General features: G+C 36.4%; 7 protein-coding genes and 1 pseudogene across 7 annotated transcripts in view; 4 read left to right on the top strand and 4 right to left on the bottom strand.

Moving 5' to 3' along the window:
• LOC126973771 (SET domain-containing protein SmydA-8) overlaps positions 1 to 15,685 on the top strand; it is a 17,591-nt gene extending 1,906 nt beyond the window's left edge. The window contains exons 2-8 of the mRNA XM_050821090.1: positions 5,942 to 6,149; positions 8,576 to 8,774; positions 9,698 to 9,822; positions 11,271 to 11,497; positions 12,938 to 13,101; positions 14,110 to 14,302; positions 15,322 to 15,685. Of these exons, the coding sequence (XP_050677047.1) occupies positions 5,942 to 6,149; positions 8,576 to 8,774; positions 9,698 to 9,822; positions 11,271 to 11,497; positions 12,938 to 13,101; positions 14,110 to 14,302; positions 15,322 to 15,554 (1,349 nt within the window). The 3' untranslated portion in view covers positions 15,555 to 15,685. The remainder of the gene's footprint in view (positions 1 to 5,941; positions 6,150 to 8,575; positions 8,775 to 9,697; positions 9,823 to 11,270; positions 11,498 to 12,937; positions 13,102 to 14,109; positions 14,303 to 15,321) is intronic.
• A 1,935-nt stretch (positions 15,686 to 17,620) lies between these two features.
• On the bottom strand, positions 17,621 to 19,160 carry LOC126973782 (putative nuclease HARBI1; annotated as a pseudogene).
• A 9,055-nt stretch (positions 19,161 to 28,215) lies between these two features.
• LOC126973773 (zinc finger CCHC domain-containing protein 9-like) lies at positions 28,216 to 32,421 on the bottom strand. The gene is made up of 4 exons (XM_050821095.1): positions 32,127 to 32,421; positions 30,913 to 31,929; positions 29,195 to 29,302; positions 28,216 to 28,386 (listed from the first exon to the last, which is right to left on the bottom strand). Exons 1-4 carry the CDS (start codon positions 32,262 to 32,264, stop codon positions 28,252 to 28,254), a joined length of 1,398 nt encoding a protein of 465 aa, XP_050677052.1. The 5' UTR covers positions 32,265 to 32,421; the 3' UTR covers positions 28,216 to 28,251.
• A 5,168-nt stretch (positions 32,422 to 37,589) lies between these two features.
• On the top strand, positions 37,590 to 39,887 carry LOC126973783 (uncharacterized). The gene is made up of 2 exons (XM_050821105.1): positions 37,590 to 37,897; positions 38,809 to 39,887. Exons 1-2 carry the CDS (start codon positions 37,655 to 37,657, stop codon positions 39,595 to 39,597), a joined length of 1,032 nt encoding a protein of 343 aa, XP_050677062.1. The 5' UTR covers positions 37,590 to 37,654; the 3' UTR covers positions 39,598 to 39,887.
• On the bottom strand, positions 37,903 to 43,690 carry LOC126973778 (uncharacterized). The gene is made up of 3 exons (XM_050821100.1): positions 40,398 to 43,690; positions 40,210 to 40,310; positions 37,903 to 38,760 (listed from the first exon to the last, which is right to left on the bottom strand). Exons 1-3 carry the CDS (start codon positions 40,621 to 40,623, stop codon positions 37,987 to 37,989), a joined length of 1,101 nt encoding a protein of 366 aa, XP_050677057.1. The 5' UTR covers positions 40,624 to 43,690; the 3' UTR covers positions 37,903 to 37,986.
• Positions 43,691 to 47,122: 3,432 nt separating this feature from the next.
• On the top strand, positions 47,123 to 49,888 carry LOC126973749 (uncharacterized). Its single transcript, XM_050821070.1, has 3 exons — positions 47,123 to 47,430; positions 48,342 to 48,750; positions 49,881 to 49,888. Exons 1-3 carry the CDS (start codon positions 47,188 to 47,190, stop codon positions 49,886 to 49,888), a joined length of 660 nt encoding a protein of 219 aa, XP_050677027.1. The 5' UTR covers positions 47,123 to 47,187.
• Positions 49,889 to 57,132: 7,244 nt separating this feature from the next.
• LOC126973777 (uncharacterized) lies at positions 57,133 to 63,307 on the bottom strand. The gene is made up of 3 exons (XM_050821099.1): positions 59,628 to 63,307; positions 59,440 to 59,540; positions 57,133 to 57,990 (listed from the first exon to the last, which is right to left on the bottom strand). Exons 1-3 carry the CDS (start codon positions 59,851 to 59,853, stop codon positions 57,217 to 57,219), a joined length of 1,101 nt encoding a protein of 366 aa, XP_050677056.1. The 5' UTR covers positions 59,854 to 63,307; the 3' UTR covers positions 57,133 to 57,216.
• Positions 63,308 to 67,114: 3,807 nt separating this feature from the next.
• On the top strand, positions 67,115 to 69,389 carry LOC126973774 (sedoheptulokinase-like). The gene is made up of 2 exons (XM_050821096.1): positions 67,115 to 67,613; positions 67,850 to 69,389. The coding sequence occupies exons 1-2, from the start codon at positions 67,333 to 67,335 to the stop codon at positions 68,952 to 68,954; spliced, it is 1,386 nt and encodes a 461-aa protein (XP_050677053.1). The 5' UTR covers positions 67,115 to 67,332; the 3' UTR covers positions 68,955 to 69,389.
• The last annotated feature ends 2,082 nt before the right edge of the window (positions 69,390 to 71,471 follow it).

The raw sequence follows: 71,471 nt of genomic DNA, 5'->3' as shown, positions 1-71,471 counted from the left end.
CGTTTATTCAACAGGCAGCGTTACGACGCCCCAGAGAGGTCCTCAATGTCGGAGATCTTAGGGTACTGCACTTTTATTACTTTCGTTTATTCAACGGGCAGCGTTACAACGTCCTAGAGAGGTCCGTACCGTATGACGGCCCGAGCACGACTGACTCAAGTGTCTTTTTTTTTTTTGCGCCCAAGCAAGGGAATGGGCTACCCTCCGGGATAACGACGGGAGGGAGGTGGTGAATGCTCATGCATACCAACGCAGCCTAAGTCTGCGTTGGTTATGTGGGACTCACGTGAAAACCTAGGTGCCTACCCACTAAACACCACCTTCAGTTGGCTTTGGGCAGGTGCCCTCTAAGCCTACATCGAAGGCGACCTTCTCATGGGGAGAGAGAGGCGCAAGCGGCACTCCCTATGGAGTTTCCGCTGGGATACCAGACTCAAGTGTCAACCGTGCGGCTGTATTTATAGGACCCGGCGCACGTGCTACTCTACGTGTTTTGAAATGCGGCCGTAGTTATGGGGCTCGGTGCACGTGCACGTGTTTTCAATTCGTGTTAGTATTTGCGCCGATATATATAAATTACGTGAAACTTTGTTTGTCCGCGATGGACTCCTAAACTAATGATCGAATTTAAATGGGGATTACTTCATGGAGTGCAGCTTAGTCCAACTTGAGAGATAGGATAGTTTTTATTTCGATTTGGGACCCATAATTATTTTTATTTTCAATATTTTGTTTTGTATGGATATATTTTCTATGAGAGAATTTAGTGACGCACGGTTTGACACTTCCAATGTGAAACAATTTCATTATAACAACAGGGAGCATTTTTTACGAAATAATTCTTTATGTTTTGAAATATTATTGGCAAATTCCTATAAAATAGTTTATTTATAACCAACAGAACAACGTCAGCTAGTATAAATAAATATATATATATATATATATATAAATATATATATTGTATTATATATAAAAATAAAAACATTAATTTTCATCTGATTCATCTGAAAAATCTTCATCATCGGTAGCAGCTCCAATCTCATCTTCGTCTTCCTCTTCCTCACTTTGCTCATTGGCGACGTCTGCCTCTGTAATTACAGAAATTATATGAAATAATTAATAAATCGCATTAGAGTAGAGTACCTTGTAAATCAGAAGATATTTCTTCAAAAGATGGGCTTTGGGGACCATCAGACCATCAACCAATAGTATTAATATTCATTATCAAATAATTGTCCATCCATAATTTTCTGGTACTTTGTTGTACACCATACATTGGAAATAAAAACCGTTCTTTTTAATTGTTGTAGTAATTCTTGTTGGTGGTAAACTAGAAGGATCATATCCTATAATCCTTTTTTTACTACATTTTCATTTTCATTCTTTGATTTTTCAAAAAGTTTATGACATTTTTTGTTTTTAAAGAGTACAATCTACACACGTCATACTCTTCAATAATTCGAACTGCTTCATTTGAACTTGTTGGAGATGTGTGTTTTGTGTGAAATTTTTTATTTTTCTTCAAAAAACTGAAAGGTCTCTTCTTTCCTCTACGAAAGAAAGCAGGATTATAATCATTTCCTGTAAATATGAGGCACATGGCGAGTGAACAAGATAATTGATCTCCGAGCTTGGTATAAATTTCATTCATGTTTGAGTACATTTTTTTTACTTGTGCTTAAATTTATTATTATTTGAATTTGATCTTTTAAATACTTCAAATTTACCAACATTATTATCGTGATATAAGAATCTGTACAATGTCTCTCCACATTATAGTTACAATTAAATTAATTTCGTGATAACAAGAAAGGTTATAATCAATAACTCTTTTTATTTTATTTTCACTTGATATTTCATAAGTGCAGCATTGGTCATAATTTAGTTACCACATATTCATAATCGATCTTTTTACAAATGCATTGTCATTAAATATTCATCTCTTGTCCAATCTTCTACTATAAATTCTACAAATTTTTCTTTAAAGTTGGTACTTCTCAATAATTGGTAGAAATCGATGAGACGATTATTGTCTCTACGTATGACGTCATATTGTGTGTTCTCTGTACCTCTCAAATCATGTTCAAAATCTTTAATACTAGGTTTTTTGTACTTGTCAAATATAATATGTGCTTCTTTTCTATGATAATACTTATTTAAGTATTTTGAATACATAAATTGAGATTTTACCATAACTATTTGGAACGATCTTCAGCGTATGTAGTAAATAAAATCAATTTACTAGATGAATATCTGCTTTTGGAGGATTTACAATTTCAGTTTGATATTGTAATAATTTTCTAATAATCAGAGATTTAGGGGTCTTGCAAATTGATCCATTAGTATGACAGACTGAAAAGGGAATAGGAGCTAGAGGATAATGCTTTTTCTATATTAATTTTATTTTTAGTGACGCATAAAGTAGCGCATAGTAGTAGTAACCAAAAACATCTCTTTGCATTTTAAATTCCTTCACTTTTCCATTAACTTTAAGTTCTTGCGTATTTTTGTACTCAAAATTAATTATTTTATGTTTTCCAATGGCTCTATCAAACCTGTCTGGTGTTAGTCGAGTCTCAGCAATAAAGCTGTCTCGTTGTTATTCGCCTTCAACTTCAACTGATGATAAAAACTGAAATATTTCATCGTTCACTGGCTGACCTTTCGATATATTGTAAAGATGGTTTTCTGACAGTTGTAATGCAAAAGGATTGGTGTACTGCTTCATTAGTTGCATCAGTGCATCTAAGTTTGGTGGATTTCTGAATTGTTGACTTTTTTAAATCTTACGTAATGTCATCTGTCGATTTTATATCACCAAAGTCCATCATTTTTGATAGAGCGAGTTTGTTATGTTAACAATTCCAGAAGCTTTTGATGCGGCATCAGCATTGATTGTTTGCTCAAGTGTTAAATCGACCGAAATTCTTGAAAATGGTTTCATTGTTCTTCTAATGCCCACGAAACTCTTTTGGCAATCATCAAGCAACCCAGGATGTGTAGTTTCAATGTTTGCTAATTTATCCTAATAAATAGATAATCCTTGCATAATTGTGGTGGATCATTGAAAAAAAAATTGTTATTTTCGGTAAAGTGTAAATAAACAAATGAAAATTGCCTAAACGAATGCTATGATCTAATTGTATATAGTATTCAACTAATCCTGTGTACATTAAATAGATTTGAGGTGTATTACCATGCCTTCCATTTAAAGTTTCATTTTATAAGTCTCATATTTTTCAAATCTTTGTTGCTCGTTAAATAATTTTACGTATTCTTCAATATTTTCCAGTTCCTCATCGTGATGTTGTAAAAACCGCTCAAAATGCAAAGTTTGCAAAGCAAGAGAGAGTAGAGGATGAATTTTTTTACACCGATTAAAGTGTTTTCCACTTATATACGAATTTATAGAACCAGGGGCCAAAATCTCACTATCTATAAGAATATTTGCTAACCCAGATCCACTCATAAATTTTCCGATAGCTTTCATATATTATACATTACATGGAAAGGTCCAAAATTAATGAAAATATTTTTAAATTCATCCTCGGCACTCTGTATCCGTAAAGCAATCTTGGCCATAGCTAAATCGTAAGTAACGTTGAAGAAATTTTTCTGGCATTCCGAAGCGATTTGCAATCTCCTTCGCATTGTCTCTTTTACAACTGCTGGATTCAAGGGCGAATCATTTATTTAATTTTTTTGTACATTAAATATTAGTACAACATAACTTTTGAGCGTAAGACCAAGATGACATACCACGCAATTTGTAGGACAATGTGGGTGGTAAAATATGCAAATGTTGCTAACCAATAAAAAAAATCAGCTGGTTAGTAATTATTTTTCTAGACCTTGTTTATGATACATATTGGAGAGGGGGGACTCCCTAATAAAGCCTTACATTTTGCAGGACAAATACTTTTCACGTTATTTAGATATTTATCTCGAAAAATAACAAAGAAATATTCGGTTAGTAATAAATTTTTAAAATTCGTCAATTCAACATATTTTATCCTTGCTATTAAGCTACCATTTACAAAAGTTGGGCGTCTAGTCAAAAGGAAGCTAAACGAAAAATCAGCTTGTTAGTAATAAATGATGAAAAGTTTACCAGGGATTCTGTACTATACATAATCATCCATTGATCGATTTGGTTGGTAACTAGGAACATTCACCGGCGATGTTACAATCAGCCAATAGGCTAGTTATCCAATTGCATAACTTATGTAATATTAAAAAAATACTTATAAACATACTTCACAATAAGTTTACTTTTAATATTACTCATATTCCTTGATAAGTTGATAATATTATCTATCTCTTGTCAGTTTTGCCATAAATACTGAAACAAAGAAAAAAATTAAATTGCAAATAACTTTTATTACTTTTACGGTGTGTTAGTTTAATACATAAATATAAAACAATTTAAAATATAAAAGATTATTCGAAGTGTTCTCCATTGGCTGCAATGCAGTCCTCTAAACGTTGAGGCCAGTTTTCAATAGAAGCACGCACTCTTTCAATGGAAAAATTCTTCACTGCCAATCGTACGGATTGTTTTAGGGACTCCAAATTATCATGGAATTTAGAGCAAGCCGTACTCTCTAAAACTGACCATTAATACCTATATATATCATAATCCAGCGGATTAAAATCGGGACTAGACGACGGCCAGTCAGCTCTGATGAAGTCCGAAACGTTCGTTTCCAAGGTCCAAGACTGTGTAGACCGAGATTTATGACCCGGCGCCAAGTCTTCCTGGAAGGACCATTCTTGGTTATTGAACAGTGTTCTTGGGGGCTTCACAAACTTCTCAAGAATGGTATCTCTATACAAGTGTGTCGATGCTTTGATACCTTTCTCACAAAAGTATGTCTCAGTCACTCCTTCATAGCTAATACCCCACCAAACCATCACTGAAGTCGGATAGTGCCCACCTTGTACTCTGTCGACTAATTGGGAAGCTTCTTTAGAGCTTTGAGCATAGTTACGGTCATTTTGTTTGTTAAGATGTTGCTCAATTACCACCCTATTTTGCAAGGCTTAACTCATCTTTGAAAATACGATTGATTTAACATAATATGATTTTAGGTGCTATCTTCATCTCCCGAGATCAATCTTCTGCTTTCGGACAGGATTTATTCGAATTCTTTCCCTTACTCCTTTGACCACCCTTTTCGTACAAACACTACGTGGACGGCCAGATCTTTTTCTATCATAAACAGAGGAGGTCTCATTGTACCTATTAATAGCCGGGCTATACACAAACATTTTACTAATACAAAGCGTATGGGGAGTTTTAAAAATTGCATTTGGCTCGGTTTAAATTGGATTCGGTGCTCTTTAAGACCCCACTTCACTTTAATATCGCATAATATTGTACAATGTATTGGCGCCAAAATGAGAAAATCAATGAACAATCATATAAAAATGACAGATTCCAACATCAAATGTAATATTTTGTTTATTTTTAATTGTAACAGTATTTATGGCCAGACTTAGTATAAAATTTTCGTGTCGCGGTGTTTGTTACCAAACTCCTTCAAAACAGCTTAATCGATTTTTATGTTTTGTATGTATAGTGGGTCTGAGTATCGGCCAACATCTATTTTTATATAGCAATACAACGTTTGCCGGGTCAGCTGGCAATATAATATAATCGTATATTAAACCTATATTTAATAGCAGTTTGTGTACATTGATACATCTAGTGTAATTACTCAATGTCTGTTTAGATTTTATAAAACTATGATTAATTTACATTTTTTATTTAACTTACAGAGTACAAACTCATATAAGTCGAAACGTTAGAGTTGTTGCATCACTTGATATACCTACATACGATATACTTACAGGATGACGTAGATTGTATTTATGATAAATTTTTGATTTGCTTGCGTTTCAACTTGTGCATCCGTTAAAGTTCTTTAATTATTCACAGACTCATCTCCACTTTGTCTGGGTTGCTATTGTCCTGTGGAAAACTCGGTATGTTCCCGTTGCAGCTGGCCAATATGTAGCGAGGCTTGTGAGAAGAGTAGTGCACATCAACCAGAGTGCGATGCATTGTCTGCAGCTCGAGTGCAGTTCCAGCCGGTGCAAGATTGGACAGAGGCCTCACCGCAGCTTGACTGTATAACACCATTACGGTAATATTTTAGAAGCATATTTTTGAACCATCCAATGTAGATGATTCTGTGGCGTGTTTGCATACTAAATGAAAAGATAACTCTATATCAAGGTCAGCGACGAAATGATGAAAGCTAGGGAGATTTGAGATTTGATTTGAGACTCGAACGTACGAATTCAATGACGAGTGGATGCGATTCGAGTTTTACTGCTATAAAGCATTACAGCGTTGTAGTTATCGGCCTTTTTTGGAATGAAAAAAACTAACTCCACTTTCCTCGAAATCTGCACTCCGGATAAGCACCACTACACATCCAGAGGGTGACGTTAAGTCTTGGCTCCCATAATTATTATATGAGATTTTCTCGAGATTTCATAACAGCTTAGAGAAATATCCTATCAAAGAGAAATTTTAATATATATTTCAAACCTTTTTCTTTCCGTTGCCTAAACTGAAAACACGATTGAAAGATGTTTGTCCGATACTTTTTTAATCGAAAATTATGCTTACTTTTAAGAACATCTCTATATCTTTAGAGAATAATCTTCCTTAAAAGCAAAAAAATAATAGTACATAGAAAATAGGCTATGTAACTCGTTACCAATAATATAGCAATTTTTTTATATTTTTAAATCTAATTATTGCGATATTGGAATTTAGCGGCAGGAATCAGGCAGCTCTATTATCATTTTTTCTTCTGTTTGAACATAATAGGTTCAGAGTGACTGACATGGGTAAAAATAGGTTGTGATCAGTGAGGAAATACCTCATGATGAAACAAAACACCATCGTGTTACATTTTGGACATAAGCGGGATAAGAGTTTAAGGTCGGGGCCATGTATGAGTTATCTAACTAACTTTTACTCGCAACTTTGTGCGTGTTAGCTTTAGCGCACCCATGGAATCTCTTAAAAAATTCAGGGCAATAAGAACTTTTTTCAAGGTTCTCCGAATAGCGTAGAAAAATTTTTTGCTTAGGTACATACATACTAAGGAGTAAAATTCAAGATCATCGCCGTGCATATTATCTTTGTAATAGTAGGTAGGTATAGATATACGTAGGTCACACTAAAAGTTTTGCGTAACTTAAAAAAACAACATGTTATAACAAAAATATTATGTTTACTGCTTTTCAAAATACGGATAGTATTTTTTTACATTTTAAACATATTTTCTACGATCGAACCATTTTTTAAAACAGGAGGACCACAGATTTGAAGGCATGTTTTCTACGTGCTGATTGAACGCTATCACTGCCTCTTCGGAATTGGTAAAAGTGAAACCACTAATCAAATCTTTGATTTTGGGGAAAATACAGAAATCACAGGGTGCTAGGTCGGGGCTGGATGCAGGATGGGTGACGAGTTGTACTTTTTTGGAAGCTAATAATAACTAAGTTTTGTTGGCCGTGTTTGAAGAAGCGTTGTCATGATATCGGAGAACGCGGCTTTTTGGTTGTCAATTAGCCGCTTAACAGTGGCTACATTATTTTCGTTGACGGCAGTTGAAAGCCGCCCTTCACGAAATTCGTCATGTAAAGAAACCTGACCTCTCTCAAATTCAGCAAACCATCGCTTCACGGTGCTCAAGCAAGGTGTATATCTACCAAAAGCATTTTGAAGACGAGCGGCACAGTCTTGCGCAGAGAGGGAACTTTTAAAATCATAAAAAATATCGCTCTAAAATCTTTTCGAATAGCTATTCCATTAGCGTGGCGTACGTATAACTTTGATGTGTGATAAAAAACAATTGACAAATAATTTCCCGCCAATTGTTCTTTTTATTACTAAAAAGGTTGCAACGTTTCAAAAAATATAACATTCGAAATTCAAATAGTTCCGATTAGCTAGAAGTGCAAAACTTTTAGTGTTCCCCATGTATTATCGTTTCCAAGATTAGAAGGGTTGCGAAGATCGAATTTTATATTAGATATAAAATAGATATATTAGATATATACGTATAGATAGTCTCTTTCTGTTAAAATGATGATCTAAGTTTATATCCTATTAAATTCGTACTTAGTAACCATATCGCAGACACCTTTATACTCCAAGAAGGCCGCTGCGCTAAAAAATTTCAACAATAATATAACAATATTGATAACGTTTCAAAAGTTGTCTGGATAGTAGAGAACGAACTTTGGGATCAATATTGAAATCCAAGATAGCAGCTGCGCCAAATTATGATTTCAAAAATAATGATATCGATTCCATGGTTCTCTGGGTAGTAATGAACTAATTTTGGGATCATTTTTGAAATCCAAGATGGCCGCTGCGCAAAACTCTGATTTCAACAAAATGGATATGGTTTGGATATGGTTAACAAATTTTGTTTATGTTTGTTTTATATTGAATAAAAAATTTCGTGTGTAATAATGTAAACGAAGTCGTGCTTGGCCCGTAATATTTTATTTTGATAAAACAAATAATCAACCATCTTTTTAGAATGCTTCTAGCCAAAGAGAGAGATCCAAGTCGATGGCAGCAGGAAATCGACATGATGGAAACACATACAGAGGAGAGGAAGAAACAAGCATCTTGGGCAGCCGATTATAACAACATTGTAAACTTTTTGCTAAATCACTGCAAATTCGGAGCAAGATTCACTGAAGAAGATATTATAAGAGTCTGTGGGATCATTGCGGTAAGTTTAAGTTTATGATAACTTCAGTTGCATCGATCGATATTGAGTTAGTTAGTTAAATAACGAGAAAGCTTCTCCTTATTTTATAGCAATCGTAAGTTGGCAATCCTAGAATATAATAATAGAGAACGAATTTAGGGATCAATAGGTACTTGACCATACATCTAAATGTGGAGGTGGTACTAGAATATATTATGTTCCTACTCCTCTACTATTATCTGTCATTTATATAGCCCCGATCAGTAATTAGAATATTGATTCTAAGATGTACATACATTATTAGGTCTTTCCAAAAGTCCATACTCTATGGCCTAAAAAAGCATTGCTTACCGTACTATGATGTCGCCAAAAAAGACACAGTTGTTTTCTGTTTTTGTGCCAGAGACACCTAAATCTAGGATAGGTATGGTAGGTAAAATTTTCATATTTAAATCATTAGACTAAACATTTTAATGGCAACTTATGAAAACAATTTGTTAATATAATTTGCCAAGATGCTGCTTCCCGAGTTGGCTGTATGGGTGTACCTTTGCCATTCCTTGAAGGAAAAAATCAAACCACTCACCAGAGTTATGTATGTATACAAAACATTTCCCGCCCATTTAAACGGGAACTCAAAATCTTGTGGTATTTGTTTGTATATTAATAAATTATATTTCCGAGTCGTGAGTGGCGCGGGTTGAGCCTCTTTATACAACTGTTGCATAAAATACTATATCGTCAAAATATTTTAGGTGTATATAAATTTGTAGGTTTCCTTTTTCAAACCTTCGTTCACCTTTTTTGATCTTACATTTTTAGTTTAAATCTTTAGTTACAATTTTTTTCTGTATCTTTCCCACACCAAACTAAAGTAGACAGTATCCACCGGCCGCGGCGGCACACTCATGTTAATCTCCAAAAAATTTCACGTTTGCATTTAGGTGAATGCTGTGGAGATACCGTCTCGAGGCGGCTACAGCACCCATGCAGTGTACCCGCAGCTAGCAGTAGCAGCGCATAGTTGTGTACCCAACATCGTCCATACAATACTCTACAATAACTACGAGTAAGTATAATAATATTATAGGATCTATATTGAATTCATCCTAGTCTAGCCGCTATTTTACTCAGGTACCTACGATTTACTAAGCACGCTTTCATTTTGCAGTTCAAAACCATTATTTATACTATTCTATTTATATAATTCATTTTCGGAATTACCTACTGGCCCTATTACTAAACCCACGCCTGTCACGCGGCTTCACTTTCATGGCGTACCTACCTATGTATTTGTATGAGTTTCCTGTAGTAAATTTTTACGTTAATCTGCAAAAAAGTTGCATTCTTTGTTTAGAATATCTCAAAATTATGCAAAGATTTTGTTTTCTGTTGCTACACTTGTTCTTGAGCGGCGTTTCCCTCATCCTTCCACAATCCCTGCTTAATATTATAAATGTGAACTTGGAAAAGGACATAGACTACCTTTACTTACGAAAAAATAAATGGAGTGTTAAAATAGGGGATGGAAGTTTGTATGGGAATTCGTCATTTTCGGATATAAAAGCAAGCACCTTTGTATTTAGGCACTTGATAAGTAGTAATTTATAAACAATTGTTGTTAAGCATTTTTGAAATTTTGACCTACATGGGAATGAAATAGGATATTAAAGTTCGTAGGGAAATACTATTAAAGTGACTGTCCGCAATGACAAGAGATATCCGCTGTATCATAGAAGAGCGCCACAAGCAGCGGAAAGAGCAGTTTTTACTATGTGTATTATTTGCATATATTTAAGTATCCTAAAAATGGAAATAATGCCCATAGTAACTATTTCACGCGGTCGAAGTCGCGAGTAAAAGCTAGTGTTTTATAATTTCTTGTCTCCTTTTACAAATTGAATAGTTAAGATCTTGAAACGCATTTATATAATTCTGATTGTGAATTTCCCTAATTCAATATGATGGTGTTTAATGATCATTATAGATCAGCTGCAGGCCTATTGCGTATCTCAGTTGACAGGTAATAGTGATGATCACTTGAGGAAGTGTACATCAGTTAGTTGTCAAACATCACTTTCCGTATTGACTATCGTCAGTGGACAACTGTGATGACGTCATGAGCACCTTAAAACTCTCATAGTCACCGTAACACATTTTGACAGTCGTTTTCTTATCGATAATTTGATATTTGCGATCGTGTAAGCAAGTGGACCTCAAATTGATAATCATTTATTACTTTGTGAAGGGCACTGCTAAATGGTAGTGTTTTATAGATTATAGTGAGTAAAATTTTAATAAAAGTAAAAAATATATTTTAATATTAATTTGCAAAAACGTATGTAACGCTCTGTTTATGTCCGTTTTGTCACTTGATCTCGATTTGCACCTATTATTGGGGTGTCACCTAAATAGTTCTGTGTTAGTTATAAAGGAATTGTATTGGTGCTCACCCTGTTGGAGCAATAAATAAATAAATATGTTTCGGTTATTTTTTTTAATAAAGATGTATTCCAGGGTGCAGGTCCGAGCTGCAATTCCTATAAAGGCCGGCGACATTCTATACATAAGTTACACGCATGCGCTGTCACCGACCATCGTCAGGCGAGAGCATCTCCGTGAGTCGAAGTACTTTGATTGCGAATGCCAGCGTTGTGCCGACCCGACTGAGTTGGGCACACACATGAGTACAATTAAATGCAGTAAATGTGACAATGGCTTGATACTTGCAAGCGATCCATTAGGTATGTTGATTTTTTCAAAGATTTTTAATTGGCTTTTAACTTAGTCGACAATGCTTTAAGAAAGTAGATAGTTGCACAGTCAAGAAGCAGTCATTAAGACATAATGAGATTGATTCTTATTTTGACTTGTACAACAAAAGATTCAGGTCGATTATAAATGGCAATTATCTTCTGGGGCTCCATGAATAAGTATATTGAGTGGGGTACCGCAAGGACATATTCTTGGACCATTACACTTTCTTATATTTTTTAAATAGAGCTTTATTTCGTTGAAATTAATACATCAAGCAGTATTGTTTGCAGATGATACTTATATCTATCAATCTTATATATATCACAAATACACGTAGGACGAGGTGAATAATGCTGATAATGGTTTAATGCCGATAACTTACAATTAAATAAAAATGAAATTAAATATCAAATTAAAAAATTGCTATTGTTAATGATCAAATAAAATTTGAAAAACAAAATTTCATGAACGATGCGGGACTCGAACCCATGACCTCCGGCGTTCCGTGCCGGTGCTCTCACCAACTGAGCCAACCGTTCGAGTAACGTATCGTTATAAAATCTTGTTTGCTTCGTTCAACTCTCAGGTAACTACAGTAGATCCTGTAGATGAAGCTACAACCTGTATATAACAACTTTTAACTCTGTGGTACGACGCTAGTAGGAAAGTTTATTATGAGTATAACATATTTATTATTCAAACAAAACAAATCTTATAAATATATTTACAATACTACGACTACATAAAATTAAAACTATCATTACATGGAAGCGTACCAAGGATACTGGCAGCATTACCGCGTTGGATAGCAAGGCTGATCCGTTGACAGAAATAGCTGCCAGCGCTTGGGTTTCCAGTAGCCTTATTGAGGCGCGAAGATAGTATTTTGAACATTCTCCGCGCCTCTGGGCCCCACGGGCCAAGTGTCTCGACACCAAACGGCACAAAGATGTATGACTCACTTAGGCCAACATATTTGCGACGCTTGCTGTCTTCGGCAGTCGAAGCAGCAGCCCCAGCACCAACTGACGTAACTTGAACATGAGAAGGAGCCAGAGTGTCGACGCAAGTAGCGTCCCACACCAGCGCCCTTCCCCGTGCCGAAGCCACCAGCGTCATTCCATCAGGACGCTTGCCATCGCGGCGGGTAATAGATACCATTTGGCTCTAAAACAACTGGTATATTAAGAGCGGCAAATGCCCTGCGGATGACTTCATTAATGCTGGCGTGACGACTGATACGGCCTGCCGATTTTAAGCAGAATAACCCGTGACTTCCAAGAACATCTACCTGAACGCCACATTGAATCAAACATAGTCTTTTGCTCCATATTACAAAAAAATATCTGCTAGTTAGTTTTTTTTCTCAAAAATCATAAAAACAGTTTGTGTATAGTCACTATAGCATTATAGTAAAAATGTTACAGATACCGAATCGAAATGGAAGTGTACCGTTTTAAAGTGCGGTTTCGAGACATCAAGCGCGGCAATGCGAAAGATGTTGGCGGTTATTCAGGCTGAAGTTGATCAACTAGACGCCTTACAACCAACTCCTGAAGCTATTGAAATGAGGGAAGCGTTCCTTAAGAAGGTATGTTGAGTTGTTAGCTGGTACCTGCAAAGAAAACTCAGATCTGCAAGCAAAATATGGGTACGAATCTTTCGAAGCGAAAAATTTTTAGGCGTACGTAAAAGACTGTGGTAGAGTGTGAAGCTCCGCTCCTTTGCACAGAATGCCCTCTAGATTATGAGAACCACAACGGCGCCTTTTTCTGCCGTGAAGCAGTAATGTGTAAGCACTAATGTTTCGGTTTGAAGGGCCGTAGCTAGTGAAATTACTGCGCAAATGAGACTTAACATCTTATGTCTCAAGGTGTCAAGCGCACTTGTAGTGCTGCTCAAAATATATGTATGATCGGGACGATCATGTCTTGGGAGGGGGCAGTGTTGCGTAGCAACCCTTCGAAGTTTATGACGAGAGTTGTCAGACTTCAAGACATTGTTAATCTTAACAGCTCCGTCAGCAATACTCGTAGCTGAGCGGAAAAGTGTTTATTTTAGACGCTGTAGACCCGGGTTCGATACACCTACCAGTGTTTGGATTTTTTTGGGTTTTGTAAAGTTAAAGGAAATTTCTAGTAAGTTCAGGATCAAATCGAACAGAAAAAAAGGGATGGAAAATGTGTAAGCAGGATAAAAATAGTTAAAAGAATTGTCTAGTAGAATTTAAATTTAAAGATGGAATGGGAGAATCATTTTGAAAATAGAACGAATCCCGGGGTATATAAGCCGTAGTAAGCGTGGCCTACGGCAGTTCTAGTTCTGACTCGAAAGTGTAAAGAAGAAGAAGAAGAAAAGAAGAAGTAGTGAAAAGTGGAAGTGTTCCAAGAGGAAGAAGATAGAAGAGACTTAGTGTTCGGTGCGGTGTGACGCGTTGAAGGTACCGCCGCCCACAAGAGGGACAGCGGCAGACCGGCGAAGCGCAAGTTCAGAAAAAGTGAACGCAAATAAAGACTCGTTCCTATAAGCGGAGTATTATTTCCAATCCCTGACCCACTCTCGTGTCAATATATATACACCGTAATTTCTGTATTTTCAGTATAAGTCCGTGTTCCATCCGCGCCATTCTATCCTTCTCTCTGTGAAGTACACCCTTGCGGAGCTCTATGGCCGAGTAGAGGGATACACCATAGACGAACTACCTGACTTGATGCTGGAAAGGAAGGTTGAAATGTGCCGACTTCTGCTTACCACACTGGACGTCATTCTACCAGGAGATACGAGGATGAGAGGTACTTAATTTTATCTAGCTATAATCCTTTTTCTAAAGGACTTCCTTAAACTTAAGATTACCTTTATAAATCCACGTAGCCGGAAATTTGTAAATTCAAATGGATTCCAATTTTTCCGTTATAGTCTTTCCTAAGCAGTCGTAAAATAAGGGCAAGAAGGTGTGAGGGACAAACTTAACGTGCAACCAATAATTTTTGTGGGATTGTCCCATACGTTTAACCTATTTATGTCAACACTCCTAACAAAATGACAAAATACTGGATCGTATAGGTAAATATAAATAATAGCACTCGATGATAATGTTTGATCGAGATTTCCTTCAGATGATGAATCTTTTGACAGACTGCGAAAGGCATAGCAGAAAACACTACAGCTCGATCCATTTGACCGCGTGCAACGCAGAGCAGCTTGAATTGTCGGGGACCCAGTGATTTGTGAACGGCTGGATCACTTGGCGTTGCGTACAGACGTCGCTTCATTGTGTGTCTTCTACCGCATTTATGACGGGGAGTGTTCCGAAGAGCTGTTTAACCTGATTCCTGTCGCCGAATTCCACCTTCGCATGACACGCCACAAGTTAGGATATCATCCCCACCATCTGGATGTGTGGCGGTCCTCCACAGTGCGGTTTTCAAGGAGCTTTCTTCCACGTACTACAAAGCTGTTGAATGAGCTTCCTTGTGCGGTGTTTCCGGGACGATACCTCATGGGTACCACGGGTCATGGGTACCATCAAAAAAAGCGCGTACACCTTCCTCAAAGGCCGGCAACTTTCCTGTGATTCCTCTGGTGTTGCAAGAGATTGTGGGCGGCGGTGATCACTTAACAACAGAAGCCTCATAGTGAGCGCCATCTCTTGAGAGTTTTATGAACTAAACTCTAAACAAACATTATAACTTAAAACGTTTCACATCTATTACGGGGTGCCTGGCTGTGATTGCTTGCCGATTGGTCCTGTGTCGGAATTCATTAAATCAGTAGGTATAGAAAGAAAGAATTAAAATCTTGATCCTTTCAGGAATGATGCTTTACGAGTTGCACGCACCACTAATGTATCTCGCAAGGAGTGAATTTAGCGCCGGTCTTATAACACAGGAGCAGCTTAAAACGAGATTGGAAGAACCTATGAAATGCTTAGCTGGAGCTGCCAAAATATTACAACGGGAGGATCCACAGAGTCCAGAAGGAACAATCGGGTTTATTGCTTCTCAATCATTGGAACAGTTAAAAGCTAGCGTTGAATCACTCTAGTCTGTGTATAGCTCACTTGGTAGTTGTTAGTTTTTGTTAGTGTATTAGAAATTATGGATTCATCTCCGCTGCGCTCCAACTAGATACCGCACTACCTAAGAGCCCAAGCTTTTTTAATCCGGCAACTTTACAGTTTACACCCATATTCTAAGTCGTTACCTCGAAAGTCCCTCGACTCGGACTCAGTCGAGGAGGCCTCAAGGAATGACTTGAAAGGAACTCAAGTTTGGTATTCATAGTTGTCAGTTTGAGGAATTCATGAGGTTCCTCGAATGAGTGTGAGTCGAGGTAAAACTCATGAATTGCGTCATCGTTTGGAGGAATGCTAACCTTATTATTGACGATTTTTTATCTGTGGCTTTCAACTTCTTGTGTCAAGTGATTAGTGAAGTGTCAAATGAAAGCGAACACATAAATAAACAAATATTAACGCAGCGTAATTCGAATTCCTTAAATGCACTTGAAAACAAAACCCATGTTTTGCGCAAAAAATACTGTGATATTTGTGAAGTGGGTGGCTTGGAGAAGAAAATATTTTGTTCGCTTCGCAGTATACAAGTGAATTCAATCGTGTGTTGTTCTTATTGAGCAATTATTTAAAATGACTGCAACTGGAAGACAGCTTTTCAATGAAGCCGAAAAGATTTGTCTGCAGGAGTTAGTGATCAAATACAAATTAAATTCGATAGCCACTATGGGGAGCGCAGTGGCTAAAAAAAATCCCTGGCTTAGCCTAACAGAGGAGTACAATGCCATAGAAACGAATTCAAAAGTAAGTACTTACTGTAGTTGAAAATATATTTTATTCTATTATATTCACTTAAGGCAAACTTTACGAAACATTTGAGCAATTATTTCTTTATCACTTTATTTTTAGAGGACTGAGGCTCAACTTAAAAAATGTTGGGACCAGGCGTAAAAGTATGTTGGCCTTAGAGAAAAGGGAAAGGATGAGGACCGGTGGTGGTTCCTCTAATGCTTACATACCTAGTACCAGTACTGGAGGATGCTCTCGCTGAACAGACAGATGTGGAGTTGGCAGATGTAATCGACAGTGATAACATACCTTGTAGTGCAGGTAAATAACATAAAAGTACTTCTGGTACTTACTGCATTAAGTTTATTGCCATTTGTGATTTTTTATGACTGTTTTTCTGTTTGGCAGTAATCCAAATTGATGATGTGATGTTGTTAGACATGTCATCTCAAGTACCAGCAGTTGAACATGTGTCAGAAAGAGGTAAAATAACCAACCTTTTTAAAATTATAAAAAATAATATTATGTTTATTGTTAAGTATTAATGTTATACGTAATTTTACAGAAAACATTATAAACACTCCTCCACATTTGACAGAGTCCCGGTTGACTGATTATAGTGCAGCTCCATCACAAGGTAGTTATAAAAATATTTTGTCAAAGTTTAAAATGAATGTACATTCAATTAAATAAAAAAATGTTATACCTGAACACATTATAATAGGCAAAATAGTTGCCATAATCAACCACTTAATTAATGTCTGACTGTTCATCACTGGTGTCTTTTCTTATTATTTGAAGATAGGGGATATAGAGCCTCAACTCGCCATGCTGATTAAATACTGGTTGATGGGCTTAGATAACTTATTGCAACTCTTTACATTTATTATCAGTTGTTAGTGGTAGTGACTGGGTCGACAGTTTAACTTGTTCTCTATTCATGGTATGGTTAGAGAGACGGAGACCACAGGCCTATTGTTATTATTTAAAAAAAAAATCAATAAATGTCTGAAATTGTTGTTTTACATTTACAATATAGGTCTTATTATATGATTTACATTTCAGAGTCAAGAAATATACGGACCAGAGTGATTCAAGAAGAATTTCATATCCGTCAACAAACATGGAAAATCTCAGAAAAGGGAAGAGGAGCTGCATAAGCTCAGAATAGCTGAGAAGGAGTGGATGGTGAAGGTAGCAGAGGAGATTTTTCTCAAAGCCAAAACTGAAAGAGAAGCTGCAGAGGAACTTCTCCTCTGCAATAGAGCCAAAAGAGAAGAGGCTGAATTAAGTTTAAGAATATTTAAAAATAAAAATTTTGAAAATTAATTTAGTATTAGGTTGTATGTATATGTTTATTTCAATTCTATTGTGTAATAAAAAACTTTATTGCTTAGTATTAATTCATTTATAAATCATCCAAAAATTTAGTTGTGAGCAGTATTTAACAAACTTATTAATAGAACAATAATAGTAAAGATTAATATTTAAATTTTCCTTAAAGTAACATTTAAAAAAATAAAGTAACATATAAAAAAATGTATATATAAAAACATAATACGATGTAGGTGTTAACTAAAATGTCTTGCTATAAATGCAGCCCTTATAACACTACCTCGTGCTGTATCACCAGTGTGAGGTACTGGAACTACAGCAAGATTGGTTAAGGGTTCAATCATTTCTTGATTGGTCTCAATACTAATATTATGTAGCACAGCACAGGCCACTATAATATTACATGTATTTGACAGATTATTTTGCAGTTTTCTATTCAAACATGCAAATTTTCTTTTCCATACACCATTAAACCTTTCTATAATATTTCTAGTACTGATATGGGCCCTATTATATTTGAATTCAGGTTGTGATTGTGGATTATGGACTGGTGTATACATGTATGGTGACTGTGCATAACCACTATCACCAATCAGTAAACCTGCAATTTCCCCTTCTTCAAATCTCATATAACACCTGCTATTATTAAATATTCTAGAGTCATGGACAGATCTAGGCCAGCGTGCTACGATATCATATATTTCCATCCGAGGGCCACATACTATTTGCACATTAATTGAAAACCAACCTTTACGATTGCGACATACTTCGCCGTTTTGTCGGTTTGGATTTTTTATTGGAATATGGGTACAATCAATGCATCCAATACCCCCAGGAAATCCAGCAACACGATGAAATTGAATCTTCACATTAGCTCGCTCAGGGACGTCAGGAAATTTAATGAAGCGCCTCATTTTTAAAGCTAAAGCTTTCGATACATTGGCCACAATCTTTGAAACGACTGATCGACTTATTTATATATATATATCTTACTATCGATCTATACTTACTTGAAAGTTTCCAGTTGCGTAAAATCGTAAGGCTGCTAGCATTTGGATCACGGGTGGAATCGGCAATCCACGATTGCTGTCTCCAGTATTTTGGAAGAGCAGGGGTAACAAAAAGCTTGCCACAATATTTTTGGTGAAGCGGAATCTTATTCGAAATTCATTTTCATCATAAATTTCCATCGGATTTTCTGCATCTCGTAAATATCGTCGCGATAAGTAGTCGTAAGGACTATCGTACATATATTCAATAAAACTTTCGAAAGACATTATAAAAAATGAAATAATGTCTTTTGTAGCTAACAATTACTTATAAACTTCCTCAAGGTAGATGGCGATCAACCTCACATTTGACAGTTGGTTCCTCGACTCAAACTCACCTCGAGTGAGGAAGGTGTTTGAGGTAAGGACAAAAATTACAACTGTGAATATGAAAACCCCTCAGTGAGGTTGAGTCGAGTCGAGGAAATCATGAGTTTACGACTTAGAATATGGGTGTTAGTGTCTATTGGCTATTTGTAAAGATGCTTGTGTGCGTGCTTCAAATTTGTAACTTATAGGTATACGCTTCGTGTTATTATACGATTTATATTAGCTTCACTTGTATGTTTGTAACCGACTTCTTTGGGCGCGATTTTGACCCACTTTAAACGGCTAGATTTCGTTCAAACTTTGTAGATTTATCGAGGACCGATGACATTACACTAATTTGATAAATTTATTAAATTTTTCAATTTGCAAAATATGATTTTTGTTAATTTAATATAATTTTCATCTATAGTCGATAAGGCAGGAATTGATGTTAAAGTACTTAATAGTTTTAAAAATACGCTTTTATAGAAAATTTAACTAAAAAATGAAAAATAAATAATAGTTAAAAAAACTAAAAAGCACGCTTTATATAAAATTCAACTAAAAAATAGAAAATAAATTTAAATTGAAAATAGTGTAATAAATATATTTTATTGTAAAAGAAGCGTGGGGTGCTTTTTAAGATATTATTAAAATAATAATTCTTCTACACCCCACGCTTTTTTTACAATTATGTAAATATATTTTCTTTACACTATTTTCAATTTAAATTTATTTTCTATTTTTTAGTTGAATTTTATATAAAGCGTCTTTTTTGGTTTTTTTTAACTATTATTTTTTTACATTGAAATTAATAAAATACACAATTCTTACTGATGATATTATGTGATCCGAGTGTCTTTCTTATTTCTTGTAGTATTATTTTAACATTAGGTACTTACTACGCAACCCGGCATTTTACTTTCAATTATTAGAAATGTTTAACAGAACATGTGACACGTCAACGTCACAAATTGTTCGAGACTGGCTCGAGTACGCCCATTTGGGCGTAGTAATAGTTGCCGCACTTTGCAACTACGCCTGCGGTATCTAGTTGGAGTGCAGCGGAGACCAATCGTTAATCTAAGTGTATGTAATTCTGTATTTATTTCAAATATATAAAATAAATAAATAATTCTTTTATTATTTATTTCAAATACCTAACATAAATTGTATAACTTATAATATTTACTGTAGGTTTGATTACGGTTTCTGAAAATATATTGACACGGGAGTGGGTCAGGGATTGGAAATAATACTCTGCTTATAGGAATGAGTCTTTATTTGCGTTCACTTTTTCTGAACTTGCACTTCGCCGGTCTGCCGCTGTTCCTCTTGTGGGCGGCGGTACCTTCAACGCGTCACACCGCACCGAACACTAAGTCTCTTCTATCTTCTTCCTCTTGGAACACTTCCACTTTTCACTTTTTCTTCTTTTCTTCTTCTTCTTCTTTACACTTTCGAGTCAGAACTAGAACTGCCGTAGGCCACGCTTAGTACTGCTTATATACCCCCGGATCCGTTCTATTTTCAAAATGATTCTCCCATTCCATCTTTAAATTTAAATTGTACTAGAAAATTCTTTTAACTATTTTTATCCTGCTTACACATTTTCCATCCCTTTTTCTGTTCAATTTGATCCTGAACTAACTAGAAATTTCCTTTAACTTCACAAAACCCAAAAAAATCCATACACTGGTAGGTGTATCGAACCCGGGTCTACAGCGTCTAAAGTTAACATTTTTCCGCTGACCGTAGGTCAGTAATGCTGACGGAGCTGTTGAAATTAACAATGTCATGAAGTTTGACAACTCTCGTCATATACTTCGAAGGGTTGCTACGCAACACTGCCCCCTCCCAAGACATGATCGTCCCGATCATCGTTGCTTCCGTAGTACTTAGCCACCCGATCGACATGTACGATTTTCGGGGGACTTCGAGGGGTACGCTGGATCCTGAGAGTCACATCATTTATCCTTGTGATTACTTTGTATGGTCCCTCCCAACTTGGTTGGAGCTTCGGAGACTTCCCCTTTCGCCTTACAGGATTGTGTAACCAAATCAGGGTTCCCTCTTCAAAACCAGGAATATTAGCTCTTCGATCGTAGCGGGTCTTCATCCGTTCACTTGCCTTAAGCCCAGTTGTTCTAATTTCCTCGTAGATGTCAAACATCTTTTTCCGTAACTCATCCACATATTCTGTTATACTTTTCGGAGTATCCGGTGGACAGCCTGAGAGTAAATCAGCTGGCAATTTCAATTCCCTTCCAAAATTGGCGTACGCAGGAGTCACCGTTGTCGTCTCGTGTATTGCGCTTCTATACGACATAAGAAACAGTGGAATGTACTCATCCCAGTTATCCTGATGACTGTCCACTACTTTTGCCAGATGTCGCTCCAATGTTTGGTTAAACCTCTCCACCACCCCGTCCGACTGTGGATGATATGGCGTAGTTCTGGTCTTATGGATTCCCAAGATCTTGCAAACTTCTTGAAATACTTGTGATTCGAAGTTCCGCCCTTGGTCACTGTGCAACTCCAAAGGCACACCGAATCTGCAGAAAACTTCATTCACCAGCTTCGTCGCAACGGTAATTGCTTCTTGATTCGGTAGAGCAAATGCTTCCGGCCACTTCGTGAAATAATCCATCACCACCATTATGTAACGGTTTCCAGATTTGGTGACTGGGAACGGTCCGGCCATATCCAGAGCTACTCTTTCCCACGGAGCCCCAACATTGTACAACTTCATAGCTCCTCTGCTTCTGGTCTGAGGTCCTTTGACAGCAGCACAACTCTTGCATTTTCGGCACCAGTCTTCCACATCATCACGGCAATGCAACCAGTAAAATCGTTCTTTAATTTTTGTGAGAGTTCTTCTTATTCCCAAATGTCCACCTGAAGAACCATCGTGATAAGCTCTCAGGATCTCGTTCACCTTCTCCCTGGGAACGACCAGTTGCAGATGGCAATCCTTTCCTTGCGGGGTTTCCCATTTACGGCAGAGCAACCCGTCATGCATCACCAAACTGTTCCATTGTGCCCAGAGACTCTTGGTAGCCGTACTGTGTCTAGCCACTTCAGACCATTTTGGTTTAAGTGATCCACTTGCTAGCCAATGTAAAAGTGGTTGAAGTTCCTTATCATTTTCCTGAGCTCTCCTCATTGCATCGTTGCTCCAGTTCTCGTCGATCGAATCTGTTCTGATCAGCCGGATCATAAAATTCTCTTTCTCCTCCTGACGAATGCAATGTTTGCATTCCATTGGACAAGGTCTTCTAGATAACGCATCTGCATTTCCATGACTTTTTCCTCCTCGATGCTCGATTTCAAAGTCATACTCTTGAAGTTGCTCAATCCATCTGGCCACTTGTCCTTCCGGATTCTTGAATTCTAGTAACCACTTCAAGGCGGCATGATCAGTCCTTACGAGGAATTTGCGACCCAACAAGTACTTTTTGAAATGTTGTAATGTTTTCACCACGGCCAGTAACTCCCTACGAGTTACACAGTAGTTTCTCTCCGGCTTTGATAAAGATTTGCTAAAGTATGCAATTACAACTTCTTGATCTCCTCTCTTCTGAGATAGTACTCCACCAATTCCAGTGTTGCTAGCATCAGCATCCACTATGAATCTTCCCTCTGTGTCAGGATATCCGAGGATAGGTGATTCACATAGTCTTTTCTTCAACTCTAAGAAAGCTTGTTCGCATTCTTCATCCCAGGAAAAGGCTCTTTTCTCCTCCGTCAGTCGATGTAAGGGCTTAGCAACATCGGAAAACCCTTTCACAAAGCGTCGATAATAAGAGCATAGTCCTAGAAATGCTCTCACATGTGTCTTTTCTGTCGGCGTCGGCCAGTCTTTGACAGCACTTATCTTGGCAGGATCCGTCGCAACGCCTTGCTCCGAGATAACGTGCCCCAAGTAATTCACCTGACGTTGAAAGAAGGAACATTTCTTTGGACTCAACTTCAAGTTTGCACCCTGCAGTTTTGTGAAGACTTTTTCGAGCTTCTTAAGATGATCTTCAAAACTTCGTCCCATAATGATTATGTCATCCAAGTAGACAAGGCAGGTTTCTCCCAACATACCTGCCAGCACATGCTCCATCAACCTTTCGAAAGTAGCTGGGGCGTTGTATAATCCGAAGGGCATTGTTTTGAACTGCCATAACCCTTTTCCGGTTGAAAAAGCCGTCTTCTCCTTGTCTTTAGGGTCCAGATCGACTTGCCAGTAGCCACTTTTCAAATCAAGAGTAGAGAACCATGTCATGCCACAAAGTTAATTTAATGTGTCATCGATTCTTGGCAATGGATAACTGCCTTTCTTAGTTACATCGTTCAAACGCCGATAGTCCACACAAAATCTAGTTGATCCATCCTTCTTCTTCACCAGAACCACTGGAGAACACCATGGACTCGATGACGGTTCTATCACACCATTTTCTTTCATATCCCGAATCATGTCTTCCACTTCTTGATCACGTGCAAACGGAATATGTCTTGGTTTTTGCCTTATCGGAACAGTGTCTCCTGTGTCGATCTTGTGTTTCACCAAACCAGTTTTTCCGATATCCCCGTCGTTCTTCGAGAACATCCCGGCGTAGCGTAGCAGGAAATTTCTCGCTTTTATTAACTGTAGCTTGGTAAGATTGTCCTTACAGCCATCCAGAAGTTTCTGTATGTTCACATCCTGGCTTGCAGCTACGGTCTTCCTCCCTTCTTCACACTTTCTTAACCAAGCTATCTCCTCACAACCTCCTATCACTGTTCCTTTCCTAATGATTTGCTTGTCCTCATGAGGATTAAACACGGGAACCATCGCAATTTGGGAGTTTCCCACAACAGTCCTGGCTGGGATCCATTTCGTGTCCGATGTCTCTCTTTCTATTAAAGCGCATTTACAAGGTCTTCCTCTGTCATCTCTTGGCAGGACTACCGGGACTAGGGTCTGCGATCTCGGATTTAAAGTAGTGTCTCGTAAGCACAACACTTTCCCAAAAGTTCCGCCTTTTATTGGAATTTCTTCACCTCCATGCTTCAATACACCATGTTTCATGTTAATCGTACACTGATGATTTCGAAGAAAATCCAACCCAATGATGCAGTCATCTGTGATATCTGCGATTACCACTTTTTGCCAGTACAACGTATTACCGATTTTCACGGCCACGATCTTCTCTTCCTGGACTGGTATGCGCTGGCCGGTAGCTGTTGTGAGTGTTAAGTTTGCATTTTCTCGCATATGTCGTCTTCCGATGCTCTCTAGTCTTCTTTGGCTAACGACTGTACGTGAGGCTCCCGTATCCAAAGTGAAACGGCAAGATTTTCCATTTATCATTCCCTCTATAACTAAAGTGTTTCCGTCACATGTCTGCTTAACGAAGAACCTTGGGGCTTTGCTTCTACCAGCCAGCGCCCACCCCACTGCCCTGGCCTTTTCTAGTTTTCCTGCTGCTCCAGCGGTGATGTTGAGACCGCCGCATCCTTCCTACCTTGCGTTATGCTCTCACGCCTGGGGCAAGTGCTCCTAATGTGTCCTCGCTCCCCACACCCATAGCATACTGGGCTATATGCTTGCCTTCGGCTGGAATCTGCTGGTACAATTTTGCGGAGTCTCAACCCCCGAGAATCGTGGCGAACTGCTTCCACTTCCAACGCATGTGCCACCGCTTCCTTCAAGCTAGTATGATGACTCAGTCGTACGGCTGCTCTTACTTCGGCGTCCCGTATTCCATCGATGAACACTTGGAGCAACATTTCTTCTATTGCAGTTGGCGACGACTGATATGCTTTACGCACTAGCTTCTCAGCTTCGAGGGACCACTGCTGCAGAGTTTCGTTGGCCCTTTGACTGCGGTCCTTAAGCTGCGCCCGATACACATGCTCAAGGTGTTTATCGCCATAACGTGCCTCCAACGCGTTAAGAAGGTCCGTATAGGTTACTTCCTCCTTCCCAGTGCCGAGTGCTTCCAATACGGAAAGTGCTTCATCACGGAGCGCTAGTGTGAGGGCAGAGTGTGCTTCTAGGTCACTCCAACCACTTGTTCTTCTGACCGTCTCTAATTGTAGCTTGAAGGCGGCCCAGGAAGACTTGCCGTCGTAGGGGGGTACTTTCAAACTTCTGGTCGATGTGATTCCGCAGGTGACTCCTGGGTTGGCTGAAGGATCCCCACACACGGCCTTCCTATTGAGCTGATGAATAGTTGCTTCCATCTCCCCCATCTTCCTTTCCACAGTGTCAATCCGGGCGATCTCCTTTTCTACAGTGTCAATCCTGGCGATCTCCTTTTCTACAGCGTCAATCCGGGCGGAGTTTTTCTGCACCACTGATAAAATTTCCTTGGAGAGGCCTTCATGCAGACCTCGCAGCTGCTCCTCCTGTCGACGTGCTTGCTCTTCCTGCAAGGCTCGCAGCTGCTCCTCCTGTCGATGCACTTGCTCCTCCTGTCGGAGCGCTTGTTCCTCTTGCAAGCCCCGCAGCTGCTCCTCCTGTCGGCGCGCTTGCTCCTCCTGTCGGCGCGCTTGCTCCTCCTGTCGGCGCGCTTGCTCCTCCTGTCGGCGCGCTTGCTCTTCCTGTCGGCGCGCTTGTTCCTCTTGCAAGCCCCGCAGCTGCTCCTTCTGTCGGCGCGCTTGCTCTTCCTGTCGGCGCGCTTGCTCCTCCTGTCGGCGCGCTTGTTCCTCTTGCAAGCTCCGCAGCTGCTCTTGCATCATGGCGGCCATCTGCTGCATGAGCGCGCTGATGTCTAGGCAGGAGCCTGCGGTGCTGACACGGTCGCACTGAGTCCAGAGCCGGATGCTTGTTGTGACTCGTCCTCTGCTGCTGCAGCTGCTCCCGCTCGCGTGGTCACTCCCTTCTCGTTCCTGGGCACTAATGGCATCTTTCCAATCCCACTTCTGACACCAATTGACACGGGAGTGGGTCAGGGATTGGAAATAATACTCCGCTTATAGGAAGAGTCTTTATTTGCGTTCACTTTTTCTGAACTTGCACTTCGCCGGTCTGCCGCTGTTCCTCTTGTGGGCGGCGGTACCTTCAACGCGTCACACCGATTCCAATTAAGTAAGAATATATAATAATAATAATAATTCATAAGAAGTCGTTTGAAGAGAAAATTTCCAAATTTACACGTTCTAGGTAAACTACATCTATGGACTTCCTCTGATCAAGTTCCACGCTTCTGCATGTACACACGTGATTCAAGGTATTTATATATTATATATATTTTCGTGACGTGGGACGCTGACTCTTTCATTCTTGTATTGTTGTATTTTGAATACCCACTGATTCCATTACCTCTATTAAAATATGGATTTTATAGGTTGGTAGGTACTTACCTACATCTTACCTATATATTATAGTTAATAAATGGGTGAGTCGACAGACGATGTTCTATTCATAATAATAAATTTGAAATAGCTACACCAATGAAAGAAATAAAACGTTCCTATTTATTACTCAAAAATCAATTATGTATAGGTAATATCTTCTTTATTTTTAATTATAGATTTTACCGCCCCCGCAATCCCCCTATACGTGTGAAATTTCATGAAATCCGGAAATTCCAACCAAATTTTAAGTATCTGGGCATGATGGTTCCGGAGATGCACCTACATAGGTGGTAATATCTTCTATACATGGTCTTAAAAATCCGTTCTATATCTTATGGCGTAGATATATTCATACCAAATAGTGAGAACATAATAGACACGTTTATTTTCAGGAAATCTGCACAAACAAATAATAAGTAACGTACCCAATTATAAAAGTTTGGACTCCTCTGCCATCGGCATTTTGAGGTTTCCCCGGCCACACACCCATTTCATTTATATTCCCTGCGCGAAAGGCCCCGGGTGGCGACCGTCCTAAAGCTTGCACTCAATCACCTGTTTTGTTTGTAATTATTCATAATTAGGTACCTACTTAAAATTATCATGGTATCGAAAACTAACGATCCGAGCTCTAATACCAATCTTACGAGTCAGGGGTTCTAAGCGTTTATATGTATTTTAATATGAAATGTTCTTTATACTGTAGCGTCTAATGGGTTTTTAGTTTTAGTGGTGTCTCCGCATTTTACTGCATATCCATGTCAAATATAGTACAGGGATTTTAATTTATTATATCAGGTGCTGTACGCCTCGTTATGTAAGTAGTTTATTAGGATCGTCCACACACATATATTCTACTTTCTTGGAATGAGACTCTTCGCCCGTTTCTCTTTGACACCCGTGTGACACTGTGCAGTACCTACTCACTGAAGGTATTAGGCATAATTATTATTGTTTACACGCATTTGTTACGTCACCTAGGCTGAGATGTAGCGTACTTTGACTTTATTTACGTAAAGCTTAACGTAATCTTTGATTACGTTTTTATACTCAATTGGCATATGAATTATACTGAGCTTAAGGCGAGGAGTAAGCAGAAAACACGCAAAGGTGTATTTTAGACAAGTTTTGTGGTGAAAATATAGGATTTCGTGCAATGAACACTACTTAATCCTGTTACACATATCCTTAAGTCTTATTTGTAGGTTGCTAATGCTTGCTGTTGATTATAGTTAACACTCCAGAGCATTTTTGAACTACCACTTTTCTTTGCAGTTAAACAAGTTTTTTAGAATGGAATTAGCTTCCTTAAAGGCCGGCAACGCTCCTGTGATTCCTCTGGTGTTGCAAGAGATTGTGGGCGGCGGTGATCACTTAACAACAGGTGACCCGTACGCTCGTTTGTCCTCCTATTCCATAAAAAAAAAATGGAATGACGCATTTTTTTAGTACTAAGTACTCTCAGAAAAGTTATTCCTAAAGCTTGTACTTTTTTGTGTAGGTACATTTATTCAGATTTGTTATGAATAACAAGGATTGTAAGCATATAAACAGTTTTCCACGCAAGAATTTTTTAAATATTGGCTTTGTTACATAGATGGGGCCAGCAGCCGTGAACTCATATCGCTCAAGGTCGCTGGCATTTAGTGTCGCCTTAAGCTAAAACAAAAGTCAAGTCTGTGTTCTATCACACTCAGCTAAGTTTTACTTAAGTAAAGTCTGAGCAAAGTTTAAGTTCGCTCTATAAATCTCAGCCCAAGTGCTAATTTCTCAACATTTTAAGCATGGGTAGTACATTATACCTTCTCCACATGATTATATATTTTATGGTACAGAGTATAGTCAAGATTGAGATTGTAGTTAAAATAAAGCAAAATAATATGGTTTCAAATCTTTTATTTTTGTACATAGATATCTAGAATTTAACTTTTTTAGGTTTTTTATTGTGCTCAACTGTAGCTGCGGGTGTGTGTTGTGTTATGTCTTCGATATTGTCCACTGAATCTAAAGTTGGCAGTTTTATTGAAGTCTCTTCTTTTGTATCTTTTACCTAAAACATAATTAATAAAATTTAGAGTGAAAACTTAGTCCAATTGCTATGCACATTTCCTACACACATCCATACACGTCTCTCTCCTGAAATCGACGACCATTGTCAAAAGAAACTAGTACCTTCTATTGAATACTCTTTTGAGAAGGTTTGGGAATGGGATAAATGAAACTTGTTCAATGTAACACCCAGAGGACTGAAGTTTGCAGGTTAACTATGAAAAAAAATATGAAATGAGCTTCCTTGCATGGCATTTCCAGGGTGATATGGCATGGGTAAATTAAAAAATGCTCGTACTCTTTTCTAAATGTCCAACAACAACGATGTGATTCTTCTGGTGATGCAGGAGAATGTGGGCAGTGGTGATCACTTAAAATCAGCTGACTCATATGCTCATTTCGCACCTTGTCCATAAAAATAAAGTCATCATATAGTTGCAATTATATTGCATAGGAATGTCAATTCATCGTTTCTCATCTACTGCATTTATATCTGGGAATGATCCTAGGAGCTGTTTGACTGACCCCTGCTCCAAAATTCCACAACACATACCAATCATTCTTCCACATACAACGAAAATTCTCAATCAATGTCATACATCATCATGTGTACATCAAGATATATACACCTTTAATAAAAACATGCACACTCACATGATTGGCTGGCAAAGCTCATGTAATTCCTCATGTGTAGAAAGAGAGTAAAGGTGACAGTGAGGTGAGGTGATCACACTATATAGAAACCATTACCACTTTAGCCAAGAACATTGTTAATGCAATACCTTATGTACTACAGTACTAATACTTACAGTGGGACAATCTTTCCTTAAATGTGTAACATCACCACAAAGTTTACAGCATCCACCGTTTGGATACAGGCCCTTTGGATTATCTGGACACTGTCTGGCCAAGTGACCCTGTAAATATTATTATTAACATCAGGTTGATAAATTCAACATTTATAAAATTTGAATAACAAAATTTTATGAATGATGCGGGACTCGAACCCACAACCTCAGGTATACTGTGGCGGTGCTCTAACCAACTGAGCTGATTAACCCTAGAAGTGAGGGATATCACTTTAAAAAAAAATTACATATTGTTTAAATTCAACATTTGTTTTGTATTTATTTATCATGTCATCAGTCCTATTAACAATAAGCAGATAATGTGCTTCAAATAGATACTACTACCATTTGTTTCCCAAGTGATAGTAGTATCTAGTAGTTATTAGAAATGACATCAAAAAGAATTCTAAAGGAATCAATTTTGAGAAAATAAATGCCTTTTATGCCTTTATGCCTTGTTATTAAGAGATTTGCTTCCAGAGGTGCCAGCCCCATCTTCTTTATAGTCAGTATAGAATAGAGGACTTTATAATCCAGGAGGACAAATATGTAAAGATATAAGAATTGTTTTATAAACACAAAATATGGCATATTATTATACCCACACTTTGTACACATTCACCAGTATACATTGGCTAACTTGTGGTACATACCTTAGAAAGAATAGAACCATTTTAGTTGGTATTTCAATACTGCTACATGCATATACACAAAACAATCATAAATCACTCATCTTTAAGGCAGCAATATCTTAATTACACCGTTTTTTGTTGACTTACTTCTCAAATCAGACTTCCATGAGTCTTTTAAATTTTTGGATTATAACACTCACAAGTAATGTGGCTTTCTATTGCTATTATTCATACAGTATTTTCTACTACAACCTCACAAACTTTACCTCTTTATAACAATATTAGTATAGATTAATGCAGAAATACACAAACAAAAATGTCTTACCAACATCAAAAGTGTATGTAGGCTGTAATAATGCCTTATAATGACATACAATTAAGGTGTGGTATCCAATATAAACTCTTACATTACACAACACAAGACATTTTATAATTATGAAAACAAGGACAATCTTTTAGGACACAAATGGTGCTCTAAGAGAAATTAAATGGTGTGAAAAAAACTCTCCCATTACACATATTACAATTATTTTTTAATGAAAATAAGGGATAAGATGTGCCGGACGTTCAGCTGATGGTAATTGATACGCCCTGACCATTACAATGCAGTGCTGCTCAGGATTCTTGAAAGACCCAAAAATTCTGAGCGGCACTACAACTGTGCTCATCACCTTGAGACATAAGTTGTTAAGTCTCATTTGCCCAGTAATTTTACTAGCTATGGCACCCTTCAAACCGAAACACAGTAATGCTTACACATTACTGCTTCATGGCAGAAATAGGCGCCGTTGTGGTACCCATAATCTAGCCAGCATCCTGTGCAAAGGAGCCTCCCAGTGGTAGAATGATGCTGTAAAAATACAATTATTACAATTGCTATAAGATAAGCATCAGTTAAGCTGCCTGGATGTTAAGATAATATGTAATTGGGTACCAAAATTACAGCAGAACCAACCACAGAATAATAAACCATATTAGAATAAGAATACTGAACAATAATAAACAGATGATTGTTGGATAACTTAAAAAAACAAATTGAATACTTACAGTTTCTCTACAAATGAAACATGTAGCAAACCGGAACTCTTTATCTTTCTGTACTTTGCATTCATTTTGCCTATGCTCTGTGGAACCACATTTGAAGCATACACCATCCGCTGAGTCTACACCTGGTATATTAGACTTTAGATCAGGACAATCAGACAAATTATGCCCTCCCTTTCGACAATTGTAACACACATCTCTCTTTAACCTTGCCAAGGCTTTTTCTGCCCTTCTTCTTTCCAATTTTATAGTTCTTTGAACCTCACTCTTTGGAATTCCCTTTTTGATCATACTATTTTTCAACTCCTGTAACCGTTCAGCATCTTTCTTCATTATTGGAAATCCATCAAACCTAACCAGCTCCACTTCTTTAGTATTTATGATGAGTTGGAAACTTTTATCATTTATTGGCTTTCTTCTTGATGGTTTTTCAAACATTTTCTTTTTCTTTACAGTCACATCTTTAGGATTGCTATTTTGTTTTTCCTGGTCATTGAGACTAGGTGTAGAAATCTGACTGTTGTCTATCTTACTTCTTGATTTATTCTTCTTTTTACTTTGTTTAGTATGTGTCAATACATTACTACTGTCTTCTGTAGCTTTGTTGGTGTCATTTGAATTTGAAATGTTGCTTGCAGATTGTTTTTTATTCTTAATTTTTTTATTTTTCTTTTCACTATTTTCAGTGTTGGGATTATTTGAAGGAGTACTATCATCTATTTTTTGATCATCATTTTGTTCTTTTTCTGATTGTTTCCTATTTTTATGCTTGTTCTTTTTCTTTTTAACAATGTGTTCAGACTCAATAGCATTTTTACTATTAGACAATGTCTCAGAGATTACATTTTCATGTAACTGTTCCGCTTTCTTTATTTTTTTGTTTTTATTGCTTTTGTTGTGGTTCAAATTTAGTGACTGATTAGACTTAGCTTCAGGAAAATCACACCACTCAGCTTTACGCTTTTCTACTTTTCTCTCTTTAAGAAAATTTTCATAATTAGTAATCCTCTGTTGTTCAGCCTGAAATAAACACCCAAGAAGATATTAACTAATAAGGTATCTTCTTTATATAATATATCTTTATATTCATAATTATCACGGGCTAAAAATAATCTAATATTTTTTTTTGTGCTACAAACAGAGCTCCTTGCCAGGTCCTTAAATGTGCCATTATTTTAACCTCAACATCCTAATTATTAAAAGCAAAGCAGTCATACCTCCTCTCGTTTTTTGTTATCTTCATTCCCTTGTTTATTTTTAAGTAGCTGTTCTTTCATAACTTCCCATGGTGTACTGTCTTCAGGAGTCCTCACATTCGAGGACTTGGATCCCTTTGCTCGAGCAAATCGTGTCATATTTATGGTCCAGGAATTGCAGACTATGTCACTAATTCTATAAAAACCCCGATATAAATATAGGAAATGTATAAAACACACATTAAGCTTGCATTACACTGATAATGTTTCAGAAAAAATATTCATTGAATTCATAAATGTGAAAAGTCAAATGACAAATGATAACGCACCCACATGGTTTTGACTTTTGACGTTGACGGTTGTAATTTTCGATTTTCACATTGCAGTTTCTTTCTTCGCTTCTATCTTGAAGTTTTTGGCTCGCACGTTCCGTACAACCACCAGTTTTTTATTTTATTTCAGCGTTTAAGTAACAATACAGCTGACTTAGATACATGCTTGCAAAAGAAGCTGTAGCGTGTGATGATAACCTTTATACAAAATAGTGTCAACAAAGCAAACTATGTACAAAAATTGCTCTTCGATTTGCAAGTGTTTGAGTGTTTTTATCAATGGAAGAGAAGGACAAATTAGCGTACGGGTCGACTGTTTTCAGTGATCACTGCCAGTACATTCTCTTGTTACGCCTGCTAATAGGATTGCCGGGAAAGGTGTTCGCGTGTTTTGTTGAACGTACTCAAGTCGAATTATCCTGGAAACACCGCATAAGGAAGCTCATTCCACAGCTTGGTTGTACGTGAAAACTATTTTCTAAACAAGAAAATTCTTTGAAATCGCACTGTAACGCCACACATCCTAATTTGTGGCGTATCGCGTGAATGAGGAATTCAGTAGCAGGAATCAGGTCAACAGCTCTTCGAAACACTCCCTGTGATATATGCGGAAGAAGACGCACAATTAAGCGACGTCTCTACGTAACACCAAGTTAAAATATTTTTATTCAAAATAGGATGTGACATCACTTATTGAAAGTCAAAAATTACCACCCATTTCAAAACGAATGCCTCAGCGTGTTTATTTCATCAAAAAATGTGTTTTGTAAAGTAATATTGTACAATTAAACTTATTATTTAATAGTCTAAGGGTGGTCGCTTTTTTCCCAATCTGTGGTATCATTAAGAAGTTCATTTATTTTATAGTAACCTTTACCACACAAACGATTTTTAACAATTCTTTTGAATAACACAATTTTGAACTTTTGTTTTGAACATTTTCTGGAATCTGGTTTTAAAATAATATACATCGCCCCACAAAAGATTTATTAACTTGATTTAGCCGAGTAGTAGGCATTATAAGTTAATGTCTGTTCCTGGTTGTAGCTGTACCTACAACCAATAATATCAATTAATACAAATGGCTTATATCTAACTTGTAACGTAATACCTTCCTAGCATTACAGATCGTAGAAATATTAATCGTGCATATTAACTGTAATAAGCGTATGCCGAAAGATTCGTTCTGAAAAGAACATTTTATTTTATATACCGTAATATTAGCTCTGATAAGAACCATTTCATAATGCTGTACATCAAGTCATACAGATCACCAGTAGTCAGCTCATCGAAGCACAAGCATCGTCACGTTCTCTCGACGACCGCAGATATACTCACGTGATCAGTCATATACTCCGCGTTACACAACCGCACAGCAAGGCCAAGCGTACTCGAGTGAAGCGTCGGGGCGTCAATCACTATTCAAGCAATTTTAATCAATGAGCGACAGAGTAGGTGCTAAATGCTCATTGACATCGGATGATCGAGGTTCGACGCGAGTTTACACAAGCGCGCGCTCGCTGGCCGGTTTACTGCAAAAGCATTAGTCTTAGAGCGAGATAGAACACATAATATTATTCTCAATTCTTATTGAATCAAACGTTTTACTATTGGTTAAAATGTAAGCTTTAGTATTGGTGTGTATTTTCTAAACTTGTGAAAATTTTTAAGTAACAATTGTAATTGGTTAACTAGTTTTAAGGATTTTGTATATATAACATGTAACTGAAATAAATCATCATCTTCCACATATTCCTCACAGTCAAGCAGTTGTTTTATTTATTCTCCAAACGCTCAGTCTCCAAAAATAGGATGTCAGAGATTTGTTCGATGTCAGCCTTTTCTAATTGGACGAGCACCATCTGTGTCCGCTGGGCTGACTCCTCTTGAGGTCATCGGTGGCGGCTTCAAAAGTGTGATACCACAATCGCGGATTTTCCCGCCAAAATGGTGGTATGCGCATCGTCAGTGAAATGCTGGAGATTATGTCGCGGTGGGCGCTGGGAGTGGCTGAGCCTGGTTTGTGTCTTCCATTTCTTCGTCGGGTGGATATTCCTCGAGCAGAGATTCGTCGAACAGGAATTCGTCGTTTCGGAGAGCTGGTGAAGCTGTTCTTCGATGTGTAGCCGGCAGAGGTTCGGTGTTCTTCTGTTTAGGCGTCCTGGCTTCCTATCGTCGGTGTTCTTGTTCGGAGTCACCACTTTAGAGACTGCGCGTTTGGAGATCATCTTCCACATATTCCTCACAGTCAAGCAGTTGTTTTATTTAATCTCCAAACGCGCAGTCTCTAAATGGTGTTAACATTATGGTGAGAAGTATGAGAAGCAACAGTCGAGATGTTAACTTGTTAGAATTTTACTGTCAATAATTCTTTAGGACCTAGGTTATAAATAGCGCGAATAGCCCTCTTCTGCAGCACAAATATTGTATTAATATCGGCAGCGTTGCCCCATAGCAATATAGCATAAGACATAATACTATGGAAATAACTTAAGTATACTAGTCGCGCCGTATCTTTGTCAGTTAATTGTCTAAACTTTTTAATGGCGTATGTTGCAGAACTAAGTCTGTTCGCCAATAATTCAATATGAGGGCCCCATTGTAATTTACAATCCAGAGTAATGCCTAGAAATATAGCAGGATCCACCAGTTTTACACTTGGTACGGTAATTTTTATATATTTCGTCTTCTTACTATTTAACAGTAGGTTATTAGCGCTAAACCAGTACACGATGTCAGATAGAATATCGTTAATAGTGTTATACATAGCTTGGTTTCTTTTCACTTTGAAAATCAATGAAGAGCCGTCCACAAACAATACTACCTTATGTTTTTTCACTATAAGATTACGAATATCATTTATATAGATAAGAAAGAGGAACGGTCCAAGAATAGCCCCTTGTGGTACCCCCATACTGAGAGGAGTCCTGCCATTCACGTCGACCTTATGAATTCTATTGTTTAGATATGAAATCAGAAGATCCAGCGCAGTTCCTTTTATGTCATGGTGACATAGGTTCCTGGCCAGCGTTGAATGTTGAATACAATCAAAAGCTTCAGATAAAGCACAGAAGATGCCAAGTGTATTCTGCTATTCCTCCCAGATATCTTGTATCCAATAAATAGTACTTAAATTCAACAGCGGTTGGCGACACATAGGACTTGAGGATAGTTCGTTGAGGACTTGGATTGAATTGGACTTTGAAACCCGAACATTGGCCGTGCTCGGTCATCGAAATTCATGCATGCGAGCAACCAGCTTAATACGGGACGATCAAGACCATTCCCCAAGACATTTCCCGCTCAGAATTTTGGGTTTTCGAGTATTTGCCACCGTAGTTATTACCTTGAGATTTACGATCTTAAGTCTCGGTAATGTCTTTATTACCGAGAGGTCTATTCTCCGATCCCGCGTGGCAGCTTGCGAGACGTTCTGGTGATGCTACGGAGCTGATGTTGTGATCAACCCAAACTTAACTACAGAATAGTATTCGCACGACGTGAGGCAATGCGGGTCTTAACCTAATTACTTTTACACCCCATGGTAATGAAAAAGGAGTTAATTATAAAATAAACAAGTATAAATTGTTTTAGTTTCTTTTAAATATTTTTCTTAAGAATATCAGTATCGGCTTGGATACAATTACTCGAACAAAAGTTATATTTTGTTCGAGTAATTGTATCCAACTTTCATAATGTTCGTTGCCCTCTTCATCTTTAAAGTTATCTTCCTCATTTTCAACTTTATTTTTTTTTACATTGTCTTTCCGTCTTTATTTTTTTAATAAAGTATCGTTTATTTTTATTATATACAGTTATTATTTCAAATAGGATTTGAATTTGTTTCTCAAATAGTGAGTATGTACGCGTATAACAAAAGGAGATTACATAAACAAAAACCACGCTCTGCTACCAAAAGCTGTTTGCAAACATTTATGTGGATGACTTAATACTAGCATATAAATCAGAAAAGTTATTACGTTGTCATGAGAATAAAAAGTTGTAATTAATTTATAAAATTGTTTTCTTATATTAAATAATGGTGAATGCACTGATTTGCTCATAGCCTACTGCTGATACTCTGCTCTATCTCATATAACAGGTTATGGGCCCAGAAACGGGAATAAAAGAGAAAAATTAGTAATCACGTGCACATAGAATAATTGAAAAGAGAAAACTACGATACATGGAGGATCCATGCAAAAGCTGTTATTAAAACTTGGCCTTTGGAGCTATGTTTCAAATAAAATTAAGAGACCAACGCGAGAAGTTGATGCATTGAATGACTACATGGAAAAAGATGAGTTAGCATTAGCCGAGCTATTTCTCATAATATCACCGGGCGAATTAAGACAAGTTAAAAATTGTCAAACAAGTAAAGATGTCTGGGATACGCTTGAAAGCATATATTATAGCAAAGGTCCTGCAAGAAAAGCAAGCCTATTAAAAGAGTTGATATTGAAGAAGATGAAAGATGGTGATAATATTGTCAATCACTTGAATAAATTTATGGATATCATCGATAAACTAGCAGATATGGACAGACCAATTAATAAAGATCTTCTTAGTATTATGATGCTTTACAGCTTACCTCAATCTTTTGAAAATTTTAGAATTGCAATAGAATCCAGGGATGATCTACCAGATCCAGACAACTTGAAAATAAAGATAATTGAAGAAGCTGAGGCAAAAAAAATTTAGCTAGTACAAGTGAACAAAACTCTGAACAAGAGGCGCTGTATAGTAGACAACGTGGCAAAAATAAAAACTTTATTGTTAAATGTTTTACGCCGGATCCACACGCTGGCTGTTTGTCACAAACACCGCAAACAGCAAACAAAGTCCCAAACACCAACCACAACCACCCAACACAAACAGCCATCCACATGCTTGGCGAACGTTCATAACATTGCGAATTGGCAAACATGGCGGACGACGAGCTTGTGGCAGCTATTACTTTCGGGTTTACATATTTTTATTTTAAATTAAAGCAAGAGAGAGAAAAAAGAAAAAAAAAGAAGAAAGCAAAGACGATGGTGGATGATTAAAATACATAGAAATCGTACAAGGTACTGCTTTAGACCTATTATTTGGGCTTTAATTTGCCGTGTTATTTAATTTTACTTAAAAATTTTTATTCGTTTCAGATAATTTACAGAAAAAAAATTTAATGAGCATCTTTACGAACCATCAGGGGAGTTTCATAACTTCTGCCGCATGAGTTTCACAGATTTTGAGTATTTGCTAGACAAAATTTCTCCTCTGATTTCGAAACAAGATACGGACTTCAGGGAAGCTATACCAGCGAAATATCGTCTAGCAATAACACTAAGGTTTATCGCAAGTGGTGACAGTTATAAAAGTTTACACTATTTATTCAAAGTGTCTCCCCAAGCAATATCAAAAATTATACCTGAAGTCTGCAAAGCAATTAATGCTGTTCTAAGAAATGAAATAAAGGTGAGTTGTTTTTTATAAATTTTTATTTTTATTATCAATAATTTGAAATGAAAAATTAATTCATGAAAAATTAAGCCGATTAAACTATCTCAATTTTCACGATCAAAGTCTTCATAAGCTTTAATTAAAGCTTCATTTACACGGTTTGTTTCTGTTCTTTGGGAAATCAACTCATTGGATATTATTTGAATGGTAGGAGTAGAATTTGATGAGCCCGATTGGTTGAAAAAAACGTGATTTTGGGAAGTGAATGGTTGGGGTGAATTGATTACCAATGGTAAATACTGTGACGTTTGGGCGGTTGATAGCTGGTTTGAACCTAAAACTAAAGTATTTGGCAAAGGTTCAGAATACGAGGTTTCGGAAGATGACGGTCGATATGGAGCCGATGGTGAATTATTTGGCAAAGGTTCGGAATATGATGTTTGGGAAGTTGATGGTCGTATTGGAATTGGTGAAGTTTTTGGTAATGGCACAGAATATGCCTGATAAGGGGCTGATTGGGGAGATGGGGTTTGTCGCTTAAAGAGCCTGTCTTTAATTCTATTTATAAACAATGTGTCTATATTATACATAAATAGTTTCCTCTCATCCGGTGAAAGTTCACGCAGTTTTATCGCTAGTAATTTTCCATAAAGTTCGCAGTCGTCGTCTTCTTTTGGTGGTGGTGGTGGATATTCCCTCTGTCTTTTGCTTAAAATATTGGTCAACTGTCCAAATGCAGACGACATTTGCCGTTCCGCTGTGTCGGTAGCTGGACGACGGCGCACTGGTTTTGGTGTAGGGAGAGGCTGTTCTAAATCTCTATTTTCAACAACTTCTACGTCCTCTATAGCAGTTTCATTTTCTTCTGGCAATGCTCTCTGAAATAAATAATTAATTTTTATTTACTTCATTTTGATTGTTTTCAGATGCCATCAACGGCTGATGCTTGGATGAATATAGAAAGAGGGTTTAGAAGAAAATTTCCACACTGTCTTGGTTCCATAGACGGCAAGCATATTAATATAGAAAGTCCACCTCATAGCGGAACTGAATATTTAAATTATAAGAAAACGTTCAGCATCGTTCTATTGGCATTAGTTGATGCCCACTACAAATTTATATTTGTTGACATAGGATGCCAAGGGAGGATTAGCGATGGTGGCGTCTTTAATAATTCATTACTGTGGAAAAAAATCTGTAAAAATGAAATTGATTTTCCTATACCATGCCCACTTCCTGGATCGGACGTTAACGTTCCATACGTTTTCATAGGAGATGGTGCTTTTGCATTGAGCATGCATGTTATGAAACCCTACCCAGGACAGCATAACATCGGTTCACCAAAAAGAATATTCAATCAATGTCTATCTAGAGCTCGGGTAGTAGTCGAAAACACATTTGGAGTTTTAGCCTCAGTGTTTCGTATTTACCTTCGTCCAATTTATTTAGACCCCATTACTGTATCAGAAATAACAATGACCTGTGTACTACTACATAACTTCCTTCGAAAAAACTCCCCAGAGAGATATACCCCCCCAGGAACGTTTGATACGATTGACAGAAATGGTGAAATAATAACACGTGGATCTTGGCGAAAATACGAAGAGGAATATAATGCAATTCAGAACATGCCAAATGTACCCCGTAGGTCACCTATGCATGCCAAACAGATAAGGGAAGAATTTACGTTATATTTTTGTAATAGATTTACTTAGCATTCTACATTATTTAAAAACTATCCCTCAACATAGAAAGGATAGGTAATTAGTAAGTAGTAGGATAAGTAAGTAGTAGTAGCATTAAGTAAGTAGTAAGTAATATAAAAAGGATAAGTAAGGTCACAGGATGTAACAAAAAGGTGCCAAAAGGTCATTCAAATATTAAATTAACCTTTTTAAGTTTTACTGCACCTTTTTGATACAGACTGTATAGCTACATTCTTGCAGCTCAGACAGAAGACTTATTACGCTTTTTATCTGATTTGAGGTTAGAAACATTTTTTGGAAATTTCTGATAAAATATCCATTACCTTGTAATAAGAGTGGTAACATTATAATCGGGGATCCACCCTCTACCAGATTTAACCACTTATAGCCCCTTCCGCCTGTCAAACGACACTTAAGCCAATCGTATTGTATTAGTACATCGTTCTACATGTCGAGCTCTATACAGAAAAAAACATCAGCTTCTAAATCGACGTCACGTCTTCTAGAGTGCTACCATTCTTGCAAATAGATAATCAAAACTGATTAAATCTTTATATAAATGATAGTTTAAATTTAATTAAGAATGAATAAACCATAATGAAAAAAATTCGTTTTACTTACTTCCTCTGAATTTACGTTATTTGAGCAGGTATATACCGGTCCTAAAAATGACTCCATCAGGTCATAAGCAAACCAGACCGGTGTATAAACATCATCGGATCCTGAAAAAATAAAATTAAAATAAAATTTATTCGCAAGGAACATAGCAGGGGTGTTTAGACAAATATTTATTGATTATTTAAACTTACCTGCACCGGACCGAATAGAATCTTTTTTTTTCTTCAAATCTCTGCGGAACGTAGCCATCAGTATTTCTTTTTTGGTCTTCAATTCCTTGACACTTTTATTCATTATAATGCTGAGGCGAGTCCATGCATCATTAACCTTTTGCCGATCTTTGGGATTCCAGAGACATGGCTCATTTTGATAAGCCTCCAAAAATGTCAGAATCGTAGTTGCTGACCAATCAGACATTTTTTACGCTTTGCGCGCCAACGAAAAAGTGTAGCAAGAAAATACGTCCGCCTCCCGCAAGCTCGCGCGCATTACTGAACGCTGCCAAACGTGTGGATGCGTCGCAAACTGTTTGCCAAACATCCTTTGATCTGCAAACCGACACCGATGCCGAACACTGCCCATCACAAACACAAACAGGCAAACAACGACAAACACCCATCCACACGTCCGTGTTTGCTGTTTGCCATTGTTTGTCAAGCGTGTGGATGGGGCTTTAAATGCAAAAAGAAAGGACATAAAGCTCATGAATGCTGGTCAAAAGTGGGCCGAGTTAATAAAAATAATGCAAGTCTATGTTGCTAAAAAGAAACATGCCTAAATATGTCTGATAATAAAGGAAAAATTAAGAAATGGTGTCTTGACAGCGGATGTACGTCACACCTGAGTCATGAATTGAAAAGATTCATTAATATGGACAAAGCTGATAACAAAACGTTAAGGTTAGCATCAGAAAACTGTCTTGCACAAATCGAACGACGAGGTCCAGCAAAACTTTACACCTATAAAATACCAAATCTGAAACTAACTGAAGCCTTGTACGTACCATCGCTGACTACAAATCTAATGTCAATTGGAAAAATAACAGATAAAGGTGAAACAGTTTTATTTAAACAAAAAAATGCTACCGTGATGCGAAATAATAAAATTCTGTTTCAAGCAGAGACATTCAGACGGTTTGTACTACGTTAAAGAAAACATAGAAGAGAAAGCTAATTACTGCGAAGCAAGCAAAATGCAGCAATGGCATAGAAAGTTAGCACATCTAAATGAAGGACAAATGAGAATAGCACTTGATAAGAAAATTATGGAAGGCTTAGAATTCAATAAAAGTGACACAGTTAAAGACCGTGAAGTCTGTGCTAAAGGCAAAGCAACAAAACTACCGTTTAATGCACCTAAAAATGAGCAACGTACAAATGAAAGATTAGAAATTGTGCATACTAAATGTATGTGGTCCCATGAGGCAGCCATCGAAAGGGGGTTCCAAATACTTCATCACATTTACAGATGATTATTCAAGATATACAAGAGTATATACAATGAAAACTAAGGATGAAACTCTATCAAAATTTAAGGAATTCAAGAATGAGGCTGAAAGATTTACCAAAAAGAAGATAGTATGTTTACAAAGTGACAATGGGACAGAATATATTAACAATAATTTTGACAAATATTTGAAGGAGAATGGCATCAAAAGGAGACTTTCCGCACCATACACGCCAGAACAGCATTCTGTTAAGCCATTGCTTAGCAGAAAGAAAAAATAGGACATTGCTTGATAAAGCTAGATGTTAAAGCTATGTTGATAGACGCCAATATGAAAGAAGTTTTTTGGACTGAAGCTATTAATACAGCTTAGTTAGCTGGCAAACCGTAGTCCTTGCACAAGTATTGATAACGCGACTCCATTTGAAAAATGGGTAAAGAGAGTTCCGTCAGTAAGACATTTTCACATGTTCAGCCAGAGCGACACCTGGAATTTTTGTAGGATATTCGGAAAATCACAAGGCATACCGGATTTTCAACCCAAAAACAGACCAGGTAATGATTAGCAGAGATGTCAAAATACTGGACAAAATGTTTTATGAAAACGAGATCAAATGAGAACAAAAACAAGATGTAGTTAATAAAAAACAAATAGAAATTATATTTTCTCCTGAAAAAGAAAATGTAGAAGATAATAAAGATTTGAAAGAACATGAAATTGATGAAACTGAACAGGAATTGAACAATGATGAAATATTTGTTGACGCAAATACAGAAACAGATGCAATAGATCCGACTAGTTCTACTGACAAAAGACAGAGAAAACCACCAGCATGGCATCAAGATTATGAGATGGATGCTGAACAATCATTCCTCTGTGAAATAGACGAGAACATGGATGAATGGGAAGATGCAATAATAAGCGAGATTGAAACTCATCTTAAAAATAATACTATGAAAATTGTACACAGGAACGAAAGCAAAAATTTGATTGATAGTAAAATGATTTTAAAATATAAATATAATGCAATGGGACAAATAGATAGACGAAAAGCACGACTTTTTAATCAGAAAGAAGGAATTGATTACACTGAAACATTTGCACCTGTTGCAAAAATGAGTACTCTTAGAATACTTATTGCACATGCAATTGAAAATAAATTTAAGTTATCCCAACTAGACGTGTGTACTGCATTTTTAAACGGCGATATAGACGAACAAATTTATATGAAGAAGCCGAAAAATCTGGATAAATATTTAAAATTCATAATTACACATGGAAAAGACATAGAGTTGATTAAAAAAGCAAAAGAAATGCTTTTAGATATAAATAGATATAAAAATAATGGGATATGTCAACTAAACAAAGCCATATATGGTTTGAAACAAGCAGGAAGACAATGGTTCTTAAAGTTACATGAGAAATTGTTGGAAATCGGATTTAAGAATTCTTCAGCGGATCCTTGCTTGTATGTATTAGAAAAAGGAGGAGAAAAGCTGTTTGCAAACATTTATGTGGATGACTTAATACTAGCATATAAATCAGAAAAGTTATTACGTTGTCATGAGAATAAAAAGTTGTAATTAATTTATAAAATTGTTTTCTTATATTAAATAATGGTGAATGCACTGATTTGCTCATAGCCTACTGCTGATGTTCTGCTCTATCTCATATAACACTTTTCCACTGCTCGGAGTTACATCACTTACTATCGGAAAACATTAACATACATTAGGTAAACCTAGAACCCACCGTCACACTACAGAAATCATACACTTTGATTTGTATGTGTCATCCAAACGCGGCAACGTTTATTCAAAACTTTAAAAGATCCGCAACCTCTCTTCATTACGCTGGTGATACAACAGAGTAGAGGTGACCTGTATGTGGGCTCGCTAGTCAACCTTTCCAGAAACAAAGGAAGAGCCTATGTATAACAAAGCAAACTGAACTTATATCTCTTCGATTTGCAACTGTTTGAGATGTTCGATAAATACTTAAATTCAAAAATAGCGCGTCGGCGCACATAAGACTAGAGTATAGATTGTAGAGGACTTGGATTGAATTGGATATTGAAACCCAAACATGGGTGCGGTCAGCGCAATACATGTATGTAAGGAACGGATGAGTTTTTCACATTAACTAAATTTTTAAGTAACAATTGTAATTGGTTAACTAGTTTTAAGGATTTTGTATATATAACATGTAACTGAAATAAATCATCATCTTCCACATATTCCTCACAGTCAAGCAGTTGTTTTATTTATTCTCCAAACGCTCAGTCTCCAAAAATAGGATGTCAGAGATTTGTTCGATGTCAGCCTTTTCTAATTGGACGAGCACCATCTGTGTCCGCTGGGCTGACTCCTCTTGAGGTCATCGGTGGCGGCTTCAAAAGTGTGATACCACAATCGCGGATTTTCCCGCCAAAATGGTGGTATGCGCATCGTCAGTGAAATGCTGGAGATTATGTCGCGGTGGGCGCTGGGAGTGGCTGAGCCTGGTTTGTGTCTTCCATTTCTTCGTCGGGTGGATATTCCTCGAGCAGAGATTCGTCGAACAGGAATTCGTCGTTTCGGAGAGCTGGTGAAGCTGTTCTTCGATGTGTAGCCGGCAGAGGTTCGGTGTTCTTCTGTTCAGGCGTCCTGGCTTCCTATCGTCGGTGTTCTTGTTCGGAGTCACCACTTTAGAGACTGCGCGTTTGGAGATCATCTTCCACATATTCCTCACAGTCAAGCAGTTGTTTTATTTAATCTCCAAACGCGCAGTCTCTAAATGGTGTTAACATTATGGTGAGAAGTATGAGAAGCAACAGTCGAGATGTTAACTTGTTAGAATTTTACTGTCAATAATTCTTTAGGACCTAGGTTATAAATAGCGCGAATAGCCCTCTTCTGCAGCACAAATATTGTATTAATATCGGCAGCGTTGCCCCATAGCAATATAGCATAAGACATAATACTATGGAAATAACTTAAGTATACTAGTCGCGCCGTATCTTTGTCAGTTAATTGTCTAAACTTTTTAATGGCGTATGTTGCAGAACTAAGTCTGTTCGCCAATAATTCAATATGAGGGCCCCATTGTAATTTACAATCCAGAGTAATGCCTAGAAATATAGCAGGATCCACCAGTTTTACACTTGGTACGGTAATTTTTATATATTTCGTCTTCTTACTATTTAACAGTAGGTTATTAGCGCTAAACCAGTACACGATGTCAGATAGAATATCGTTAATAGTGTTATACATAGCTTGGTTTCTTTTCACTTTGAAAATCAATGAAGAGCCGTCCACAAACAATACTACCTTATGTTTTTTCACTATAAGATTACGAATATCATTTATATAGATAAGAAAGAGGAACGGTCCAAGAATAGCCCCTTGTGGTACCCCCATACTGAGAGGAGTCCTGCCATTCACGTCGACCTTATGAATTCTATTGTTTAGATATGAAATCAGAAGATCCAGCGCAGTTCCTTTTATGTCATGGTGACATAGGTTCCTGGCCAGCGTTGAATGTTGAATACAATCAAAAGCTTCAGATAAAGCACAGAAGATGCCAAGTGTATTCTGCTATTCCTCCCAGATATCTTGTATCCAATAAATAGTACTTAAATTCAACAGCGGTTGGCGACACATAGGACTTGAGGATAGTTCGTTGAGGACTTGGATTGAATTGGACTTTGAAACCCGAACATTGGCCGTGCTCGGTCATCGAAATTCATGCATGCGAGCAACCAGCTTAATACGGGACGATCAAGACCATTCCCCAAGACATTTCCCGCTCAGAATTTTGGGTTTTCGAGTATTTGCCACCGTAGTTATTACCTTGAGATTTACGATCTTAAGTCTCGGTAATGTCTTTATTACCGAGAGGTCTATTCTCCGATCCCGCGTGGCAGCTTGCGAGACGTTCTGGTGATGCTACGGAGCTGATGTTGTGATCAACCCAAACTTAACTACAGAATAGTATTCGCACGACGTGAGGCAATGCGGGTCTTAACCTAATTACTTTTACACCCCATGGTAATGAAAAAGGAGTTAATTATAAAATAAACAAGTATAAATTGTTTTAGTTTCTTTTAAATATTTTTCTTAAGAATATCAGTATCGGCTTGGATACAATTACTCGAACAAAAGTTATATTTTGTTCGAGTAATTGTATCCAACTTTCATAATGTTCGTTGCCCTCTTCATCTTTAAAGTTATCTTCCTCATTTTCAACTTTATTTTTTTTTACATTGTCTTTCCGTCTTTATTTTTTTAATAAAGTATCGTTTATTTTTATTATATACAGTTATTATTTCAAATAGGATTTGAATTTGTTTCTCAAATAGTGAGTATGTACGCGTATAACAAAAGGAGATTACATAAACAAAAACCACGCTCTGCTACCAAAAGCTGTTTGCAAACATTTATGTGGATGACTTAATACTAGCATATAAATCAGAAAAGTTATTACGTTGTCATGAGAATAAAAAGTTGTAATTAATTTATAAAATTGGAGGATCCATGCAAAAGCTGTTATTAAAACTTGGCCTTTGGAGCTATGTTTCAAATAAAATTAAGAGACCAACGCGAGAAGTTGATGCATTGAATGACTACATGGAAAAAGATGAGTTAGCATTAGCCGAGCTATTTCTCATAATATCACCGGGCGAATTAAGACAAGTTAAAAATTGTCAAACAAGTAAAGATGTCTGGGATACGCTTGAAAGCATATATTATAGCAAAGGTCCTGCAAGAAAAGCAAGCCTATTAAAAGAGTTGATATTGAAGAAGATGAAAGATGGTGATAATATTGTCAATCACTTGAATAAATTTATGGATATCATCGATAAACTAGCAGATATGGACAGACCAATTAATAAAGATCTTCTTAGTATTATGATGCTTTACAGCTTACCTCAATCTTTTGAAAATTTTAGAATTGCAATAGAATCCAGGGATGATCTACCAGATCCAGACAACTTGAAAATAAAGATAATTGAAGAAGCTGAGGCAAAAAAAATTTAGCTAGTACAAGTGAACAAAACTCTGAACAAGAGGCGCTGTATAGTAGACAACGTGGCAAAAATAAAAACTTTTTTGTTAAATGTTTTACGCCGGATCCACACGCTGGCTGTTTGTCACAAACACCGCAAACAGCAAACAAAGTCCCAAACACCAACCACAACCACCCAACACAAACAGCCATCCACATGCTTGGCGAACGTTCATAACATTGCGAATTGGCAAACATGGCGGACGACGAGCTTGTGGCAGCTATTACTTTCGGGTTTACATATTTTTATTTTAAATTAAAGCAAGAGAGAGAAAAAAGAAAAAAAAAGAAGAAAGCAAAGACGATGGTGGATGATTAAAATACATAGAAATCGTACAAGGTACTGCTTTAGACCTATTATTTGGGCTTTAATTTGCCGTGTTATTTAATTTTACTTAAAAATTTTTATTCGTTTCAGATAATTTACAGAAAAAAAATTTAATGAGCATCTTTACGAACCATCAGGGGAGTTTCATAACTTCTGCCGCATGAGTTTCACAGATTTTGAGTATTTGCTAGACAAAATTTCTCCTCTGATTTCGAAACAAGATACGGACTTCAGGGAAGCTATACCAGCGAAATATCGTCTAGCAATAACACTAAGGTTTATCGCAAGTGGTGACAGTTATAAAAGTTTACACTATTTATTCAAAGTGTCTCCCCAAGCAATATCAAAAATTATACCTGAAGTCTGCAAAGCAATTAATGCTGTTCTAAGAAATGAAATAAAGGTGAGTTGTTTTTTATAAATTTTTATTTTTATTATCAATAATTTGAAATGAAAAATTAATTCATGAAAAATTAAGCCGATTAAACTATCTCAATTTTCACGATCAAAGTCTTCATAAGCTTTAATTAAAGCTTCATTTACACGGTTTGTTTCTGTTCTTTGGGAAATCAACTCATTGGATATTATTTGAATGGTAGGAGTAGAATTTGATGAGCCCGATTGGTTGAAAAAAACGTGATTTTGGGAAGTGAATGGTTGGGGTGAATTGATTACCAATGGTAAATACTGTGACGTTTGGGCGGTTGATAGCTGGTTTGAACCTAAAACTAAAGTATTTGGCAAAGGTTCAGAATACGAGGTTTCGGAAGATGACGGTCGATATGGAGCCGATGGTGAATTATTTGGCAAAGGTTCGGAATATGATGTTTGGGAAGTTGATGGTCGTATTGGAATTGGTGAAGTTTTTGGTAATGGCACAGAATATGCCTGATAAGGGGCTGATTGGGGAGATGGGGTTTGTCGCTTAAAGAGCCTGTCTTTAATTCTATTTATAAACAATGTGTCTATATTATACATAAATAGTTTCCTCTCATCCGGTGAAAGTTCACGCAGTTTTATCGCTAGTAATTTTCCATAAAGTTCGCAGTCGTCGTCTTCTTTTGGTGGTGGTGGTGGATATTCCCTCTGTCTTTTGCTTAAAATATTGGTCAACTGTCCAAATGCAGACGACATTTGCCGTTCCGCTGTGTCGGTAGCTGGACGACGGCGCACTGGTTTTGGTGTAGGGAGAGGCTGTTCTAAATCTCTATTTTCAACAACTTCTACGTCCTCTATAGCAGTTTCATTTTCTTCTGGCAATGCTCTCTGAAATAAATAATTAATTTTTATTTACTTCATTTTGATTGTTTTCAGATGCCATCAACGGCTGATGCTTGGATGAATATAGAAAGAGGGTTTAGAAGAAAATTTCCACACTGTCTTGGTTCCATAGACGGCAAGCATATTAATATAGAAAGTCCACCTCATAGCGGAACTGAATATTTAAATTATAAGAAAACGTTCAGCATCGTTCTATTGGCATTAGTTGATGCCCACTACAAATTTATATTTGTTGACATAGGATGCCAAGGGAGGATTAGCGATGGTGGCGTCTTTAATAATTCATTACTGTGGAAAAAAATCTGTAAAAATGAAATTGATTTTCCTATACCATGCCCACTTCCTGGATCGGACGTTAACGTTCCATACGTTTTCACAGGAGATGGTGCTTTTGCATTGAGCATGCATGTTATGAAACCCTACCCAGGACAGCATAACATCGGTTCACCAAAAAGAATATTCAATCAATGTCTATCTAGAGCTCGGGTAGTAGTCGAAAACACATTTGGAGTTTTAGCCTCAGTGTTTCGTATTTACCGTCGTCCAATTTATTTAGACCCCATTACTGTATCAGAAATAACAATGACCTGTGTACTACTACATAACTTCCTTCGAAAAAACTCCCCAGAGAGATATACCCCCCCAGGAACGTTTGATACGATTGACAGAAATGGTGAAATAATAACACGTGGATCTTGGCGAAAATACGAAGAGGAATATAATGCAATTCAGAACATGCCAAATGTACCCCGTAGGTCACCTATGCATGCCAAACAGATAAGGGAAGAATTTACGTTATATTTTTGTAATAGATTTACTTAGCATTCTACATTATTTAAAAACTATCCCTCAACATAGAAAGGATAGGTAATTAGTAAGTAGTAGGATAAGTAAGTAGTAGTAGCATTAAGTAAGTAGTAAGTAATATAAAAAGGATAAGTAAGGTCACAGGATGTAACAAAAAGGTGCCAAAAGGTCATTCAAATATTAAATTAACCTTTTTAAGTTTTACTGCACCTTTTTGATACAGACTGTATAGCTACATTCTTGCAGCTCAGACAGAAGACTTATTACGCTTTTTATCTGATTTGAGGTTAGAAACATTTTTTGGAAATTTCTGATAAAATATCCATTACCTTGTAATAAGAGTGGTAACATTATAATCGGGGATCCACCCTCTACCAGATTTAACCACTTATAGCCCCTTCCGCCTGTCAAACGACACTTAAGCCAATCGTATTGTATTAGTACATCGTTCTACATGTCGAGCTCTATACAGAAAAAAACATCAGCTTCTAAATCGACGTCACGTCTTCTAGAGTGCTACCATTCTTGCAAATAGATAATCAAAACTGATTAAATCTTTATATAAATGATAGTTTAAATTTAATTAAGAATGAATAAACCATAATGAAAAAAATTCGTTTTACTTACTTCCTCTGAATTTACGTTATTTGAGCAGGTATATACCGGTCCTAAAAATGACTCCATCAGGTCATAAGCAAACCAGACCGGTGTATAAACATCATCGGATCCTGAAAAAATAAAATTAAAATAAAATTTATTCGCAAGGAACATAGCAGGGGTGTTTAGACAAATATTTATTGATTATTTAAACTTACCTGCACCGGACCGAATAGAATCTTTTTTTTTCTTCAAATCTCTGCGGAACGTAGCCATCAGTATTTCTTTTTTGGTCTTCAATTCCTTGACACTTTTATTCATTATAATGCTGAGGCGAGTCCATGCATCATTAACCTTTTGCCGATCTTTGGGATTCCAGAGACATGGCTCATTTTGATAAGCCTCCAAAAATGTCAGAATCGTAGTTGCTGACCAATCAGACATTTTTTACGCTTTGCGCGCCAACGAAAAAGTGTAGCAAGAAAATACGTCCGCCTCCCGCAAGCTCGCGCGCATTACTGAACGCTGCCAAACGTGTGGATGCGTCGCAAACTGTTTGCCAAACATCCTTTGATCTGCAAACCGACACCGATGCCGAACACTGCCCATCACAAACACAAACAGGCAAACAACGACAAACACCCATCCACACGTCCGTGTTTGCTGTTTGCCATTGTTTGTCAAGCGTGTGGATGGGGCTTTAAATGCAAAAAGAAAGGACATAAAGCTCATGAATGCTGGTCAAAAGTGGGCCGAGTTAATAAAAATAATGCAAGTCTATGTTGCTAAAAAGAAACATGCCTAAATATGTCTGATAATAAAGGAAAAATTAAGAAATGGTGTCTTGACAGCGGATGTACGTCACACCTGAGTCATGAATTGAAAAGATTCATTAATATGGACAAAGCTGATAACAAAACGTTAAGGTTAGCATCAGAAAACTGTCTTGCACAAATCGAACGACGAGGTCCAGCAAAACTTTACACCTATAAAATACCAAATCTGAAACTAACTGAAGCCTTGTACGTACCATCGCTGACTACAAATCTAATGTCAATTGGAAAAATAACAGATAAAGGTGAAACAGTTTTATTTAAACAAAAAAATGCTACCGTGATGCGAAATAATAAAATTCTGTTTCAAGCAGAGACATTCAGACGGTTTGTACTACGTTAAAGAAAACATAGAAGAGAAAGCTAATTACTGCGAAGCAAGCAAAATGCAGCAATGGCATAGAAAGTTAGCACATCTAAATGAAGGACAAATGAGAATAGCACTTGATAAGAAAATTATGGAAGGCTTAGAATTCAATAAAAGTGACACAGTTAAAGACCGTGAAGTCTGTGCTAAAGGCAAAGCAACAAAACTACCGTTTAATGCACCTAAAAATGAGCAACGTACAAATGAAAGATTAGAAATTGTGCATACTAAATGTATGTGGTCCCATGAGGCAGCCATCGAAAGGGGGTTCCAAATACTTCATCACATTTACAGATGATTATTCAAGATATACAAGAGTATATACAATGAAAACTAAGGATGAAACTCTATCAAAATTTAAGGAATTCAAGAATGAGGCTGAAAGATTTACCAAAAAGAAGATAGTATGTTTACAAAGTGACAATGGGACAGAATATATTAACAATAATTTTGACAAATATTTGAAGGAGAATGGCATCAAAAGGAGACTTTCCGCACCATACACGCCAGAACAGCATTCTGTTAAGCCATTGCTTAGCAGAAAGAAAAAATAGGACATTGCTTGATAAAGCTAGATGTTAAAGCTATGTTGATAGACGCCAATATGAAAGAAGTTTTTTGGACTGAAGCTATTAATACAGCTTAGTTAGCTGGCAAACCGTAGTCCTTGCACAAGTATTGATAACGCGACTCCATTTGAAAAATGGGTAAAGAGAGTTCCGTCAGTAAGACATTTTCACATGTTCAGCCAGAGCGACACCTGGAATTTTTGTAGGATATTCGGAAAATCACAAGGCATACCGGATTTTCAACCCAAAAACAGACCAGGTAATGATTAGCAGAGATGTCAAAATACTGGACAAAATGTTTTATGAAAACGAGATCAAATGAGAACAAAAACAAGATGTAGTTAATAAAAAACAAATAGAAATTATATTTTCTCCTGAAAAAGAAAATGTAGAAGATAATAAAGATTTGAAAGAACATGAAATTGATGAAACTGAACAGGAATTGAACAATGATGAAATATTTGTTGACGCAAATACAGAAACAGATGCAATAGATCCGACTAGTTCTACTGACAAAAGACAGAGAAAACCACCAGCATGGCATCAAGATTATGAGATGGATGCTGAACAATCATTCCTCTGTGAAATAGACGAGAACATGGATGAATGGGAAGATGCAATAATAAGCGAGATTGAAACTCATCTTAAAAATAATACTATGAAAATTGTACACAGGAACGAAAGCAAAAATTTGATTGATAGTAAAATGATTTTAAAATATAAATATAATGCAATGGGACAAATAGATAGACGAAAAGCACGACTTTTTAATCAGAAAGAAGGAATTGATTACACTGAAACATTTGCACCTGTTGCAAAAATGAGTACTCTTAGAATACTTATTGCACATGCAATTGAAAATAAATTTAAGTTATCCCAACTAGACGTGTGTACTGCATTTTTAAACGGCGATATAGACGAACAAATTTATATGAAGAAGCCGAAAAATCTGGATAAATATTTAAAATTCATAATTACACATGGAAAAGACATAGAGTTGATTAAAAAAGCAAAAGAAATGCTTTTAGATATAAATAGATATAAAAATAATGGGATATGTCAACTAAACAAAGCCATATATGGTTTGAAACAAGCAGGAAGACAATGGTTCTTAAAGTTACATGAGAAATTGTTGGAAATCGGATTTAAGAATTCTTCAGCGGATCCTTGCTTGTATGTATTAGAAAAAGGAGGAGAAAAGCTGTTTGCAAACATTTATGTGGATGACTTAATACTAGCATATAAATCAGAAAAGTTATTACGTTGTCATGAGAATAAAAAGTTGTAATTAATTTATAAAATTGTTTTCTTATATTAAATAATGGTGAATGCACTGATTTGCTCATAGCCTACTGCTGATGTTCTGCTCTATCTCATATAACACTTTTCCACTGCTCGGAGTTACATCACTTACTATCGGAAAACATTAACATACATTAGGTAAACCTAGAACCCACCGTCACACTACAGAAATCATACACTTTGATTTGTATGTGTCATCCAAACGCGGCAGCGTTTATTCAAAACTTTAAAAGATCCGCAACCTCTCTTCATTACGCTGGTGATACAACAGAGTAGAGGTGACCTGTATGTGGGCTCGCTAGTCAACCTTTCCAGAAACAAAGGAAGAGCCTATGTATAACAAAGCAAACTGAACTTATATCTCTTCGATTTGCAACTGTTTGAGATGTTCGATAAATACTTAAATTCAAAAATAGCGCGTCGGCGCACATAAGACTAGAGTATAGATTGTAGAGGACTTGGATTGAATTGGATATTGAAACCCAAACATGGGTGCGGTCAGCGCAATACATGTATGTAAGGAACGGATGAGTTTTTCACATTAACTAAATTTTTAAGTAACAATTGTAATTGGTTAACTAGTTTTAAGGATTTTGTATATATAACATGTAACTGAAATAAATCATCATCTTCCACATATTCCTCACAGTCAAGCAGTTGTTTTATTTATTCTCCAAACGCTCAGTCTCCAAAAATAGGATGTCAGAGATTTGTTCGATGTCAGCCTTTTCTAATTGGACGAGCACCATCTGTGTCCGCTGGGCTGACTCCTCTTGAGGTCATCGGTGGCGGCTTCAAAAGTGTGATACCACAATCGCGGATTTTCCCGCCAAAATGGTGGTATGCGCATCGTCAGTGAAATGCTGGAGATTATGTCGCGGTGGGCGCTGGGAGTGGCTGAGCCTGGTTTGTGTCTTCCATTTCTTCGTCGGGTGGATATTCCTCGAGCAGAGATTCGTCGAACAGGAATTCGTCGTTTCGGAGAGCTGGTGAAGCTGTTCTTCGATGTGTAGCCGGCAGAGGTTCGGTGTTCTTCTGTTCAGGCGTCCTGGCTTCCTATCGTCGGTGTTCTTGTTCGGAGTCACCACTTTAGAGACTGCGCGTTTGGAGATCATCTTCCACATATTCCTCACAGTCAAGCAGTTGTTTTATTTAATCTCCAAACGCGCAGTCTCTAAATGGTGTTAACATTATGGTGAGAAGTATGAGAAGCAACAGTCGAGATGTTAACTTGTTAGAATTTTACTGTCAATAATTCTTTAGGACCTAGGTTATAAATAGCGCGAATAGCCCTCTTCTGCAGCACAAATATTGTATTAATATCGGCAGCGTTGCCCCATAGCAATATAGCATAAGACATAATACTATGGAAATAACTTAAGTATACTAGTCGCGCCGTATCTTTGTCAGTTAATTGTCTAAACTTTTTAATGGCGTATGTTGCAGAACTAAGTCTGTTCGCCAATAATTCAATATGAGGGCCCCATTGTAATTTACAATCCAGAGTAATGCCTAGAAATATAGCAGGATCCACCAGTTTTACACTTGGTACGGTAATTTTTATATATTTCGTCTTCTTACTATTTAACAGTAGGTTATTAGCGCTAAACCAGTACACGATGTCAGATAGAATATCGTTAATAGTGTTATACATAGCTTGGTTTCTTTTCACTTTGAAAATCAATGAAGAGCCGTCCACAAACAATACTACCTTATGTTTTTTCACTATAAGATTACGAATATCATTTATATAGATAAGAAAGAGGAACGGTCCAAGAATAGCCCCTTGTGGTACCCCCATACTGAGAGGAGTCCTGCCATTCACGTCGACCTTATGAATTCTATTGTTTAGATATGAAATCAGAAGATCCAGCGCAGTTCCTTTTATGTCATGGTGACATAGGTTCCTGGCCAGCGTTGAATGTTGAATACAATCAAAAGCTTCAGATAAAGCACAGAAGATGCCAAGTGTATTCTGCTATTCCTCCCAGATATCTTGTATCCAATAAATAGTACTTAAATTCAACAGCGGTTGGCGACACATAGGACTTGAGGATAGTTCGTTGAGGACTTGGATTGAATTGGACTTTGAAACCCGAACATTGGCCGTGCTCGGTCATCGAAATTCATGCATGCGAGCAACCAGCTTAATACGGGACGATCAAGACCATTCCCCAAGACATTTCCCGCTCAGAATTTTGGGTTTTCGAGTATTTGCCACCGTAGTTATTACCTTGAGATTTACGATCTTAAGTCTCGGTAATGTCTTTATTACCGAGAGGTCTATTCTCCGATCCCGCGTGGCAGCTTGCGAGACGTTCTGGTGATGCTACGGAGCTGATGTTGTGATCAACCCAAACTTAACTACAGAATAGTATTCGCACGACGTGAGGCAATGCGGGTCTTAACCTAATTACTTTTACACCCCATGGTAATGAAAAAGGAGTTAATTATAAAATAAACAAGTATAAATTGTTTTAGTTTCTTTTAAATATTTTTCTTAAGAATATCAGTATCGGCTTGGATACAATTACTCGAACAAAAGTTATATTTTGTTCGAGTAATTGTATCCAACTTTCATAATGTTCGCCCTCTTCATCTTTAAAGTTATCTTCCTCATTTTCAACTTTATTTTTTTTTACATTGTCTTTCCGTCTTTATTTTTTTAATAAAGTATCGTTTATTTTTATTATATACAGTTATTATTTCAAATAGGATTTGAATTTGTTTCTCAAATAGTGAGTATGTACGCGTATAACAAAAGGAGATTACATAAACAAAAACCACGCTCTGCTACCAAAAGCTGTTTGCAAACATTTATGTGGATGACTTAATACTAGCATATAAATCAGAAAAGTTATTACGTTGTCATGAGAATAAAAAGTTGTAATTAATTTATAAAATTGTTTTCTTATATTAAATAATGGTGAATGCACTGATTTGCTCATAGCCTACTGCTGATACTCTGCTCTATCTCATATAACAGGTTATGGGCCCAGAAACGGGAATAAAAGAGAAAAATTAGTAATCACGTGCACATAGAATAATTGAAAAGAGAAAACTACGATACATGGAGGATCCATGCAAAAGCTGTTATTAAAACTTGGCCTTTGGAGCTATGTTTCAAATAAAATTAAGAGACCAACGCGAGAAGTTGATGCATTGAATGACTACATGGAAAAAGATGAGTTAGCATTAGCCGAGCTATTTCTCATAATATCACCGGGCGAATTAAGACAAGTTAAAAATTGTCAAACAAGTAAAGATGTCTGGGATACGCTTGAAAGCATATATTATAGCAAAGGTCCTGCAAGAAAAGCAAGCCTATTAAAAGAGTTGATATTGAAGAAGATGAAAGATGGTGATAATATTGTCAATCACTTGAATAAATTTATGGATATCATCGATAAACTAGCAGATATGGACAGACCAATTAATAAAGATCTTCTTAGTATTATGATGCTTTACAGCTTACCTCAATCTTTTGAAAATTTTAGAATTGCAATAGAATCCAGGGATGATCTACCAGATCCAGACAACTTGAAAATAAAGATAATTGAAGAAGCTGAGGCAAAAAAAATTTAGCTAGTACAAGTGAACAAAACTCTGAACAAGAGGCGCTGTATAGTAGACAACGTGGCAAAAATAAAAACTTTATTGTTAAATGTTTTACGCCGGATCCACACGCTGGCTGTTTGTCACAAACACCGCAAACAGCAAACAAAGTCCCAAACACCAACCACAACCACCCAACACAAACAGCCATCCACATGCTTGGCGAACGTTCATAACATTGCGAATTGGCAAACATGGCGGACGACGAGCTTGTGGCAGCTATTACTTTCGGGTTTACATATTTTTATTTTAAATTAAAGCAAGAGAGAGAAAAAAGAAAAAAAAAGAAGAAAGCAAAGACGATGGTGGATGATTAAAATACATAGAAATCGTACAAGGTACTGCTTTAGACCTATTATTTGGGCTTTAATTTGCCGTGTTATTTAATTTTACTTAAAAATTTTTATTCGTTTCAGATAATTTACAGAAAAAAAATTTAATGAGCATCTTTACGAACCATCAGGGGAGTTTCATAACTTCTGCCGCATGAGTTTCACAGATTTTGAGTATTTGCTAGACAAAATTTCTCCTCTGATTTCGAAACAAGATACGGACTTCAGGGAAGCTATACCAGCGAAATATCGTCTAGCAATAACACTAAGGTTTATCGCAAGTGGTGACAGTTATAAAAGTTTACACTATTTATTCAAAGTGTCTCCCCAAGCAATATCAAAAACTATACCTGAAGTCTGCAAAGCAATTAATGCTGTTCTAAGAAATGAAATAAAGGTGAGTTGTTTTTTATAAATTTTTATTTTTATTATCAATAATTTGAAATGAAAAATTAATTCATGAAAAATTAAGCCGATTAAACTATCTCAATTTTCACGATCAAAGTCTTCATAAGCTTTAATTAAAGCTTCATTTACACGGTTTGTTTCTGTTCTTTGGGAAATCAACTCATTGGATATTATTTGAATGGTAGGAGTAGAATTTGATGAGCCCGATTGGTTGAAAAAAACGTGATTTTGGGAAGTGAATGGTTGGGGTGAATTGATTACCAATGGTAAATACTGTGACGTTTGGGCGGTTGATAGCTGGTTTGAACCTAAAACTAAAGTATTTGGCAAAGGTTCAGAATACGAGGTTTCGGAAGATGACGGTCGATATGGAGCCGATGGTGAATTATTTGGCAAAGGTTCGGAATATGATGTTTGGGAAGTTGATGGTCGTATTGGAATTGGTGAAGTTTTTGGTAATGGCACAGAATATGCCTGATAAGGGGCTGATTGGGGAGATGGGGTTTGTCGCTTAAAGAGCCTGTCTTTAATTCTATTTATAAACAATGTGTCTATATTATACATAAATAGTTTCCTCTCATCCGGTGAAAGTTCACGCAGTTTTATCGCTAGTAATTTTCCATAAAGTTCGCAGTCGTCGTCTTCTTTTGGTGGTGGTGGTGGATATTCCCTCTGTCTTTTGCTTAAAATATTGGTCAACTGTCCAAATGCAGACGACATTTGCCGTTCCGCTGTGTCGGTAGCTGGACGACGGCGCACTGGTTTTGGTGTAGGGAGAGGCTGTTCTAAATCTCTATTTTCAACAACTTCTACGTCCTCTATAGCAGTTTCATTTTCTTCTGGCAATGCTCTCTGAAATAAATAATTAATTTTTATTTACTTCATTTTGATTGTTTTCAGATGCCATCAACGGCTGATGCTTGGATGAATATAGAAAGAGGGTTTAGAAGAAAATTTCCACACTGTCTTGGTTCCATAGACGGCAAGCATATTAATATAGAAAGTCCACCTCATAGCGGAACTGAATATTTAAATTATAAGAAAACGTTCAGCATCGTTCTATTGGCATTAGTTGATGCCCACTACAAATTTATATTTGTTGACATAGGATGCCAAGGGAGGATTAGCGATGGTGGCGTCTTTAATAATTCATTACTGTGGAAAAAAATCTGTAAAAATGAAATTGATTTTCCTATACCATGCCCACTTCCTGGATCGGACGTTAACGTTCCATACGTTTTCATAGGAGATGGTGCTTTTGCATTGAGCATGCATGTTATGAAACCCTACCCAGGACAGCATAACATCGGTTCACCAAAAAGAATATTCAATCAATGTCTATCTAGAGCTCGGGTAGTAGTCGAAAACACATTTGGAGTTTTAGCCTCAGTGTTTCGTATTTACCTTCGTCCAATTTATTTAGACCCCATTACTGTATCAGAAATAACAATGACCTGTGTACTACTACATAACTTCCTTCGAAAAAACTCCCCAGAGAGATATACCCCCCCAGGAACGTTTGATACGATTGACAGAAATGGTGAAATAATAACACGTGGATCTTGGCGAAAATACGAAGAGGAATATAATGCAATTCAGAACATGCCAAATGTACCCCGTAGGTCACCTATGCATGCCAAACAGATAAGGGAAGAATTTACGTTATATTTTTGTAATAGATTTACTTAGCATTCTACATTATTTAAAAACTATCCCTCAACATAGAAAGGATAGGTAATTAGTAAGTAGTAGGATAAGTAAGTAGTAGTAGCATTAAGTAAGTAGTAAGTAATATAAAAAGGATAAGTAAGGTCACAGGATGTAACAAAAAGGTGCCAAAAGGTCATTCAAATATTAAATTAACCTTTTTAAGTTTTACTGCACCTTTTTGATACAGACTGTATAGCTACATTCTTGCAGCTCAGACAGAAGACTTATTACGCTTTTTATCTGATTTGAGGTTAGAAACATTTTTTGGAAATTTCTGATAAAATATCCATTACCTTGTAATAAGAGTGGTAACATTATAATCGGGGATCCACCCTCTACCAGATTTAACCACTTATAGCCCCTTCCGCCTGTCAAACGACACTTAAGCCAATCGTATTGTATTAGTACATCGTTCTACATGTCGAGCTCTATACAGAAAAAAACATCAGCTTCTAAATCGACGTCACGTCTTCTAGAGTGCTACCATTCTTGCAAATAGATAATCAAAACTGATTAAATCTTTATATAAATGATAGTTTAAATTTAATTAAGAATGAATAAACCATAATGAAAAAAATTCGTTTTACTTACTTCCTCTGAATTTACGTTATTTGAGCAGGTATATACCGGTCCTAAAAATGACTCCATCAGGTCATAAGCAAACCAGACCGGTGTATAAACATCATCGGATCCTGAAAAAATAAAATTAAAATAAAATTTATTCGCAAGGAACATAGCAGGGGTGTTTAGACAAATATTTATTGATTATTTAAACTTACCTGCACCGGACCGAATAGAATCTTTTTTTTTCTTCAAATCTCTGCGGAACGTAGCCATCAGTATTTCTTTTTTGGTCTTCAATTCCTTGACACTTTTATTCATTATAATGCTGAGGCGAGTCCATGCATCATTAACCTTTTGCCGATCTTTGGGATTCCAGAGACATGGCTCATTTTGATAAGCCTCCAAAAATGTCAGAATCGTAGTTGCTGACCAATCAGACATTTTTTACGCTTTGCGCGCCAACGAAAAAGTGTAGCAAGAAAATACGTCCGCCTCCCGCAAGCTCGCGCGCATTACTGAACGCTGCCAAACGTGTGGATGCGTCGCAAACTGTTTGCCAAACATCCTTTGATCTGCAAACCGACACCGATGCCGAACACTGCCCATCACAAACACAAACAGGCAAACAACGACAAACACCCATCCACACGTCCGTGTTTGCTGTTTGCCATTGTTTGTCAAGCGTGTGGATGGGGCTTTAAATGCAAAAAGAAAGGACATAAAGCTCATGAATGCTGGTCAAAAGTGGGCCGAGTTAATAAAAATAATGCAAGTCTATGTTGCTAAAAAGAAACATGCCTAAATATGTCTGATAATAAAGGAAAAATTAAGAAATGGTGTCTTGACAGCGGATGTACGTCACACCTGAGTCATGAATTGAAAAGATTCATTAATATGGACAAAGCTGATAACAAAACGTTAAGGTTAGCATCAGAAAACTGTCTTGCACAAATCGAACGACGAGGTCCAGCAAAACTTTACACCTATAAAATACCAAATCTGAAACTAACTGAAGCCTTGTACGTACCATCGCTGACTACAAATCTAATGTCAATTGGAAAAATAACAGATAAAGGTGAAACAGTTTTATTTAAACAAAAAAATGCTACCGTGATGCGAAATAATAAAATTCTGTTTCAAGCAGAGACATTCAGACGGTTTGTACTACGTTAAAGAAAACATAGAAGAGAAAGCTAATTACTGCGAAGCAAGCAAAATGCAGCAATGGCATAGAAAGTTAGCACATCTAAATGAAGGACAAATGAGAATAGCACTTGATAAGAAAATTATGGAAGGCTTAGAATTCAATAAAAGTGACACAGTTAAAGACCGTGAAGTCTGTGCTAAAGGCAAAGCAACAAAACTACCGTTTAATGCACCTAAAAATGAGCAACGTACAAATGAAAGATTAGAAATTGTGCATACTAAATGTATGTGGTCCCATGAGGCAGCCATCGAAAGGGGGTTCCAAATACTTCATCACATTTACAGATGATTATTCAAGATATACAAGAGTATATACAATGAAAACTAAGGATGAAACTCTATCAAAATTTAAGGAATTCAAGAATGAGGCTGAAAGATTTACCAAAAAGAAGATAGTATGTTTACAAAGTGACAATGGGACAGAATATATTAACAATAATTTTGACAAATATTTGAAGGAGAATGGCATCAAAAGGAGACTTTCCGCACCATACACGCCAGAACAGCATTCTGTTAAGCCATTGCTTAGCAGAAAGAAAAAATAGGACATTGCTTGATAAAGCTAGATGTTAAAGCTATGTTGATAGACGCCAATATGAAAGAAGTTTTTTGGACTGAAGCTATTAATACAGCTTAGTTAGCTGGCAAACCGTAGTCCTTGCACAAGTATTGATAACGCGACTCCATTTGAAAAATGGGTAAAGAGAGTTCCGTCAGTAAGACATTTTCACATGTTCAGCCAGAGCGACACCTGGAATTTTTGTAGGATATTCGGAAAATCACAAGGCATACCGGATTTTCAACCCAAAAACAGACCAGGTAATGATTAGCAGAGATGTCAAAATACTGGACAAAATGTTTTATGAAAACGAGATCAAATGAGAACAAAAACAAGATGTAGTTAATAAAAAACAAATAGAAATTATATTTTCTCCTGAAAAAGAAAATGTAGAAGATAATAAAGATTTGAAAGAACATGAAATTGATGAAACTGAACAGGAATTGAACAATGATGAAATATTTGTTGACGCAAATACAGAAACAGATGCAATAGATCCGACTAGTTCTACTGACAAAAGACAGAGAAAACCACCAGCATGGCATCAAGATTATGAGATGGATGCTGAACAATCATTCCTCTGTGAAATAGACGAGAACATGGATGAATGGGAAGATGCAATAATAAGCGAGATTGAAACTCATCTTAAAAATAATACTATGAAAATTGTACACAGGAACGAAAGCAAAAATTTGATTGATAGTAAAATGATTTTAAAATATAAATATAATGCAATGGGACAAATAGATAGACGAAAAGCACGACTTTTTAATCAGAAAGAAGGAATTGATTACACTGAAACATTTGCACCTGTTGCAAAAATGAGTACTCTTAGAATACTTATTGCACATGCAATTGAAAATAAATTTAAGTTATCCCAACTAGACGTGTGTACTGCATTTTTAAACGGCGATATAGACGAACAAATTTATATGAAGAAGCCGAAAAATCTGGATAAATATTTAAAATTCATAATTACACATGGAAAAGACATAGAGTTGATTAAAAAAGCAAAAGAAATGCTTTTAGATATAAATAGATATAAAAATAATGGGATATGTCAACTAAACAAAGCCATATATGGTTTGAAACAAGCAGGAAGACAATGGTTCTTAAAGTTACATGAGAAATTGTTGGAAATCGGATTTAAGAATTCTTCAGCGGATCCTTGCTTGTATGTATTAGAAAAAGGAGGAGAAAAGCTGTTTGCAAACATTTATGTGGATGACTTAATACTAGCATATAAATCAGAAAAGTTATTACGTTGTCATGAGAATAAAAAGTTGTAATTAATTTATAAAATTGTTTTCTTATATTAAATAATGGTGAATGCACTGATTTGCTCATAGCCTACTGCTGATGTTCTGCTCTATCTCATATAACACTTTTCCACTGCTCGGAGTTACATCACTTACTATCGGAAAACATTAACATACATTAGGTAAACCTAGAACCCACCGTCACACTACAGAAATCATACACTTTGATTTGTATGTGTCATCCAAACGCGGCAACGTTTATTCAAAACTTTAAAAGATCCGCAACCTCTCTTCATTACGCTGGTGATACAACAGAGTAGAGGTGACCTGTATGTGGGCTCGCTAGTCAACCTTTCCAGAAACAAAGGAAGAGCCTATGTATAACAAAGCAAACTGAACTTATATCTCTTCGATTTGCAACTGTTTGAGATGTTCGATAAATACTTAAATTCAAAAATAGCGCGTCGGCGCACATAAGACTAGAGTATAGATTGTAGAGGACTTGGATTGAATTGGATATTGAAACCCAAACATGGGTGCGGTCAGCGCAATACATGTATGTAAGGAACGGATGAGTTTTTCACATTAACTAGGGACGAGACGAACAAGAACTGATGTAGATGATACGAACTGTCCAAATGCAGTACCCGCTTTTAATTCTCAAAAACCCACAATTTTGTATGGCACCGTAATTGCGCTTATTACCTTGAGACATAATATGATGATAAGTTTTGGTAATATTACTGTTACCGATCGGTCCAGTCTTCGATCCGTGGTGGCAGCTTGCGGGCGAGGCAATATGATGACGCTACGGAGCTGATGTTATGAACAATCCAAACATTATATAATTAATATTTTAATGCAGGTCGAGTGCTGCAGGGTTAACCTAATGACCTTTACACCTCTTGATAACGATATAGGAGTTAATTAAGAATAAAACAATTATATATTGTTTTACTTTCTTTTTCTTTTTATTCTTTTTCTTAACAACATCAGTATCGGCACCTAACTTTTGTTCAAGCAATTGTATCCAACTTTCATACTGTTTGTTGTCCTCTTCATCAATATCGTCACAAAACTCATCGATTTCTTCATCTTTAATGTTATCTTCTTCATTTTCTACTATTAATTTGTTTTTAACTATATTCCCTTCGTCTTTATTAATTATTGAAGCATCTTTTACTTCTAGAGGTTCATCATTTTCGCTAAATATAATCTTTTTTGCTTTCTTATGGGTCGAATGGGGATTATTTTGTTCTGTAATATTATCTGGCTTACGTTGCCTTTTGGTTCGTTTTCTGATTTCATCTTCAGTAGTTGCCATTTTACTACCTTTTAATTTTTCATCTGTCGAATTACTTTTTTCTGTTATCTCTTCAATATCCCCACTATTATTCGATTCGGAAATTTTCTGGTGCTTGACAGCTTTGCTTCTTTTCCCCATTATGTTCTTCTCTGAAATATAAAAAGGAATCAAATTACTTGCATTTCATTTTGTGTGTCGCCGCATTTATAATATTATGATCCAAAGTTTAAATAGTTTGTATAGTACGTGATGGAACCCGGAAAGGTTTTATCGGTTAATGATACTCTAATAATATACCATAATATATTATATTATAATGCAGGCGCATTGGGAACAAAAAATATTATTTATGATTGTCTGAGATATAGGCCCATTTTTAGGTTGAGGTAAAGCACAGATCCCGGCATACATTTTAAAACGGCCAGCTAAACTGTCAGGTCAATAAAAAAAACGTTTAAATCACACCAATACAGCATCTGTTCCATCCGTATTAAACTTAAGCAATCACATTCTGCCACACAAATCACAGTCTGCTAATTGGTATATTTACCTACATCTTCCCATTAATTAGAATTTTTTTATTTATTTATTTATTGGTTCCCAAACAACATACATGTATTAATAATTACAAAATAACGCTAGTATAAGTATAACATATACGTCAATTAAATGGAAACACTTATGATGGCGTGATATTTAACTTAAATAAATGTAGAGTTATATAAAACAATAAATAATTTTATGTTACTATCACGACTTAAGCAAATGCATGTAACTTGTTAACTAAAATAAAATAAACATAAATTTAAAACACACAAACTAAAATTATATCCTACATATTATAAGTATAACATACAATAAAGCGAAACTGATACATATCTCAAAAAACATAAATATGAAGCACGTAAAGATAAGCTAAGGCTCTAACAGGCGCAGAGTGTCTAAAACTAGGCGTCGAAAACTACACAGACTATTAGAAAAAATATCTATACAGTTATTGATATTTGCTAAGTCATTATATGAACGAGATAATCTATTAACTGGTGCATTATGTGATGTCCACAAGCGAGAAGTTGGAACAAAGAAAGTCCTTAAATTTCTAGTCCTACAAGGATTACAAGGCAATTATTCAATCATGGTAAGGTTATATAAATTGTCGCGAGTCTATACAGTAAGTTTGTAATGATAATCGTTCGCTCATTCTTAACATATCAGTGATACAATGTTAAAATAAACGGAATTATAGCACATTACTGTCGCAGTTTTTACACGATTTTTATTATAGCTTTTATATATTTATTTTAGCTTCACCTGTATGTGTTTTACGTATACATATACAGGGTATCCGAAAATTATGGGACATGAAGGGAAAGTACCTTAAATATCGTACATAGGGTATTTTACTGAAAGAAGACTTTATGTTATTTTTAAAAGTTAGTAATTCTGCATACAAAGATTTTCTAAAAATTACTTGCCTCGTCTGGGACTCGAACCGAATTTAATGTATAAAAATAACACCCCTACTTTTATGATGCCAATTTAAAGAATGGCTAAAAACTAATAACTCTTCTTAAGTAACATAGTATTTTAAAAGAAAGGAGCAAAGTAAAATGTTTGAGTCAAATGTCAAGAAAGTTATTTATTGCCGACGACGACGTTCGAAAAGTAGAGATACTATCATTCCATAGATAGCATTGATTATTCGTAAATAAGTACCCACTTCATAATAAAAATACTTTATAGCATAGTTTTTTTTAGTTTAAAAGCGATACGAGAATGTGGGCGAGTTACAAACAGAATTGTGCCATATCATATCGAGTCTTCACCATAAAATGATAAGAAAATCAAAATGCAGCGAACTCATTAGAAGATTGGCGATTTGCGTAAGACAGGAGGGATCTCATTTTGAGAATTTAATTAATTAATTTATAAAAAAATACTCACTTAATTGACTACTTTTTAATATGTACATATCATAAAAGTAGGGTTAGGTTAGGTTAAGTAGTTTTTTAACATTTAAGTCGTTTCGATTCCCAGACGAGGCAAGTATTTTTTAGAAAATCTTTGAATGCAGAATTACTAACTTTTAAAAATAACATAAAGTCTTCTTTCAGTAAAATACCCTATCTACAATATTTAAGGTACTTTCCCTTCATGTCCCATAACTTTGGGACAACCTGTATAAACATACGTTTACCTGTATGTTGTATATTTTCACCCACTTTAAACGGTCAGATTTCGTTCATAGTTCGTAGATTCATCGTGGACCGATGACAAAACATTAATTTGATAAAATTATTCCATTTTTCAATTTGCAAAATAAGATTTTTGTTAATTTATATAATTTTCATCTATCGTCTATAAGGCAGAAATTGAACAGAATTTTAAATTTCAACCATTATCGTTAACCGATTTAGGTATCTAATATTTATATATAAGATTTTTTTTTTTGGGATTTTATGACCTGTTTATATATAAGAAAATTTTCAAATACCAAAGAGAGTTTCTAATTCACCAATGCAAAATAATAGTTAAAAAAAAACTAAAAAAAACACGCTTTTATAAATAAACCAAACTAAAAAGTAGGAAATATTTTCTATGTTTAAGTACTTACGGTTTTCTATAAAAAAGCGTGTTTCTTAGTTTTTTTAAACTAGATACTATTTATTAATGATTGTATTGCTGTGCTCAGCTCAGCACAGGTCCAGGTTATCACAGCGCGTTCAGTATCAACAACAGCTTTCAATGAACAAGCTGGAATAAAGGCTGACCGCGAGACCAAATGTCAAGGTCTATATAGCGCAGACAGTAATGTTCCAAAGACAACCAAGATTTACTAATAGGCCGAGGAGCGTAAGAGGCCAATAAAGATGCCTGGTAATATGTATATTATGAAGTCACCTTTAATTTACTGATTTTCTTTCCAAGTTTTTTTACTCTCGAAATCTGATTTAAGATAAGTAGACAACTTAATATAATTAGCGATTTGCACAAAATAAACATCGCAAAAAAAATATACGCCTTTATTACATACGCCACCGGTTATCAAAATGATCCTTGAAAACGACTTAAATTTTAGAATATCTTCTATAAAAAAAAACATTTGCATGTTTGCTTGCTCTGCGTACCGAAACCATTGATCTGATTGTGATGAAACTCGGATACTATTTTGGGGACGCTCGCGACAGTTCCTAACCCTATAAATCTATACGTTAGTAAATTCTTTTTCCAACTACTTATTTCTTTAAACTTAACGTGGCATTGCAACGTGTCGATACAGCTAGTAGATAAATATTATCAACCACTATCGCAACCGTCCGGTTACTGGCTTAAACAATTATTCGACGAGTGCAATCTAAATAAATCAATTGATGTCAGGCCAGCGCTAACAACAGCCGCCATTTATTTATTAGTTTTATGATAATCGGACGCTAGCTAGCTAGATACAGCATTGATGTAATATTCTCTCGGTATTTTTACGTAACCTTACTGCATAGTTAGACGCCAAGAGTTGCGGTAACAAGTCTCATTAAGCGTCGCGACATATTTCTGTGTGATTTATTTGTTAAATTACTAGCTTAGTGAAAAAAATGACAGAAAAACGGTACATTCTTGGTATGGACATTGGCACAACGTCGGTAAAAACTTGTGTTTTCGATACGGAAACGCGGGAGATTGTTGCGAAACAGAGCAAGGATACCGCGGCTAATATACCTAGCGATCAAGGCATCGAAGGGAATAAGCAAGACGTGCCGAAAATAGTATCGGCCGTTCATTACTGTGTATCGCGTCTTCCGAGAGATATATTACGACACGTCACCAGAATTGGCGTTTGTGGCCAGATGCATGGCGTAGTTTTATGGAAGAATAAGTTAGTAAACAAATTTTTATCTGTATATGATTATCAACATTTATAGTTGATTATTTGTAGTCATAACATCCCCATGTTAACATAAATTGTACTGAAACACCTCATCAATAAGGGTTTATTGTAATACTGTACACCAAATTTTTAACTAAAATACCTAATTGATGAAAGAAGTTTCCATTCATATCATAGAGATCCAATAATTTTACAAATTTTATAACCATCATAATTTTTTATAGAGCTTGGGAGAAAATAGAAAAAGATGGTGTTGTTATGCGTTTTGAAGCCACAAGGGAAAATATGTCCGCTCTATACACTTGGCAAGATACAAGATGCAAACCTGAATTTCTTGAAACATTGCCTAAGCCGGATTCACACCTTAAGTGCTACTCGGGTTATGGATGTGTTACTTTGCTATGGATGCTCAAGCATAAGCCAGAAAAGCTGAAGAATTTTAGTTGCTCGGCAACAGTGCAGGACTTTGTTGTGGCTATGTTATGTGATCTGGATATACCAATAACATCAGACCAAAACGCAGCAAGTTGGGGCTACTTCAACACAGATATCAATGACTGGAACATTGATATACTGAAATCCATTAACTTCCCAGTTACACTGTTACCAAAAGTTGTCAAAGGCGGAGAGATTGCTGGAAATTTAAGCTGTTCCTGGAATGGCATCCCAGAAGGTATTCCTGTCAGTGCTGCAATGGGTGACCTTCAGTGCTCCATTCTTTCAACACTTGAAACCAGAAATGATGCTGTTTTAAACATATCAACATCAGCCCAACTTGCATTTATTGTTGACCAAATTTCAAATGTTAAGTGCAACACAGTCGAACACTTGCCGTATTTTCATAATACCTATCTCCTTGTAGCTGCCTCTTTGAATGGTGGCAATGTATTAGCAACATTTGTTAAAATGTTGCAACAATGGATGCTTGAATTTGGGTTTCCCATCCCACAGTCTAAAGTGTGGGAAAAGCTGATAGCTTTAGGTTTAGAAGCTCCAGAAAGTACAACACTAAAAATATCTCCTCTAATTCTAGGAGAAAGACATGATCCTACTGCTAAAGCTGCAGTAGAAAACATTGACTTATCAAATATAGATCTGGGCTGTGTTTTCAGATCTCTTTGTGATAGTTTAATTGATAATTTGCATTACATGATGCCAAAAGAAATTTTACAGAATGCAAACATAAAGAGAATTGTAGGTAATGGATCTGGGCTATCCCGGAATGCAGTATTACAGAGGGCAGTTGAACATTACTACAGTTTACCATTAGAGTTTACATGTGGGGGTGATGCAGCTAAGGGGGCAGCTATAGCATTAATAGATATATAAATTATATATAACAATATGCATAGCTGTTTAAAAGAGGGAGCAAATAGTTGTCTAAAATTACCTTAAGCTTTTAAAAATCAATTTCATTCATGCAAGGTCCATACACTCACCTAAAATGTCTGCAACTTTCAGGTAATACCTCTGGTTTTGTAAGAGTATGGGTGGCAATGATCACTTAACATTAAGGGACCTATACACTTCTCTTTCTGTTCCATAAAAAAAATATTGAGCTAAAATCTAATATATAGAATGTCCTTGGAATGCCGGATTGATACATTATTTTTAAGTAATTTTTATTAGTAAGAAAGTTAGGACAGACTTATTATTGGCTAGCTAACAACAGCACACAATTTATAATGTTCAAATGTTTAAAAAATATATATTGAAGTAGGTGTTACTTTGCGGAAATCCATAATTATACAAATGATTTCAGTTTTCTTTAGTTTTAATTCCGCCAATATTTGTCTTTAAACAATTCGACATGTGTTTCGCCTCTACACGAGGCATCCCCAGGACGTGTTGCCTCACCAAAATTGGAGTCTCATGCCAGATTAAACACTTGCAATGCCGGAAGTATACACTATATACTGTTCTTAGATAATTTTGAACATCTAGATAGTCTCTTGTGTAGCAAGCGATAAAAACAGGCCAGGAATATTAGTTCAGTGTGTGTGACAAGTTTCAACTTACACTTGCAATTTGTATGACACTTTGTGTTAGTGTTTGTGAATTGCTCAAAATAGAGGTTAGTTCTAAATTTTATTTTTTTTCGACATTTTCACAGCTATCATAATTCATAGTCTACCTAGACTCATAAATAATTTAAGATACTGTTATATAATAAACCACAAAAAGGCATTCAGTGCTATTTACCAAAGTTTCACTTCCTAAGTGATATTAATATGCTACTTTTTGGGCGATATATATGAGTAAATATTATGTACAAGTTTTAGTAGTGAAGTAAAATTGTTTTAAATTAGACATTGATTTAAATAATGTAATTACTACAAATACTATAATTACCAGTCTGTATAAATATTGTTGGTACATTAAATCATAAATTATCCCAGTTATGATTACATTTTATTTAATCATAAGCAATCAAATTCAAATTAAAATATTTTTATTCAAAATAGGATTCAAAATCACTTATTGAACGTCAAAACCTACCACCCATTCAAAAGAGACTGCCTGACCTGAGAAGAATGGGCGCAAGAAACTCAGCGGGCTTTTTTTTTAATATAAAAAATGGATTACAATGTAATATCATACAGATAACATTTATAATTAAAGAGCCTGAGGGTGTTCGCTTTATTCCCAGTCCGTGGTGTCATTAAGAAAATCGTTTATGCCCTATATAACCTTTCCCACACAAACGTTTTTTAACAATTCTTTTAAATTTCGTAACACATTTGTTTTGTACATTTTCTGGGATCATATTGTAGAAGCATATACATCGCCCAACAAAAGACTTACTAACTCGACCCAACCGAGTAGTAGGCATTACAAGTTTATGTTTGCTCCTTGTGTTAACATTATGAATGTCACAGTTTCTAGAAAATTCGTCAATGTGGTCATGAACATACAAAACATTATCGAAAATGTATTGAGAAGCAACAGTCAAAATATTTATTTCTTTAAATTTTTCTCTTAATGATTCTTTAGGACCTAGGTTATAAATCGCGCAAATAGCCCTCTTCTGCAGCACAAAGATAGTATTAATATCGGCCGCACTGCCCCATAACAATATACCATAGGACATAATACTATGAAAATAACTAAAGTATACTAATCTCGCCATATCTATGTCAGTAAACCGTCTAATTTTCTTAACCGCATATGCTGCAGAACTAAGCCTATTCGCCAATCCTTCAATATGGGGGCCCCACTGCAATTTGGAATCAAGACTAATGCCAAGAAATATAGCAGATTCCACTGGTTTTACCACCTCTCCATTTAATAAAATATTCGCATCTACATTTTTGACATTTGGCGCGGTGAATTTAATATATTTGGTTTTATGATAATTTAACAATAAGTTATTGGCGCTAAACCAGTACACTATGTCAGATAAAGCATTGTTTACTTCGTCATACAAAACTTGGCTTCGTTTCACTTTGAATATAAGTGAAGTGTCATACGCAAACAATACAACCTTGTGTTTTTTTTCTACAAGGTTAGGTAGATCATTTATATAAATTAGGAAGAGGAAGGTTCCAAGAATAGACCCTTGTGGTACCCCCATAACAAGAGGAGTCCCAGGAGATCTCCTGCCATTCACCTCGACCCTCTGAATCCTATTATTTAAATATGAGATCAGAAGATCGAGTGCAGATCCTCAAGTGGCATAGCTTCCTGACCAGCGTTGAATGCTGAACACAATCAAAAGCCTTAGATAAATCACAGAAGATACCAAGTGCATTCTGTGATTCCTCCCAGGCCTCAAAAATATTCCTGATGAGTTCAACACCTGCATCCGTAGTCGAGCGTCCCCTAGTAAAACCAAATTGCTTTATA

The sequence above is a fragment of the Leptidea sinapis genome, chromosome 30, assembly GCF_905404315.1.
Source record: "Leptidea sinapis chromosome 30, ilLepSina1.1, whole genome shotgun sequence".
NCBI classification, from domain to species: domain Eukaryota; kingdom Metazoa; phylum Arthropoda; class Insecta; order Lepidoptera; family Pieridae; genus Leptidea; species Leptidea sinapis.
This window is presented reverse-complemented; position numbering and strand designations above follow the sequence as displayed.

What these genes read in the sequence shown, in the direction of transcription:
- LOC126973749 (XM_050821070.1), top strand. Translation starts at nt 47,188, where the DNA reads ATGAGTTTCACAGATTTTGAGTATTTGCTAGACAAAATTTCTCCTCTG. An exon ending in TTCTAAGAAATGAAATAAAG is followed by an intron (nt 47,431 to 48,341) that starts GTGAGTTGTTTT and finishes GATTGTTTTCAG; the next exon opens with ATGCCATCAACGGCTGATGC.
- LOC126973773 (XM_050821095.1), bottom strand. Translation starts at nt 32,264, where the DNA reads ATGACACGATTTGCTCGAGCAAAGGGATCCAAGTCCTCGAATGTGAGG. An exon ending in GTTTCATTTGTAGAGAAACT is followed by an intron (nt 29,303 to 30,912) that starts GTAAGTATTCAA and finishes TAATATTTACAG; the next exon opens with GGTCACTTGGCCAGACAGTG. An exon ending in TAAGGAAAGATTGTCCCACT is followed by an intron (nt 28,387 to 29,194) that starts GTAAGTATTAGT and finishes ATTATGTTTTAG; the next exon opens with GTAAAAGATACAAAAGAAGA.
- LOC126973774 (XM_050821096.1), top strand. Translation starts at nt 67,333, where the DNA reads ATGACAGAAAAACGGTACATTCTTGGTATGGACATTGGCACAACGTCG. An exon ending in GTAGTTTTATGGAAGAATAA is followed by an intron (nt 67,614 to 67,849) that starts GTTAGTAAACAA and finishes AATTTTTTATAG; the next exon opens with AGCTTGGGAGAAAATAGAAA.
- LOC126973783 (XM_050821105.1), top strand. Translation starts at nt 37,655, where the DNA reads ATGAGTTTCACAGATTTTGAGTATTTGCTAGACAAAATTTCTCCTCTG. An exon ending in TTCTAAGAAATGAAATAAAG is followed by an intron (nt 37,898 to 38,808) that starts GTGAGTTGTTTT and finishes GATTGTTTTCAG; the next exon opens with ATGCCATCAACGGCTGATGC.
- LOC126973777 (XM_050821099.1), bottom strand. Translation starts at nt 59,853, where the DNA reads ATGTCTGATTGGTCAGCAACTACGATTCTGACATTTTTGGAGGCTTAT. An exon ending in TTCTATTCGGTCCGGTGCAG is followed by an intron (nt 59,541 to 59,627) that starts GTAAGTTTAAAT and finishes TTATTTTTTCAG; the next exon opens with GATCCGATGATGTTTATACA. An exon ending in ATAACGTAAATTCAGAGGAA is followed by an intron (nt 57,991 to 59,439) that starts GTAAGTAAAACG and finishes TATTTATTTCAG; the next exon opens with AGAGCATTGCCAGAAGAAAA.
- LOC126973778 (XM_050821100.1), bottom strand. Translation starts at nt 40,623, where the DNA reads ATGTCTGATTGGTCAGCAACTACGATTCTGACATTTTTGGAGGCTTAT. An exon ending in TTCTATTCGGTCCGGTGCAG is followed by an intron (nt 40,311 to 40,397) that starts GTAAGTTTAAAT and finishes TTATTTTTTCAG; the next exon opens with GATCCGATGATGTTTATACA. An exon ending in ATAACGTAAATTCAGAGGAA is followed by an intron (nt 38,761 to 40,209) that starts GTAAGTAAAACG and finishes TATTTATTTCAG; the next exon opens with AGAGCATTGCCAGAAGAAAA.